Source organism: Urtica dioica, chromosome 4, assembly GCF_054948205.1.
Source record: "Urtica dioica subsp. dioica isolate 48M chromosome 4, U.dioica_male_clone48M_v1_H2, whole genome shotgun sequence".
Classification (NCBI taxonomy): domain Eukaryota; kingdom Viridiplantae; phylum Streptophyta; class Magnoliopsida; order Rosales; family Urticaceae; genus Urtica; species Urtica dioica.
Window position 1 is genome coordinate 29050308 of NC_142759.1, and position 71236 is coordinate 29121543.

Sequence of the window (71236 nt, forward strand, 5' to 3'; positions counted from 1 at the left end):
CCCGAGTTGGACCCAGGACTCCGGCTCCCTGCACCTTGTGTTTTGGAACACCCTTCTAAGAACGAGGCTCCCGTCGGCGAACTTCCGCAGCTTGACCTTAGAATTGTAGTACTTTTCGACCTTCCTCTTCTGTGCAGCGAGGCGAGTGAGTGCGTCCGCCCTCTTCTCGTCTATGAGATCCAGCTCGAGCCTTATTGCTTCGTTGTTAGCGGTCTCCTCGAACTCTTAAATGCGGAAGGTTGACAGCGTGGTCTCGACGGGTACCACGACCTCGATGCCGAAGGCAAGTGCGAAAGGGGTTTCATCGGTTGCGTTCCGCACGGTCGTTCGGTATGCCCAGAGGACCATGGGGAGCTCCTCGGCCTACGCCCCCTTTCTTTCCTCCAGCTTCTTCTTTAGGTTTTCCTTGATCGTCTTGTTGACCGCTTCGACTTGGCCGTTGGCCTGAGGATGACGAGGGGAGGAGAAGGTCTTGCTGATGCCCAACTATTCGCATATGTCACGGACGCGTGCGTTGTCGAATTGCTTTCCGTTGTCGGTCACGATTGACGCAGGGATCCCGAAGCGGCAGACGATGTTCTTCCAGATGAAATTAGTCGTGTTCGCCTATGTGATCTTTGCCAACGGTTCCGCCTCTACCCATTTTGTGAAATAATCGATAGCCACGATTGCGTGCTTGTATTGTCTTGGGGCCATAGACAGCTCACCAATGAGGTCGATTCCCCACTTCACGAAGGGTCGAGGTACGACGATCGGGCATAGTGGGGCCGGCGCTTAGCGCGGGATGTGGGCAAACCTTTGGCATTTGTCACATCTTTTAGCCCACTCGTGGGAGTCCTTTTTCAAGGTTGGCCAAAAGTACCCGAGCCTTAGCAGCTTCAGGGCCAAAGACTGTCCGGCGGCGTGGTTCCCACACAACCATTCATGCACCTCACGGAGCGCTTTCTTCGCCTCGACCTCGGTCAAGCATCGGAGGAGGGGCATAGAGTACCCTCTCTTGAATAGGTTGTCCTCCCTTATTGTGTATTTCGGCGCCAATCTTTTTAGCTTTCTGGCTTCTTCTTTGTTTTCGGGGACGGAGCTTCCACGAGTGGCGTCATCCACGAGGGGGGCGGAGCTTCGTTGACCACTCCTACATCGCTTCTTAAGACGTAGGGCCGAGCTGGTACTTCTATCAGGACGCTGCCCTCTCCCTCTTCGTCTATCCCTGACGCAAGGCGTGCCAAGGCGTCGGCTTCAATGTTCGCCTCTCGGGGAACTTGGACTATCTCAAACCATGATAAGGCCTCTAGGTTCTTTTGAGTCTTAGACAAATATGCGACCATATGCGGCTCCTGGTTCACAATTAGTTGTGAATCGCAGTGGATGCGCAGGTTTCGGACTTCTAGCTTGTTTGCCAGCTCCGAACCAACGATCAGAGCCTCGTACTCCGCCTCGTTGTTGGAGGCCTTGAACTCGAATCGCAGGGTGTACCTCAATTTTTCCCTATCGGGATTTGTGAGTACGACGCCGGCGCCAACCCCCCGGGCATTCGATGTGTCATCCACGTGCAAGTCCCAAACTGGCCCTATCGGGTCACTAGTCCTCTTCTTTGACGACCCGTCGCGGTCGTTCTCCTTGTCTTCCTCGTCTTTGTTGCCTTCATTGTCTTCGTCCGTCGGGGGCGTATAGGTGAACTCCGCCACAAAGTCGGCGAGGGCCTGGCCTTTGATAGCGGTTCTCAGTTGAAACTCGACCCCGTACTCGCCTAGCTCTTGGGACCATATGGCCATTCGCGACGAGGTCCCTTTTTGTAAAGCCTTATCGATGGGATGTCCCGTGCGCACCGCGATTGGATGCGCTTGGAAGTAAGGGCGCAATTTTCTCGCGCTCATGACGAGGGTGAGGGACAATTTCTCGATTTCCGAGTATCGAGTCTCGGCATCGAGGAGTGCCTTGCTAACATAATAAACCGGCCATTGGACCTTGTTTTCCTCTCATACTAAAACCGCGCTCACGGCCCTGTCGGAAACCGCTAGGTAGACATACAAGGTCTCGCCGTCTTTTGGTTTCGCAAGGAACGGGGGGGAGCTGAAGTAGGCCTTCATTTCACGGAACGCCTCATCACACTCCTTCGTCCATACGAATCCGTCGGTCTTTTTTAGCGCTTTAAAGAACGGCTGGCACCTATCGGTGGCCTTGGAGACGAATCGCGTCAAGGCGGCGATTCTTCCTGTCAGACTTTGCACTTCTTTGACTTTCTGCGGCGACCTCATTTCTAAGATCGCCTTGATCTTTTCAGGATTAGCTTCGATCGCACGACGCCTCACCATGTAGCCCATGAACTTTCCAGACTCAACCCCGAAAACGCACTTGTTGGAATTGAGCTTCATCTTGTAACGCCGCAGGATTGCGAACATCTCCCTGAGGTCTCGAACGTGGTCATGGGCTTTGAGACTTTTGACCAACATGTCGTCCACGTAGACCTCCATTGTCTTGCCAATTTGGTTGGCGATCATTCGATTTACCAACCTTTGATACATTGCACCCGCGTTTTTTAGGCCAAAAGGCATGACCTTGTAGCAATAGAGTCTGCCGTTTGTAAGGAAGGTGGTCTTGATCTGATCCGGTTCGTGCATGCGGATCTGATTGTATCCCGAATAGGCGTCCATGAAGCTTATCAGTTCATGGTCCGCCGTAGCATCCACGAGTTGCTCGATTCTTGGGAGAGGGAAGCTGTCTTTCGGGTAGGCCTTGTTGAGGTCTTTGTAGTCGATGAAAATACGCCACTTCTCGTTTGGCTTCTTTACCATGACGACATTGGACACCCACTTGGGCCGCCTCCCTAATGAAGTTAGCGGCGAGAAGCTTGTCGACTTCTTCACCAATTGCCTGGTACCTCTCTCCGCTGAACGCCCGTCTCGGTTGGACGCGTTCGGTCACCCTCTTGTCGTCATTGAGGTGGTGGACCATTATCTCGGGGTCGATCCCAGCATGTCGGCGTGTGTCCACGCGAAGACGTCTTTGAACTCGCGGAGAAAGGCCGCGAGTTGGAGTCGGATCTCAGACGGGAACTGGGCGCCTACCTTGACTACTTGGTCAGGTTTGGCGTCGTCCAGCACGACGGGAACGAGGTCATCCGGTGTCTCCACCTTCCGACGCTCGACATGTTGGAATCGATCTAGCGTTTAAGAAAATAATTAACGCTTCGGTAAGCGGCAGAATTTTAAAAAATTTCTTTTACAAGTAAAAACGGTTTTTTACTAACCTAGACAAAGAAGCAAGTACATGTAATTAAAAACCAATATGAGCTAAGAGTTTACTAACCTTTCTTGAAGCTTGAACTTTGAAGAAGCTTTTGGAAAGTTTGCAACGCTCGTCTCCCCTCGCAGCACGTCTCTCTTCCTTTCCTCGGCACCTCGAGCAACCACGAAAGTTTCTATCACTAAATCACTCGAAATAAAGGAATTAGTGAGTGGGCACTTTTAAACACTACGACTTAAGAACAAGTCTTGAAGTCGCAGAGCTAAACACTAGGTCGAGTGAGGACCTAGGTGCCAAGACAAGAAAAAATCGAAAATAAACTAGAGAGAGAGAGAGAGAGGATTTTCGGCCATAAGTTCTAGAGAGAGAGTCTCTCAAATCTCTTAAACTTGGATGAATGAATTGTGAGGAAATGAGGCTCCTATTTATAGGAGAGGTCTCACCTTCAATAAGGTAGTTTCCTCTTCTATAGAATATCACATATTCATGAGCCAATTTCCTCTTTTCCCTATTGAGACACTCGGCCAATAAGGGCTTCTAGAAGCCTTGATTTGTTTCCAATTGTGTTCATGGCTTGCCTTTTCTCTCAACATGGCCGAAGTTCCTTATGCATCCTTATGCAAATTTGTTTCCTCTTTTTCTTTTGGCAAGTATCTAAATACATTTATGCACAAAATAAACTCTCCTATTTCTCTATAGGGTAGGCGCCCAACATGTCTCTAGAAGGAGCTTCTAGAAGCTTCTTCATTTATTCATGAGAACATGAAAAAGGCCCATTAAGAATTTTCAATAAAACTCTTATGAAATAAAATTAATTCACGAGGCCCAATGATCAAGTCATGGCCGAGTGACATTAAGTCATCAAATGAACTTGTCAAAAAATTTATCGACATTCATTTCATCCTTTGTCTCAAAAGACAAAAATACCCTTTTAACTATTTTCGTTCTTGTTTTGACTTAGCTTCCAGTTTAACTATTCCTATCGATGTGATTCGTGACAGTGACCTCGTGGACCCAAATGAACAAAGCTTGAGCTAAACACTTGGACTCAAAAGTTCACAAACCTTTTCCAAGTTTAGCTTAATGCCAACTGACTCCACTAAAGAGCTGACACTGAAAATCTCTCGGTTCAAATGAATTTGTTTTCTACTCAAGAATTCGACCTAATTATAATGAGCGGATCCACTGAATATTATCTATGCTACCCTTCATGAATGTCATCAGCTAGTCGGGATTTACTAAATTACCACTTTACCCTTCTAGCTGTTATTTCCTCAACTCCTTTGTCGCTTGTGAATAAGTTAGAAACAATGTATTGACGAGGAGCTAACAAGTCACATTGTTTCATCCAAAAGAGTCGGGACTCAATTTGGACACTGGTCAGTTCATTTATTCACACTCCAAGGAACAAAGCATGAGGTGACATACATTGCATTTCAGCAATCTTGTACATGAATTCCATATCTATGAGAACTTCACAAAGTTACTCATGACATACTCACAACTTAGTACTTCACCAATAGGCCCTGTTCGGAATCACATAGTGAGTCCGAACTCTGACTTTCTCAAATGAGAATACTAAGGTGTGAAATGGCATGTCTCATTTCAGGATTAAGGTAAGCATGATGCAATTCATACATAGTGACTTCGAGACATAAGAGGTTAAATGGTTTGTTCTTATCTTGTCTCTAGAAGTGCACTGGTCAATTCAGTACCTTCGGAAGATACCTAGAAGAACTATAGAGTCTCCAACTCTCAATGCCTCATAACCAGACATCATAGATTCTTCTAACAATCATACTGAGGTCAATAGTCCTTTGACCCTTAGATTGCGAATATATCGTTTTAAGAAAACTACGAAGAGTTTGTTCATGCAAATCTACATTTGTCTCTTCGTAAGTTGTTAAGTTTGTTTATGGACTAAAAGACTAAGGTTTTATCATAAAGCTTCAAACAAAGAAAGAATGAATGAACGTTTCAACTTTATTAATGAATGAATAGGCAATTACAAGCAAGAGTCTTCATGAGACTTTATTACATCAAATGTACAAAATAAAGATTACAACTCTTCTTGTGGGCACCATTGACAACAAACTCCCACTTGACTCAAATAAGATGTGTGTAGTCCTACATGCCTAATCCCTCTCGAAGTTGGTCGAAGACCATGTTCGCTAGGGACTTGGTGAATGGATCTTCCAGAGATCTACTTCACCTCCACGTCTCCGCGTTGCGCGATCTCTCGAATCAAATGGTATTTCCTCTCAATATGTTTAGAGCGGTTATGGCTTCGAGGTTCCTTTGAGTTAGTGACAGCCCTACTATTATCACAATAAAGGGTCATGGGCTCGTCGACGTTTGGAACAACTTCCAAATACTTAAGGAATTTTCTAAGCCATACAGCCTCTTTGGATGCTTCACAAGCAGCCACATATTCTGCTTCCATTGTGGAGTCAGCGATGCAAGATTGCTTAATACTTCTCCACACAACAGCTCCACCATTAAGGATGAACACAGATCCCGAAGTGGATTTCCTGGAATCCTTATCCGCTTGAAAATCGGAGTCGGTATATCCCGTCATAGTCAGGTCAGTACCTGAGTATGTAAGCATCAAGTTCCTAGTTCTTCGAAGATACTTAAGAACATGCTTAACAGCAATCCAGTGCTCGGGTCCAGGGTTCGATTGGAAACGGCTAACTACGCCAACGGCGAAACATATATCAGGTCTAGTGCAAAGCATAGCATACATGAGGCTTCCTACGGCAGAGGCGTAAGGAATTTTCCTCATGTCTTCAATCTCTTGTGCAGTCTTGGGAGACTGGTCCTTAGAGAGTGAAACTCCATGCCTAAAGGGTGTTTGGCCCTTCTTGGAGTCTTGCATCGAGAAGCGATCCATTACCTTATCAATATAAGATGCTTGAGAGAGCGATAGGGTCCGGTTTTTCCTATCTCGAAATATTTGGATCCCCAGAATGTACGCGGCTTCTCCTAGATCCTTCATATCGAATTGCTTTGCCAGCCAGACCTTAACCTCAGATAACTTACCCACGTCATTACCAATGAGTAGTATATCATCGACATATAGTACCAGAAACACAACTTTACCTTCGTGTATTAACTTGTAAACACAAGGCTCATCTATTGACTGTTCAAAGCCAAAGCTCTTTACAGTTTCATCGAATCTAATATTCCATGACCTAGATGCTTGCTTTAATCCATAAATGGACTTAAGCAACTCACAAACCTTGGTATCTTGACCTTCTTCCACGAAACCGTCTGGTTGAGCCATGTAAATGCGCTCGTCAAGATTGCCATTCAGAAAAGCTGTCTTGACATCCATTTGCCAGATCTCATAGTCGAGAGCTGCAGCTATGGATAGGAGTATGCGGATGGATTTAAGCATCGCGACTGGCGAGAAGGTTTCTTCATAGTCAATCCCTTCTTGTTGGGTATAACCCTTCGCCACAAGTCGTGCTTTGAACGTCTTGACGTTCCCATCAGGACCCATTTTCTTCTTGTATATCCACTTACACCCTACGGGTTTAATCCCTTCAGGAAGGTCTACAAGTTTCCAGACATTTTTGACATACATCGAGTGCATTTCAACTTTCATGGCGTCAAGCCAAAGGTTTGATTCAGAACAAGCCATCGCTTGGCAATAGGAAACAGGATCATCCATGTCAGAGACGGCTACAAGAGAGTCTCCATAAGACATGTACCTGTCAGGCATTTGAGTAGCCCTCCCACTACGTCTAAGTACTACTTGACGAGATTCTGATGAGTTAGGTTGTGTTTCAGTTGGGGTAAGAACAGTTCTTACAGATGAGGTAGAAGCTTCCTCACCCAACTTTTCTTCAAGCACAATTTTGCTTCTAGGTTTTGCATCTTTCACAAAGTCCTCCTCAAGGAAACGAGCATTCGTGCTAACGAAAGTCTTATCGTCCTCGGGACTATAGAAAGTAAAACCTTTGGTTTCCTTTGGATATCCCACAAACAGGCACAATTCTGACCTACTAGCCAACTTGCTAGTCTTTTGCCTCAGCACGTGTGCAGGGCAACCCCAAATTCAGATGCGGCCAAGATTCACTTTACGGCCAGTCCATCGTTCATAAGGAGTACCAGGAACCGTTTTAGACGGAACTTGGTTCAGAATGTAAGCGGCTGTTTCGAGGGCATATCCCCAAAAGGAAAGAGGGAGTGATGAGTAACTCATCATTGATCTAACCATCTCCATAAGAGTTCGGTTTCTTCTCTTTGACACTCCGTTTTGTTGAGGTGTGCCAGGTGCGGTAAGCTGAGAAGCGATACCTTCTTCTTTAAGAAAGTCATCGAACTCTCCAGACATATACTCACCACCTCGATCAGATCGAAGGGTTTTGATCACTTTGCCAGTTTGCTTTTCCACTAAAGCCCTAAAGACCTTAAATACGTTAAAGGTCTCGGATTTGTGTTTGAGCAAATAGACAAACCCATATCGTGAGTAATCATCGGTGAAGGTAACGAAGTATTCGTATCCTCCACGTGCCTGTTGGTTGAGCGGACCACATACATCAGAATGTACTAGTTCCAGCAACTCAGTGGCTCTTCGACCCTTATCAGAGAAAGGTTGCTTAGTCATTTTTCCTTCTATGCAGGATTCACAAGTAGGTAGTGAACCTATTGCAGAGTCTTGGAGTGGACCGTCCCTCACAAGTCTCTTAATCCTATCTAGACTGATATGACCAAGTCTCAAGTGCCAGAGGTATGTTGATTTTGTTAGATCAGAGGATTCAGAAAGTTTGATCCTCTTTGGCTCCCCAATTAGATCATTATCTATTTCGGTGTCTAAAAGAGAAGGTTGAGTGGGATAGATGTAGAAAAGAGCATTCTTCATACATGCATCAGTGACAAAAGAATTATGAGGAAACGAAATACGAATTCCATTCTTTATGAACTTTAAACAATAATCTTGCTCAAGAAGTCGAGCAACGGATAGTAAGTTCTTCCCAAAGGTAGGAACAAAATAAACATTATTCAAGTTTAAAGTGCGGTCTTCAAAAGACAGCGTCACGGATCCCACAGCCTTCGCAGACACCAGGCTCCCATCACCCCATTTGAAACAGAACTCGTCTTCCTCTTAGCTTTTGGTTTTCTTGAAACCATTCAAGGAACAACAAATATGGTTAGTAGCAGCGGAGTCAAGAATCCACGTTGATACATTATCAGCTACTAAGCATGCTTCGGTAACTAGTACAATACTATGTTCCTTTGCTTTGAGATAGGCAGGACAGTTCTTTTTATCGGCTTTGTGAGGTCTCTTCTTAGTTCCAGAGGCGGAGGCTTTTTGCTCAGTAGCATGTGCCTCTCCTTGATTCCTCTTTCTCTTAGTGAGACCTACAGCAATGTGAAGTTCCTTCATAAGCTTGGTAACAGTGTACTCTAGCTTGTTTATGGAGTAGTTCATCTTGGAGGTATCAAGAGATGCGGGGAGAGTTTCTAAGATCATATCTACGATGTTCTTCCCATCAATCTCAGATCTTAGGATTTCCATTTTATTCAGAAAACTAATGATCAGTATCATGAAGTCTCCAACAGGAGTCCTAGCCAGCATATGACAGTTCATAAACTGTCGGACTGCTTGTAGCCTTGTTTGACGCCTTTGCCCTCCAATCATCTCAATGAGATTATAGATCATGTCAGCGGCAGTCTCGAAGTCACGATGTTGCTCTTTCAGCATATTGTTCATAGATGCCAAGATATAGCACCTCACAATCTCATCGGATCGAAGCCAGGCCGCTAAGGGGTCATTGTCCTCTTGAGTTGAATCATCATTCTTCAGAGGAGGACACGGGGTGGTGAGTACCCATTTATGCTTGTTAACGGTAGGTATTATGTCGAGGTTACGTTTCGAATCTACGTAGTTTTCGTTTTCGAGTTTGATCTAGGAAAGAAAGATTGAGAGAGGGTTGAGAGACATATTGCCTAAAAAAGTTGAAACAAGTTTATGATTAGTCTTTGGTTTAGGATTTAAGTTTTATTAAGACTTTTATAAAATCCAAAGGTGTTATAAACCAAACGATAATTTACTCCCTCAAGAGAAGGCCGCAAAAAATCTCCTTTTATAAGTAAATGACACATCATTAATGCTAAGCCAAGATGTCAATACATCTATTTTGACTAGCCACCTTTTAAATTGGTTTGATCACTCACATCCTTTCGCAGAGCCTCAAGGGAGGATTACTAGGGATTGAGCCTAAGTGTGCAACCAACCACTTAGTCCAAAAGGTAAACTTTGAAAAACAATCCCCCAAGGGGAGGCCTTGCCATCATCGTCTCACTCTCGGACGTAGCTCATTGAGCAATGATCGAAGCAATAACGCCTTGGAGTACTCCCATTTAAGTGAGGGTCGCAAGAGCGGCTCTTAGTCCCACGTTAATTGCTTCTTTCATTAGTGTTGGGGATCGTGGGTTACAAACAACAAGTATAACCCTCCCACTTAGTTTTTGGAGTTGGTTCATCGACTCTTATAAGTTCGGAAACAAATTTCCTAGTTAGAGAGCGACAGAGCGGACAACTAGAAGAGAATCCTAGATCGACATGTTCAGAGTAGTATTAGTGCATAAAGGCACAAGGTACATACTCGATCTTTTCCTATTTTCTATTTCCGGAAAGTGCATGAGGGAAGTGTGAACTTCAACTCTCTCGAACACTTGAAAGTTTGAGATTACACATCTTTTTATTTTTCGGCTTGTCTACAAGGAGACCTCCCACTCAAATTTTCAAGAGGATATAGATTTTGAACATATGTGATATAGATATAGTTTTGAAAATATTTAGAAAACTTATTTGATTTGGATGACAAAATATTTTCAAGTTTGAAAGTGAAAACGGTTTTTCAAAATTCAAACTAGTTTTGTAAAAACTCAATTTCAATTAAACTTTCAAAATCAAAACATTTAATCTCACACATCATGTTTATAATCATATGAAAAACATTTTTGCTCAAGAAAATTTTCTCATTAGAGTTCTATAACTCATGGTAGTGGGGTTTGAAAATCCGGATTTCTAAAAAACTGGAGTTTCGGAACAGTCGCGCACCTCGGAGTAAAATCGCCATATCTGGAGGCTCCGATGTCCTTTTGAGCCGAAACCGGTGGCATTGGACAGAGGACAGACAGAGCTTTAATTTGATTCAAAAATCATTAAATTTAAATTTTTGAGCAGAGAGTTATGCCACTTTTAATGCGGGTTTACTCCAGCTCGAAGAAAAAGAAATAATTAAAACTTTGGTCCTTTTTAGGTGCGAAAAAGAATCGAGTGTAACGGAACGTTTTATGAAGGTTGTTAAAGATTTTATTTGTGTTTTATTAGCAAGGTAATAACATGATATAAAATAAATAACAACAAGCATAAAACGAATACGGTAAATAAAAGAAACTAGAAAGACAAGGTAACTAGTCACAAAATTTACCGAAATTTCTCAAACCTTTAAAACACGTTTTTCAATATAAAAAATTAAAAACTTTTAGAACTGATTCTAATGTGTTTTAAAAACATTCCAAACTCATAGAAAATCAACATGCTTTTTAATTTAAAGGCAAGAGCAATAAATTAAAAAAAAAACTAAGATTACAATTCTAACTTGTCACAAAATTAGTAAACTTTCGAAAACGATTTTCAAGCTCATAATTTTAAAAACATGTACATGCATATCTTTGACCATAGTTCTGATACCATTTGTTGGAATCGATCTAGGGTTTAAGAAAATAATTAACGCTTCGGTAAGCGGCGGAATTTTAAAAATTTTCTTTTACAAGTAAAAACGGTTTTTTACTAACCTAGACAAAGAAGCAAGTACATGTAATTAAAAACCAATATGAGCTAAGAGTTTACTAACCTTTCTTGAAGCTTGAACTTTGAAGAAGCTTTTTGGAAAGTCTGCAACGCTCGTCTCCCCTCGCAGCACGTCTCTCTTCCTTTCCTCGGCACCTCGAGCAACCACGAAAGTTTCTATCACTAAATCACTCGAAATAAAGGAATTAGTGAGTGGGCACTTTTAAACACTACGACTTAAGAACAAGTCTTGAAGTCGCAGAGCTAAACACTAGGTCGAGTGAGGACCTAGGTTCCAAGACAAGAAAAAATCGAAAATAAACTAGAGAGAGAGAGAGAGAGGATTTTCGGCCACAAGTTCTAGAGAGAGAGTCTCTCAAATCTCTTAAACTTGGATGAATGAATTGTGAGGAAATGAGGCTCCTATTTATAGGAGAGGTCTCACTTTCAATAAGGTAGTTTCCTCTTCTATAGAATATCACATATTCATGAGCCAATTTCCTCTTTTCCCTATTGAGACACTCGGCCAACAAGGGCTTCTAGAAGCCTTGATTTGTTTCCAATTTTGTTCATGGCTTGCCTTTTCTCTCAACATGGCCGAAGTTCCTTATGCATCCTTATGCAAATTTGTTTCCTCTTTTTCTTTTGGCAAGTATCTAAATACATTTATGCACAAAATAAACTCTCCTATTTCTCTATAGGGTACGCGCCCAACATGTCTCTAGAAGGAGCTTCTAGAAGCTTCTTCATTTATTCATGAGAACATGAAAAAGGCCCATTAAGAATTTTCTATAAAACTCTTATGAAATGAAATTAATTCACGAGGCCCAATGATCAAGTCATGGCCGAGTGACATTAAGTCATCAAATGAACTTGTCAAAAAATTTATCGACATTCATTTCATCCTTTGTCTCAAAAGACAAAAATACCCTTTTAACTATTTTCATTCTTGTTTTGACTTAGCTTCCAGTTTAACTATTCCTATCGATGTGATTCGTGACAGTGACCTCATGGACCCAAATGAACAAAGCTTGAGCTAAACACTTGGACTCAAAAGTTCACAAACCTTTTCCAAGTTTAGCTTAATTCCAACTGACTCCACTAAAGAGCTGACACTGAAAATCTCTCGGTTCAAATGAATTTGTTTTCTACTCAAGAATTCGACCTAATTATAATGAGCGGATCCACTGAATATTATCTATGCTACCCTTCATGAATGTCATCAGCTAGTCGGGATTTACTAAATTACCACTTTACCCTTCTAGCTGTTATTTCCTCAACTCCTTTGTCGCTTGTGAATAAGTTAGAAACAATGTATTGACGAGGAGCTAACAAGTCACATTGTTTCATCCAAAAGAGTCGGGACTCAATTTGGACACTGGTCAGTTCATTTATTCACACTCCAAGGAACAAAGCATGAGGTGACATACATTGCATTTCAGCAATCTTGTACATGAATTCCATATCTATGAGAACTTCACAAAGTTACTCATGACATACTCACAACTTAGTACTTCACCAATAGGCCATGTTCGGAATCACATAGTGAGTCCGAACTCTGACTTTCTCAAATGAGAATACTAAGGTGTGAAATGGCATGTCTCATTTCAGGATTAAGGTAAGCATGATGCAATTCATACATAGTGACTTCGAGACATAAGAGGTTAAATGGTTTGTTCTTATCTTGTCTCTAGAAGTGCACTGGTCAATTCAGTACCTTCGGAAGATACCTAGAAGAACTATAGAGTCTCCAACTCTCAATGCCTCATAACCAGACATCATAGATTCTTCTAACAATCATACTGAGGTCAATAGTTCTTTGACCCTTAGATTGCGAATATATCGTTTTAAGCAAACTACGAAGAGTTTGTTCATGCAAATCTACATTTGTCTCTTCGTAAGTTGTTAAGTTTGTTTATGGACTAAAAGACAAAGGTTTTATCATAAAGCTTCAAACAAAGAAAGAATGAATAAACGTTTCAACTTTATTAATGAATGAATAGGCAATTACAAGCAAGAGTCTTCATGAGACTTTATTACATCAAATGTACAAAATAAAGATTACAACTCTTCTTGTGGGCACCATTGACAACACGACATCGTCCCTTTGGTCCAATTTTCCGAAGGTGCCTCCTTCCTCGATTTTGCACGGGAATATGTCTCCGAGTTGGAAGACGGTGCTCACCATCTTCCCCTTCCCCTTTCCATCCACACCTTGGATGTAGCACATTCTTGCCATTGATTGGTCTCCCAACATTATAACGATTCCCTTCTCGGTTGGGAATTTCATCATTAGGTGGAAGATGGAAGTTATGGCCATCAACCGATTGAGAGTCGGACGGCCTATGATGATGTTGTATGCTGATGGCTGGTCTACAACCAGGAATGACGGGAGGTCGATGGTACCCTCCGTCATGACCCTCTCCTCGGAGAAGCCGAAGAGTGGGATCGAGATCGGGTCGGTCTCAACCCGGTCAGCTTCATCCTATCCAAAGCCGACTTGAAGATGATGTCGGTAGAGCTGCCGTTTGTTGTCAATGGCGCCCACAAGAAGAGTTGTAGTCTTTATCTTGTACATTTGATGTAATAAAGTCTCACGTAGACTCTTGCTTGTAATTTCTTATTCGTTAATAAAAAGCTGAAACGTTCATTCATTCTTCCTTGTCTGTTTGAAGCTTTATGATAAAACATTAGTCTTTAGTCCATAAACAAACTTAACAACTTACGAAGAGACAAATGTAGATTTGCATGAACAAACTCTTTGTAGTTTGCTTAAAACGATATATTCGCAATCTAAGGGTCAAAGGACTATTGACCTCAGTACGATTGTTAGGAGAATCTATGATGTCTGGTTATGGGGCATTGAGAGTTGGAGCCTCTATAGTTCGTCTAGGTATCTTCCGAAGGTACTGAATTGACCAGTGCACTTCTAGAGACAGAATAAGAACAAACCATTTAACCTATTATGTCTCGAAGTCACTACGTATGAATTGCATCATGCTTACCTTAATCCTGAAATGAGACATGTCATTTCATAGCTTACGTATTCTTATTTGAGAAAGTCAGAGTTCGGACTCACTATGTGATTCCGAACAGGACCTATTGGTGAAGTACTAAGTTATGAAGATGTCATGAGTAACTTTGTGAAGTTCTCATAGATATGGAATTCATGTACAAGATTGCTGAAATGCAATGTATATCACCTCATGCTTTGTTCCTTGGAATGTGAATAAATGAACTGGCCAGTGTCCAAATTGAGTCCTGACTCTTTTGGATGAAACAATGTGACTTGTTAGCTCCTCGTCAGTACATTGTTTCTAACTTATTCGCAAGCGACAAAGGTGTTGAGGAAATAACAGCTAGAAGGGTAAAATGGTAATTTTGTAAATCCTGACTAGCGGATGATATTCATGAAGGGTAAACATAGATAATATTCAGTGGATCCACTCATCATAATTTGGTTGAATTCTTGAGTAGAAAATAAATTCATTTGAACCGAGAGATTTTCAGTATCAACTCTTTAGTGGAGTCAGTTGACATTAAGCTAAACTTGGAAAAGGTTTGTGAACTTTTGAGTCCAAGTATTTAGCTCAAGCTTTGTTTATTTGGATCCATGAGGTCACTGTCACAAATCATATCGAGTAGGAATAGTTAAACTAGAAGCTAAGTCAAAACAAGAACGAGACAAGTTTTACGAAAATTGTCTAAAGGGTATTTTTGTCTTTTAGGACATCGGACGAAATGAATGTCAATAAATTTTTTGACAATGTCATATGATGAAAAATGATTTAAAAAACCACTTGGCCATATTAAAGAATTTGGGCCTTGAGGATTAATTTCATTTCATGGAATTTTACTTGAAAATTCTTAATGGGCTTTTCTTATATTGTCATGAACAAATAAAGAAACATCTAGAAGCATGTTCTAGAAGGCCAATTTCGTGCATACCCTAGAGAGAAAGAGGAATTTATTTTGTGCATTGATGTATGAAGATATTTGCCAAAAGAAAAAGAGGAAACAAATTTCCTATACAAGGAAAGAGGATTTCGGCCAAATGGGTCAAGGGAGAAGCAAGATAAAAGAGGAAACAAATCCAAGGACTTGCTCCTATAGCTTGCACGTCCAAGATAGAGAAAGGGAAGCCAATATTTGCTCATGAATATGCGATATTCTATAGAAGAGGAAACTACCTTGTTGAAGGTAATCCCTCCCTTATAAATAGAGGCCTCATTCTCATTGTTTTCTCATTCCACATAAGTTAGAGATTGAGAGCTTCTCTCTCTAGACCTTGTGGTGGCCGACTTCTCCTCTCTCTCTCTCTAGTTTTCTTTCGTTTTTGTTTTGGCACCTAGGTCCACATTTGACCTAGTGTTTTAGCTCTTCGACTTTGAGACTTGTTCTCGAGTCGTCGTGTTTAAAAGTGCCCACACACTAATTCCTTTCTTTCTCGAGTGATTCTTGTGATAGAAACTTTCGTGGTTGCTCGAGTTCCCGAGGAAAGAAGAGAGACGTGCTGCAAGGGGAGACGAACGTTGCAACTTTCCAAAAGCTTCTCAACGTTCAAGCTTCTAAAAAGTTAAGTAAATTTATTATTTACATGTACTTGCTCTTTGTCTAGGTTAGTAAAATCGTTTTACTTGTTCTAAAGAAAATTTTTAAATTCCGCCGCTTGCTCGAAGCGTTAAATCTTTTCTTAACACTAGATCAATTCCAACACCGTTGTCGATCAGGATCATTGGGACAAGATTGTTAGCGACCGGGGCCGAGACGACTATCGCGTCATTGTGCGTTTGGAGCACTCGCATCGCCTCCTGATGGTGAAGAACATGGATTCGAACGGGGTCGGAGGCGGAGCCTCATACGTGTGGTTGATATGGTGCGCTATTTTCCCTTGGGAAAATTCCCGCACGTACTTCTTTCTTTGTGTGCTCGAGTCCCCGAACTCTGGTCCGCCCATGATTGAGCCCACAACGTGCATTTTCGAGCTCTCCGGTTCTTCATTCATCGTCCGATCAGTTACGGTTACCGTCGCCGGACCTTTCCTTTCCTGCCGCGGGCGTTCTCCGCTTGCCGCGGCGGTCCCGATCATTCTAAGGACGTATTCATTCAGCTTCTCGTCTTGAATGAGGGCTTGATCTGACGTTTGAGCTGGTAACATTCGGATGTCAGGTGCCCGTGGTCTTGATGGTATTCACAAAATTTACTTCGATCCCGCTTCGCGGGATCCTTCGTGAGAGGAGCGGGGCTTCCTAGCTTGTCGCGGTGTAGAGCTAGGATCCGCTCTTGCGGAGTGTTCAGAGGGGTGAATGCCGACAACTTTCGGAAGCTATCGATGTGCGAGGGTCTCGGCCCAGGGAGGGAGCGACCGTTAGGGGCCTGGCCTCCCTTGTTCCTCCTCTTTCGAGGGTCGGGGCGATCCCCGTCCTGATCGTCGCGACGGCGACCGCTCTGCCCTCCAGATTTCCGGTCGTCTCGACCGTCGAGGTAGTCCTCGATCCCCATGAAAGTGTGGGCTCTCGACATCAGCTCCGCCATGTGTCGTGGGACCTTTCCAACAATAGACTTGATGGCGTCCTTGTTGTCGAATCCTTCGACCTTGTAGCTTCGGCGAAGCGAGCTAAGTACTGCCTCAAGGTCTCGTCTCTTCCTTGCCAGATAGACAGGAGGTAAGTTTTCGACTTTTTTTGTGCCACGAGAGTGGCGAATCGAGCAAGGAAGGCCTCTCGCAAGGCCCGGAAGGACGAGATGCTCCCCGGTCTTAGGCTCCAGAACCATTCGAATCCCGACCCAGTGAGGGTCAGGCTGAAGGCTTGACACAGGGTGGCGTCCGACTGTCCCTGCATCGTCATCCATGTCTCGTAATGCTGGATGTGGAAGTTCGGGTCTATCCGTCCGTCGTAAGGCGAGATGGACGGTAGCTTGAAATTCCCCATGCATGGTTGCGCGAGGATCTGAGCGGCGAAGGGAGAGTACGAATCCTCGATCCCTCCATAGGGCCTCTGCCTTCTCGACTCCCTCATCTCGATGATCAGGTTTTGAAGGCTTTGGATCATCGTCACCATGTCAAGCCCGTTGGCTGGGCTGACCGCCGGGGCCGCGGAAGTCTCCTGTTGACGCTCATTGGATGCTTGATACCCGGCGTTGGCCTGAGGTCGGCCAAGAGCGGTGGCGGGGAGTGCATCCCTTTGGGAGTTAAGCCTTTGGCGGAGATCCTCCCCTCGAGAGTTTCTCTGCGCCGTCAGACGCTCCCTCAGGTTTCCGCTTGGCGAGGCGAAGTTGCCCTTGGCCGGATCATCCGACGGGCGCTTCGGCTGTCAGCCCCATCGTCCCCGAGGGCGGCCCTCTCCCCGGCGAGAGGCCGTGTCCGGCCGCCTCTTGAAAACGGGGGGGAAACCCCCGAGAATGGGACCGTGCATGTTGTCGCGCCGGATGGGATGGTCCGGCCGGGGCGTCTTTTGTCCTTTCGGACCGGGATTGGACGAGGTTGGGTGTCGCTTCATCGGTTCTTGACTCCCCCTCATAGTCGGGGTCGGAGTCGCCCTGGGCGGTCCTTTCCTCGACGTCATAGCTGAGAAGGTCGGCGATAAGCGAGCCATCAACGCCGGGACGGTCTAGGAGCTCGGTGAGCCTTCAAGCCGTGTCCTCTCGGAGCGCAGCCTCGGGGTCATTCGCTGAGCCTTGGGGCTGGCTCTCGTTGTCACGAGGCTGCCCTCCCAGGCGATGCGCGAGCCTTCTGAGGCCGTATCTCGAGCCCGTCGCCCGAGTGCCTGCGGAAGTAGTAGGAATTTGACTCATCTTTCAAGAGTCGTGAAGGTTGTAGGAAAAAGGATTGGAAGGGAGAGTGTCCACGAGGTCGGGAGGTCCCCTCCATCTAGCGCCAAAATGTTGTCGCTCGTTTTCGGACAACGATTTAGGAGCCCCAAACGGTTCGACCCGAGGCCGGACCAAGTGGTCGCGTTCGGGCTCGAGCATGTCGGACTTGGTATCCCAAGTCGTCCCTTAGCTGTCAATGTCCCTTGAGTTCGTCCAAACACCTTAAACGGAAAAGAGAACACGTGAACTACAAAGGGGAAACAGAGGGGGTGCCTCTATTTACCTCTCCGATGCTCAACATTATGAGGGTTGAGGTGGAATATAGAGGGTTTAGTGTTTAGAGGGCCGAAGCTTGAGAGAAACGAGTGAGGTACGAGTTCAGCAGCGTTTCAGTACTCAATTTTGGATTACCTGAATCAAGGGAGGGACCCTTGTATTTATAGACGGCCAAGGGGTGGTTTGAAGACCCCTTGGCCGAGTGGAGGACGAGTGGAGGTCGAGCCTCGGCCTCCCAAGCATCGGTCGAGCATTGGCCGAGTGGAGGACGAGTGGAGGTCGAGCCTCGGCCTCCCAAGCATCGGCCGAGCATTGGCCGAGTGGAGGCCGAGTAGAGGACTAGTGGAGGTCGAGCCTCGGCCTCCCAAGCATCGGCCGAGCATTAGCCGAGTGGAGGACGAGTGGAGGTCGAGCCTCGGCCTTCCAAGCATCGGCCGGGTAGAACGCCCTCGACCTCCCGGGCACCGGCTGAGCATTGGCCGAGTGGAGGTCGAGAAGAGCAAGCCCCAGCCTTCCAAGCATCGGCCGAGTAGAGCACCCCCGACCTCCCGGGCGCCGACCGAGCGTTGGCCGAGTGGAGGTCGAGTGGGGCGAGCCTCGACCTCCCGGGCGCCGGGCGAGCGAGGAGTACTCGGCCTCCCGAGCGCCGGCCGAGCGCTGGCCGGGCGCTGGCCGAGCGTGGCGCCCTTGGCTTCCCGGGTGCTGGCCGAGTCCCGGCTGAGCGGGCCGGCCTTGGGCCTTTCGGCCATGGCCCGGCCATCGGCCGGGTGAGGTTCCCCCGGGCTTCTCCGGACGTGGTCGACCCGGGACGGGCCGACAACAGAGAACATGATGATTGTTCTTGGCTGCATGGATCTTGACTTATCGCTTAGAATGGATAAACCGGCTTCTCTTACGGATGCTAGTTCCGCCAATGATAGACGGATCTATGAGAAGTGGGACCGTTCTAACCGAATGAGTCTTACGATCATCAAGCGCGGCATACCTGAAGCTTTTAGGGGTGCGGTGTCTAAACAGATCACCAATGCCAAAGATTTTCTTGCCGAAATCGAAAAGCGATTTGAAAAGAGCGATAAGGCTGAAACGAGCACTCTTTTAAAGAAGCTTATTTCAATGAATTTCAAGGGCAATGAAAACATAAGGGAGTACATTATGGAATTGTCTCATATTGCTTCAAAGCTTAAAGGACTCAAACTTGAGTTATCGGATGACTTGCTTGTCCATTTGGTCCTTATATCTCTCCCTCCTAAATTCAATCAATTTCAGGTCAGTTATAACTGCCAGAAAGAGAAATGGTCTCTTAACGAGCTCATTTCATTTTGTGTTCAAGAGGAGGAAAGATTGAAGCAAGATAAGACTGAAAGTGCTCATTTGGCAAGTACCTCTAAAAGTAAGAATCTCAAGAGGAAAACTGAGGCTGCTAATGATAAAGGTCCAGCACTAAAGAAACAAGCCCAACAGGAGCTTCCAGAGGGTTGTTTCTTTTGCAAGAAGCATGGACACGAGAAGAAGGAATGTTCTAAGTATCGCATATGGCGTCAGAAGAAAGGTACATTCCTTGCTTTAGTCTGTTCCGAGGTTAATTTGGCTTCAGTACCTAGAAACACTTGGTGGTTAGATTCTGGTGCTACTTCTAACATAAGTGTTTCGATGCAGGGTTGCCTAAGCTACCGAAGGCCAAGTGATGCCGAGAGACGCATATATGTTGGTGATGGCAAGTCGGTAGATGTGGAAGCAATTGGGCATTTTAGATTGTTATGAAGTACTGGTTATTATTTGGATTTAATAGATACTTTTGTTGTACCGTCGTTTAGACGGAATTTGGTTTCTGTTTCTTATTTGGACAAATTAGGATATTGTTGTTCATTTCGAGACAGTGCGTTCAGTTTATCTATTAATTCTAAAGTTGTTGGGACCGTTCACTTCTTATTTATGACAATCTTTATATGCTTGAAACTGTTGCTTCTTATAATGAAACCTTGAATGTGGAATCACGTGGTACTAAGCGCAAATTAAGCAATGAGAATTCAAGTTCTTTATGGCACAAGCGATTAGGTCACATTTCTAGAAATAGAATCGAAAGGCTTGTTTCCGAAGGAATTTTGGATCAAATTGATTTTTCAGACTTTGATGTATGTGTTGCATGTATCAAAGGAAAGCAGACTATAAAGAAGAAAATAGGTGCATTGAGGGAAACGGACGTCTTAGAGTTGATACATACGGACATTTGTGGACCATTTTCTACACCTTCTTGGAATGGTCAACAATATTTTGTATCATTCATAGACGACTATTCAAGATATACATACATTTTTATTATTCATGAAAAGTCCCAAGTATTGGACGTGTTCAAATCATTTAAAGCCGAAGTTGAAAACCAACTCAACAAAAGGATAAAGAAAGTCAAATCTGACTGTGGTGGTGAGTATTATGGTAGATATGACGGCTCAGATGAACAACGTCTGGGACCCTTTCCCAGATACCTAGATGAGTGTGGTATCATCCCACGGTACACTATGCCTGGGTCGCCCAGAATGAACGGTGTTGCTGAAAGACGAAACCGGACTCTTATGGATATGGTAAGGAGTATGATTAGTCATTCAACCTTACCAGAGAACCTTACTAGAATCACTCTGGGGAGAGGCACTCAAGACCGCAGCCTACATTTTAAATAGGGTACCAACTAAAGCCGCTGTCAAAACACCTTATGAGCTTTGGACCGGACGAAAGCCTAGTTTAAGGCATTTTTCATATTTGGGGTTGTCCTGCTGAAGCAAGGCCTTATAGGCCGAGTGAAAAGAAATTGGATCCCAAAACAGTAAGCAACTACTTTATTGGGTACCCTGAGCGATCAAAAGGGTAATGTGGAGAGGTATAAGGCTCGTATTGTAGCAAAAGGTTATACTCAAAGGGAAGGGATTGACTTTAAAGAGACCTTTTCTCCAGTTTCATCAAAGGACTCTTTTCGGACAATCATGGCACTTGTTGCACATTTTGATATGGAACTCCATCAAATGGATGTCAAGACGGCGTTTCTCGATGGAGACATTGAAGAAACAATCTATATGGTGCAACCTGAAAACTTTGTGTTGGGAGACCCAAAGAAGATGGTTTGCAAATTGACAAAATCCATTTATAGACTAAAGCAAGCTTCCCATCAATGGTACCACAAATTTCATCAAGTGATTCTCTCGTATGGTTTTGAGAGCAATGTTGTTGATGATTGTGTGTATCACAAGTCAATGGAACTAAACATATGTTCATGGTTTTGTATGTCGATGACATACTACTTGTCACTAACGATAAATGCATGTTGCATGAAACCAAGAAATTTCTATCAAATCATTTTGAGATGAAAGATCTTGGTTATGCCTCTTTCGTATTAGGAATCCAGATTTACCGAGACCATTCTCGAGGTTTACTTGGATTATCACAAAAGAGCTACATCGATAAAGTGCTCAAAAGATTTGGCATGTATGATTGTAAACCAGGGGACACCCCTGTCGCTAAAGGAGACAAATTCAGTCTCAATCAATGTCCTAAAGGAATTCTTGAGATTCAAGCAATGGAAAAGATTCCTTATGCTTCGGCAATTGGGAGTCTTATGTATGCTCAGGTTTGTACGCGTCCGGATATTGCGTATATTGTTAGAGTTTTAGGCAGATACTTAAGCAATCCAAGTATGGATCATTGGAAAGCAGCCAAACGAGTCATGAGGTACTTGAAAAGAACAAAAGATCACATGCTCACATATAGGAGGTCAGGCCATTTGGAGATCAATGGTTATTCTGACTCCGATTTTGCGGGATGCCAAGAGAGTAGGAGATCCACATCAGGCTATGTCTATTTGTTGGGTGGTGGAGCTATATCATGGAAGAGTGCAAAACAGACTCTTATAACTTCATCCACCATGGCAGCAGAATTCGTAGCATGTTATGAGGCATCCAACCATGGTATATGGTTGAGGAATTTTGTCACGGGGCTACGTATTGTGGAAGGAATTGAAAGGCCGCTTAAGTTATATTGTGATAATAAATCAGCCGTAATGTATTCCAACAACAACAGGAGCTCGACGAAGTCGAAACATATCGACATCAAGTTCTTAGTTGTTAAGGAAAGAGTACAAAGTGGACAGATTTACATAGAGCATTTAGGAACAAACTCCATGATAGCGGAACCTCTTACAAAGGGTCTACCACCGAAGGTCTTTCACGAACACACTTCTCATATGGGTGTTGCAGAGCTTCAGGATATCTAGATTCGGTGGGAGTTTGTTTATTTGTTTTATTTATGTTGTGTGCTTTATGTTCGCTTGGGTTGTTTGTAAACACACATATTTATTGTTTCTGATCAGATTTATGGTATTAGTTTATGACACTTTGCATATTCAGGATATAACTTGATCTCCTTGAAGTAGATCTGATAAAATTGATATGAATAGATCACATTGCATATAATTTTTATCTACCACGTATTCATGATTGATCTATGTCATTTGATTATATTGATGTATGTGACCACTGACGTGTTTAGTTGTGATTGATACAACGAAAACAACTTTGATCCTATATTGATGTAATTGATGGACGAGATTGTAATATGTCACACCATGATAATGACAAACATTTTCTGCGCGCTAAGGTTGACACATTTATTTTATACATATGTAGTCCAGTGAGAGATTGTTATAATAATTTTGGGACTACTAATGTCATTAAATAAATGTGTTGGGTCATTATTAATTAAGTCAAAATTGATGTGGTCTAATTTAGAATAAAGTTTGTGACTTAAAGACATATTTGTCATGAAGTTATTATGTGGTTACCATAAATGCTAATCTAATTTGATGAGGGGCCAAATTAGAAATAAGCAATAGTTATTAGTAAATGTCTAACAGTTATTAATAACAGGGTAAGTCCCTTAATTGCATAACGTACGATCTTTTCTTGTATCCGCATCAATAAAAATACTCCAGACTCTTAGGCAAACTGCAATTGAAAGACCATCACCTTTGGTATTTTCAATCTATGAGATTCAGGTACGCTTCCGCTATTAAGATCTTTAGTTTTGGTTATCTTGAATTAGGATTAAATTAGGGATTGAAAATCCTAACATGAACTTTCCAAACTTTTGTTAGTAATTCTGGTTTCATCTCATCCAAGCCAAATTCAGTCCACACATTTGTGCGGACAACAGCATAACACACATACAAACGCCCTCATTCAATCTCTTTATCACATTAAATACACTCACCAACCAAATCGTATCTCAATTCTCAAACTAGGAAGAAAGAGAGAGCAAAATGGCTTCTTCAAGCGTGTTTAGGCTCTCATTAATGGCGACTCTGCTCTCGAGCTTTGGCTCTGATCACCTGTGGCCAACAACACAACAACATATTAAACAAGGCAGTCATGGAGGTTTGGCGATATTTCCACCGACGTGTAAGCGAATAGAGTGTCCGAGCTTCGAGACGATTCACGCCGGCGATGGCTTCGAGATTCGTCGGTACGACTCTTCTATGTGGGCCTCAACTTTACCCATTGAAGACATCTCTTTGGTTGAGGCCACGAGAACTGGATTCTTCAAGTAAGTTCTTCTCACAGCTGATATATTCTCACTCATTTATTCCAGCTAGAAAAGAAAATATCCAAGAAACCGTTGAGATAACAATTTGCTAATGGTTATGCGACTCATGTATGAGTCCGACTAAATTAGGTTTCTCTACAAATCCTCATTTATGTATCTTAATAAGAAATAGGCTTTTTAGAGCATCTTTTAATGGTAAGCAAATACCATATTTGCTTAACTTACCACATAACTAATTTAAACTACAACTAATTTAAGCAAATTTGTTTTTTATTTTGTAAGCTAAATCACTCTCTTAGCTTAATTTTATCCCACATATCAATAATTAATAATTTATTATTATTTTATATTCAATTCTCACTTATTAAATAAAAAAAATAAAAAATTGGTCCATTTAATTTGCTAAGCTAGTAGTTTAGTTAAGCAAAGTTGCTTAGTTAAGCTAAGAGATAAAGTGCAAAATAATGGTAAGCAACTAGCTTACAACTTTTGTTAATTGCTAGCAAGTCCTCACATTTGTTAAGTTACAAACCATTAAAGATGCTCTTAGTGCAGTGTCAATTTAGTCTTTAAATAAATTTTGCTGGTGTCAAACTTCTTACAAACTAAAATATCTCATTTCTGATTTCAAAATGTATTACAAATACACACAATCTTGCTCTAAGATTCTAAAATAATTTCTTTTATTTAGTGCATGAGTGGCTAGATTACAAATTCATTAGTATTTCTTGCTTATAAAATTGACAAGCTCATTAAGTTTACAAATATATATGGAAGTTCCTTATGTTTAAGATTTCATTAACAAAAAAAATTAAGTAATTAATACTTGTTTAGAAAAAGAATTAAAATATTACTGTTCAAGGATTATTTTAATTGAAAAATTAACTTAAAACAAAAATAGAAAAAATTTATAAGCAATTAAGCCACATCAAACTTATTATTTGCTAAGTATCCAACGTATTAATAATTATATTTAATTAACCACTAATTCTATTAATTGTAATTAAATTGACAATTTTGTTCAAATATCTCAATTAATAGGCAAGAATTATTTGGACAAAATTGTCAATTTAATTGTAGTTAATAGAATCAGTGGCTAATTTACTAGACGAGACGGCTATTATGCAAACATAAAGTTTCTATATGGCTATGCAACTATAGAACTCAAAATAAAGTTCTTATCATCCATGTACTTGTTGGCACAGGCTATTCAACTACATCCAAGGAGAGAACAGCAAGAAAGAGACGATCGAGATGACGGGTCCGGTGATGACAGAGGTGTCCCCGAGCGACGGGCCGTTCTGCAAGTCGTCGTTCGTGGTGAGCTTCTACGTCCCGAAGAAGAACCAGCCCGACCCGCCATCCGCAACGGGCCTCGTCATCCAGAAGTGGAAGCCCAAATACATGGCCGTCAGACAGTTCGGCGGCTTCGCTGACGACTACGGCATCGGAGTCGAAGCCGCGGCGCTGCAGGCCAGCCTGGCGGGGACCACATGGTCCGACGCCATTGCAGAGAGCCGCGGGAAAGACGGTGCTTCGCTCTACTCCGTGGCTCAGTACAACTCGCCCTTCGAGTTCGAGGGCAGAGTCAACGAGATTTGGATGATGTTCGACATGGAAGACTGAAACCACTGATGATAGTTCATCGGTGACTGTTCTGTCACTCGGTACACTTTTTTGTTTTCGAGTTTTATGGCAAATTGTGTCACTGATGATACACTTTATTTTAATAATACCAATGTGCCCACTGCAGTAGCTACAATGATATTAGCACTAAGGATTGAAAAATCCCCGAGTTTCGCAGTGGAAATGGCGTTTAATTCGTTTTGCTGTGAACAAGATAAATTGGTTGCAATTCCAGCAAAATCTACGGGAATTTCTATAGTTGACAAAATTTTCAAAAAAAAAATCAGCAAAAAACAAGAACTGGCGTTATAAAATTTTCGTGGACATTCACATCGAAGGCCGGTACTAATATTAAACCATCAGCTACGCGTTCGCAACCGTCCTTATCTAATCACATTATATACATCTATTATTTAATATTTATAATTAGAGAGTTCATAGCATAAACATAATAACAAGCATTCCTTAACTCAAACCATGATAACCGTGTGTTGAAGACGAGCCTTGGCCAATTCCAGCGCTTCCATTGCAGCTCTATGCTCGGCTTCTCTCTCCTCCTGAAGCCTCTTCGCGGCCGCCTCGGCCTCCCTGAGCCTCGTCTCCGACTCAGCCATCTCCTCCGAAACCTCTCTGGCGCGGCCCCTCAGCTCCGCGTTCTCGGTCTCGCACTCTCTCACCCAGTTCCGAATTTGAAGCAGCTTCTCCTCCATCAGCGAAGCTTCCCCCGCAAGAAACCTCAGCCGGCTATCGGACGCCGCGACCGCCTCTTCCGTCTCGGACCGGATTCTCGAGACGTCCTCGAGCTTGGCTCGCTCGCCGTCGAACCGCCTCGCGATCTCTTCCTCCGAGGAACGGATTCCGGTCTCGATCTCGGCCACGGAGCGAGAGAGCGCGATGAACTCCCTGACGCGCTCGAAGAATAGAGCGTGGTCGACCGAGAGGAGGTTCAGGAGCGAGAACGTCTTTTCCGCGGCCTCTTCCATCGAACCGTGGCTCGACGGCTCGGTGGACTCAAGGATCGCTAGAAGCTGCTTCTGGACGAGGAGACCGGCTTCGACGAGGGACCTCGAGATCTGGCTCGTGAAGTCTCTCCCTCGCCGAATGCCCGGAACGCTCTGGATGCTCGAGAGCTCCAACAGAACGCCCGACTGTGGATCCTGGTTCGGAGTGAGACTCAGGTCGTATTTGTTTTGGCTCTTCGGGACGTGAATGGGATTGAAAGACGGGAAAACGCCTGCTAGGTCAAAATCGGGGGGATGAAATCCGAAGGTGAAAGAAAGAAAAAGGAATATTGGAGAGAGTGAAACTTACAGCAGAAGATAGGTTTTGTTTGAGGCATTGTTAGGCCTCTTCTAGAGGGATGAGACTCGTATAAAAGCCTCCCCAGCCAACCAGTGATCAGGGAGCCGATAAACTCTCGGCAGAGATCTTTCCCTCCAAAGAGACCTGACCGGATCAAACGAATCAATCACAGAACAAAAAAAAAATGGAAGTAAATCTCCGGGGAAGTTATTTATACCAGTGGCAGTTTCGTCTTCGGCGAGAGACATATGTCTCAAAAACTTGGTCTGTCTGTGCTGAACGAGATCGGGTAGAGAACGAGAGATTTGAAGCTCTTTCTCAGTCCTGAAGCCCTCGAGCTCTTGCTCTCTATCACTCTGAGCCAGCTCGTGAATTGCCGACAAATCCAGGATATCGTCTGAATCATCGCTGCGCACGGCGATTTCATCTGCCACGGGTACGGGATTGTCCGCGACCGGTGAGACGAGCTTTGTCCTCTTCAGACTCGGATTATTATTGGTTGCTTGGTTTCCATCGTTATCGCCGGAAATGACGTCCGTTGCACCGTCAACCCGTTTGCGGAAACTACAAGCTCCGTGTCCCTAGGCCAAAATAAAAATAAATAAAAAAAATCAGAATTCTTGGAAAGTCAATTTCCTAAAATGTCCACGAGCTCAATTTTATTTTATTTTTTCCTGTATTCCCTCTCCTTGGTTCTTACTCCATTATAGCTATAAACAAGAAATTACTCAAATCAGATAGAAAATGAAGGCTTTGTCACCCAAATTTTGTTTGTAAAGACCAAAACTTTATACTAAGTTTGGTAAAATAATAAACTCGCAAAGCACCAAAACGGCTTTTGTTATTATAAGCATATAAATAAAGCACTCGAGCTCCAATGTTACTGCGCACAAAAAAAAAAAAAAAAAAAAAAAAAAGAAGCAAGCAAGCATAGGATTTTACCTTAGTGATAGAACAAATATAGAAGTCAAAACCCTTCTCTCTTGCAACTTTGCATTTGCCAGCACCACAGCCACAATTAGGATAGTCCTCACTTCGATCTCTCTTAACGTTACTACCACTCTGTATCTCAAACCCCTTCACTTGATCGCACCATTTGAAGAACTCACATTTACCCTGTCAAAATCATACACGAGTCAAAAATGAAAATAAACCAATCAATATCGAAATCGCTTGAACAGGAACGCTAACCAACACTTACGTTGGGAGAGGAAGTGAAATTGCAAGTGTAGAACGATCTTCCAGGGTTCTTCTCCGTTTTGGAGGTTCTGATCAAGCACGTGCCGTGACCTTTAGGGCACGGAAATAAGGGGGATTTCGAAATCCTTTCCACAGACGAAGGCGAAGAAGAAGAAGAAGCTTTGGGATTCGGAGATTGAGATTGGATTTTTTGTGGGGATTTGAGAGGGCAATCGATAGCCCAGTGACCTCGGATACGGCAGTGAAAACAGAGGTCGTCAGCGAGTCGCTGAGAGTACGGTTGAGCTTGTGTCGGAGAAGAAGCCATGACCGTTGGCTTAACGGTTCTATTTGCCGGGCCTGAAAATGGTCGATTAACAGCGATAAAATGGTCAATTAGATAAAGGTGTAAAACTGACGAGTGTGAAGACGAATAAAGAAAAGAACAGTGGAGTGAGTGGGCGGACCCAGGTAGAATAATTTTCAGCCAAATTTTGTTTTTTATTTACAGCCAAAATTGTTTTTTGGCCCCCCTAAAAAAGAAGGGATTCTGGGTCCGCCACTTACAGCGAAAAGATGATTCACTCACTCCACTGCGAGGCAAGTCAGATAATTTTCAAGGATACCCTTATAATTCCTTGAAATATCAAGAACGAACCTAAAGCAATTACATCAATCAAATACACCTCAATCTATCTAAGTAATCACGAATGATTCACCTCGTCTCTTAACTCTTCTCACCCGAGGAGAAGCATATCTAATTCAAAAACTTACCGATTAGATTATAGAAGTTGATAAGTTAAATCTTTTATTTTAAAAAAAAAAAAACTGTATATATATGTGTATACATAATCAATTAAATCTTTACAATGTGTATTTCACATTCGTGAAAATTTTATTAAAATAATCACGAATACAAAATTATTATGTTAGGTTATTAAATTTACTTTTTAACAAGATTTCTGTGAATATTGCAATATTATGTTTGATTTTACATGATAAAAGTATTATTTATGGTAGAGAAAAAAAAAGACAAATATATCTTTATAATAATTTGTGAAAATATTTTATATCTATATTTTTATATTTATCGAATAAATTTGCACAAGAGAAGTGAATATCATGAGCTAATTAAACCATACACAAAAATTTATTTATTGAAAGGAAACAAAGGGATCTCCAAGTTTGCATGACTTCATAGAGAAATATTTCAAGGCGCTGTAAAAAAAGGCACATAAATAATAAAATTATTAGTTTCAAGGTCAAATAAATTATAGAATATGGAACAGGAGTCCTGGTAGGAGAAATTTCATTTTGTAAACTTCAAAATTGGAAAAATATTAAGCTTAGACCCATTAGTTAAAAATATTTGAAATTGGACTTTTGATCCAAAATCGGACAAAAATACCATTTAACCCTCTTTCTCTCATTATCTCTCTAATTTTCCTCATTCCATATATTCTCTCTCTCTCTCTCTCTCTCTCTCTCTCTCTCTCTCTCAAAGAGCCCTCTAATCTTCTCTCCATTTGTGGATTTCGCTGAATAATGGTGAATTTCGATTTAGTGATACATTTCTCTATAAGTTAGTGAGAAATCTGAAATTTCACGTAATCTACGATGAAATAAGATAGATTATGATGAAATTTAACCATTTTTACGATGAAATTCATGTTGAATTAAGATAATTTACGATGGCTTACGATGATTTTCAATCATTTTCTATGATTTACTATAATTTTCTATTATTTCCAATGATTTACGATGAGATTTGTAGTTTTTTTGGTATTTTGAGTATGAAGACTTTGCGCGACAGAAATTTATTTTGAGTGACAGAAAAATCTATTACGCAAAGTGAATTTTTTATATGGATAATTTATGATAATTTCCAATGACTTACGATGAAATGCATAGGTTTTTGGGTATTTTGAGTGGTGAAGGTCAAATTTATACTGAAAATTCTGATTAGTTGCAACGGCAAGATGTTGCACACAATGCGTTGACAATGTGTCCGACAACTTGCTTGAACACAGATATGGATAAACAACAAAAAGTGCAGAAAACAAAGTACACAGGATATGGTTACCCAGTTCGGTGAATCACACCTACATCTGGGGGCACGCTGCCAGTGGAAAGGATTTTCACTATCTTGTAGTCAATAGTACACACAAGGTTTATATCTGATTACAATCAACAAATCAATAAAACCTAGAGACTATTACTACCAGTGATCACCTAGACAGGGACTCCCCCTGAATTTGAGCTCCGTCTCAATTCCACTCTTCGAGCAACCTCCTGGCTCGGATGACCTTCAGTCGTCAGTTGTACGTGAACCTTCAATCACGAAAAGCACAAGAACCCAACTCTCACATACACTCAATCTGTGGAATAGTGTTTGAGAGAATACACCACTTAAAACCAAAACACACAGCCTCCCAGTCCGCCGGTCTTGCACGTCTAAGAGCTCTGAGTGTTTGATCGAAAGTGTCGAAGCTGCTAAGGGAGAGCGCATGGCTTTTATAGCAGCTGGAAAATCCTGGAAGATATCTCGGGTTTCCTTACCCGGCCTCAAACGAATATCACAAAGTAAAGACTCCATCAAAAAGAATATTCGTGCAATGAAGATAGCAGCGGAGGATATCTTGCAATGAAGGCTCCAGCGAGGCAGATATCTTGTAATGAAGACAGCAGCAAGGCAATAACTCTGCAAAAAGTCGTCAGCGAAGCAAACTGACGAAACAGGAAACTTGCCTGAAATACTGTCTGCACACATGAGGAAAGATGTCAATCCAGAAGATGAAACATAACACCCAACATCTTTCCATACCACTTGCACTAAAAAATAAAGCCAACAAAACAGCGTAACAACATATACAAAACTTGTCCACCATAGGTTGTCGAAATCGCCACTAGTCGGATTTCGTCGTATCTCGTCGAAATCGGGTGTGAGGAGAGAGAGTGAGAGTCAAATGAAAAAAGAGGTTTGAGATTAATTTATTTGATTTGAGGGGCATTTTTTTTTCTTATTTTGGGTCAAAAGTCCAAATTTATATATTTTTCAACTAAGGGATCTAGCCTAGATATTTCTCCATTTTTGAAGTCTACAAAATTAAATTTCTCCTTGGCAGTGACCGCGCAAGGAAGATGATCGATAGTTCAACACAGAGAGAGAATGAGTTTTAAGTACATCACCTATTAGGTGCCACCAACAATCTCAATTTTATGTGAGTTCAAATTTAAAGAGAACTCGTGTCAAAACTCGATTTTATAAGTTGCTAGTATTAAAAATTAGATTTCGTGTGTGTATTTAATCTATTTGATTAAAATAATTCAAAGGGTCTCAACAAGCTGGGAAAAAAAAAATACAACTCAACAACAAAAATTGCGTTTTTTTTTTACTTCTAACGGAAAAAAAAAAAAAAAAAAAAAAAAAAAAAAAAAAAAAAAAAAGAAGCAACTTTATCATACAAAATCATTTCAAACGTGTAATCAGGTGAAAAAAACTAACGTATAAACTAACTTGCCGATGAGGAAAAAAATTATAAAATCTTCCTAAAGACCTTAAAAAAATATATATATTTAATAAAATCGTATCATATGTTAATTGATAATAATTTATTAACTTGGAGTGAGTGATAATAATTTAATAAAATTTTCTATATTGGGGTAAAAATGAGCTTAAAAGTTGGAGCGAGAGATAATAATTTGTTAACTTTTATGGTACATAGAATCTATGTTTTGACACCTAGGCTCATAAACCTAAATTTCATAATCAAGAAATTTCTCATTTAAAATAGATCCGTAAAAAAAAATCACAATAATGATATAAAAAGTAAATGGCGATAAAAATGCCTAAAATTTTAGGTTATATAAACTTGACTACTCATTCTCGACGTTTAAAATATTTAATGTTAGTGATTTAATTTCATCTTCATTTAATGATAGTAATTTAATTTCACCTTCACGGTTGAAATATGACGAAGAAGAGTTCAAAATAAGGATAAAAAGGAATTTTAATAAATCAGATATAAACTAATGCCAAATGCTTTACAACTTCTGAAGATAATTTCAAAAGCTAAATAAGAATTTACTTTTCCATGATATTTTTTCACATGAACCAAATGTGCCCCAGTCAACAAAACATTGAAGAAAAAGAAGAAGGGCAGAAGAAAATTTGGGGCACAGTTCATCTACCTACTAAAATCAACATATTTTCAAATCAGTAGGAAATTCCTATGAACTACAACAACACTACAATGAATTTGAACCAAAAAAGTGTGTATATTTTTTTCCTGATCAATTCAACCCCGTTGCGTTTTGGTTACTCCCATATCTTACATACACGCCGTCCGATGAATAGATGGCCGGAGAACTGCCGAGAGGCTGGGCCGACAAGTATGAGTCCAGAATATGACCCTTCTCCTCCGAGAAGAACCTGGTCTGTGCCATCTTGTTCCTGCACGGGTTAGGGTTTTTCCGTCGAGCATAGTCCGGCGTGGCAAAGATCGACGAGGCGGGATCAAAGTCGGTGCTGAACGAGTCTCTGGTGCTCTCAGTCGTGAAGGAGGCATCGTCGGAGCTCGTGAAGAGAGACCAGTCGCTCGACGTTGCAGCGTCAGAGAACTCGAAGCTCATCGGCTCGGAGTTCCGGTTGGCGCTCCTCAGGATTCCGTTGCCGGATTCCGGTCGGGTTTGAGCCGCTGCTCTCGAGGGTTTTGGGATGAAGTTCCTTGCCGCCGGTTCCGGTGTCTGAGGCTGAGCGACTTTCCCAGAAAATGCCCGATGAGGCCGAGGGCAAGACCTGGACGGGGAGGGATGGAAGCAATGCCAATATAATCATTTGTACAATCAAACTTTGTAAAAATCTCGGGTTTTTAACGCAAATTATAACACGATTGTCATTTTGGTCTCTATACCAAATTTTTTAGCAAAATGTTCCTCAAAATATTGATTTCGTAGCATTTTAGTCATCAAATCATAAACAAGTTATTCATCAAATTTCACCAATAAAAGTTCATTTTTTTTTTATGAAAATAACTAAAATTCTATGATCAATTGTTTGAGAACCATTCTGCACCAAAAACTAGTTTAAGGACCAAGATGTCACTTGCAGAATTATCCGGGGGTAGTCGCGCTAAAGTGCCAAAATTGTTGATGTCAAGCATCTAATATAACTAAAACCGTACCTCATGTAGAATAATATATATGCTCCTTCTGACATGACCTGGCTCATCGGAACTGGTTGGACCTGTTGAACCACAATCCGACATCAAGATTCAAATTACAACACACAATTTGGACTAAATAAGAATTAATTCAGACAATTTCATGCTTTTGTGTAAGAATCTGATAAGACTCCTAATAAGGGTAACTTGCTTCATTAACTACATTTTGTTTTTGGGATACAAATAGGTCATTAGGGTATAAGAGAAGTTTTACCAAATCAATATTGTATTTTCCAAGTGATTTGTTTGCCTCTCAAACTGTGAATCAAGATTGCATTCTTAGTAAAGATGGGAGTTTTAGCCCTCGTTTTGTCAGTTCTCAACCAAGAACATAATCAATTTTTTAGTGTATTTTGGGGATATTTTTTAATTTATTTGCAAACAGACAAAAAAAAAAAAAAAAAAAAAAAAAAAAAAACGTGTCAACCATTTAAAAAGGGATTTCGGTTAAGATTTACCTTAACCTGAAATTTCAGGTTAGCCGAAATCACATCCCTAGTTCTAAGTTACTGTATCAGAATTGGTCAAACTAGGGATTGGTTATTATTACCTCTGTGTCATCGATCCTGAACCAATTTCCCTGCAAATCTTTGACGTAAGAGACGTAATGGCCGGAGAAAGAGGCGTTGAGAGTATCGAGGTGGACCACAACGGCGTACAGCAAGTAGAGCGGCGGCGCGTCTCCCGTTCCCGTCATAAACGGAATCATATCGAGCATGTCCGGAAACGTTATGCACTTGTTTATTTTTCCATACCTTCCTTCCTGACAAAGTTCCCAAAAAAAAAAAAAAAAACACCAGCACCAACTTGGAGTGTCAGTTTATTATTCAAGGCTTGAAAAGCAACGGCGAGGATGTGATATCATTTGATGGCGATACCTGAAATCTTTTTAGCACGATTGTCAGGATGTTCGGTGCCTCGTGTATGCTTAATTGCTTTCTCGCCCGGACATAACTCGCACACCTTTTATCCAAAAATAACAACAGTAAATAATAATGAAAAGCCAATAAGTTATTTAAGTCGAGAAAAAAAAAAAATCGAAGCTGAAATTGTCTTAAACCTTCCACATCGGTACATGTTTTCCCCGTCCAAATCTTCTGGGGTTGTAAATTGGGTTAACGCGTCTTCAAGAGACTCAACCCAGCCATATATTTCCAATGTGAGGTCCATGATGTTTTCGTATCTTTCTGACTCGTGATGACATCTCAGACACTTGACCTGAAATAAAGGAGACATAATTAATTTCCGGGGTAGAAGAAAGAAACAGAAATATTATATTCCTTTTTTTTATTATTAAGAGTATGAACCTTTGATCTGAGACGTCCCCCGAAAGTGTGTTGGATAAAAGTCGTCTCTTGCAATCTCGGGTCCACTTTATTTTCTCCCCCGAGCCCTTCCAAGCATATGGCTTGCATCGAAGCTACCAAAAGCCTGGATCAAGAATGAAAACAAAAACGAATTAATTTTGACAGGACGTAAAAAAAGGGGGGGTAATTGAGTCAATTTGTACCTCAAGAATTCGTGTGCATCTTCCTGATTTCCATCGCCGATATGGCAATTGATAGTCCGCATTTGCAAGAGAATTCTGCTGGGAGAAAGAGGTCCGCCTATTTCTCTCAGCATTGTCACATGTTGCTCTAGCTCACACATCAGACACCAATCTTTGCCACAGCCTGAAATGTATTAAAAAAAATTAACAAAAAATAATTCAATAAATAAAATCAAAATTTTGCTATATTTGGTGCAATAAAGGAACAATCAAATAATCCCGAACGAAGGGTAAAAAAGATGGCAGTACATGCTCTTGAATGTGATCTGTGAAGCAGATAGATAATGAGAGGCTTTGTAGAGGTTAGACACTGCAATACAGCATTTGCATAGCAACTGCAAAAAGTAAAATAAAATAAAATTAAAAACACTTTAAGTGAGCAGATATTTAAAAAATAATAATAATAATTAATAAAAATTGGAATTTGAGACGGTTGAGTTACCTATTCCCACAATTTAAGAGGCCACGCGGTGACAATTCATAAACTTCACATTGGAAGAACTTCATGAATTCGTCATAGGGAAAGAGCATCTGAAACAGTAATACACCACATCAAAGATAAGAGCCTCATCTATAGTTGATAATGCCAAAACCACTATAAACAAATATGAAAAATCTATTGTTTACGATAGAGTGACCTTGGTTCTCTGACAGAGTTCAGCGACATCTCTTCTGCTGAGTTTCGTTGATTTCCCTAAGCCAATCATCTTCATAATCCTTCCATTTGCTCCTTCATTGCTCGATTGTACAGAGGAATCCCTGACCTTGGAGGGTTCTACAAGCACAAAAATAAATATAAATACATAAATTGATAGAGGAAATTCATTTACTTTTGTTCTCTGTTTTTCTCTGTATTTACTAATCAACTTACTAAATTCAGCCACTTGACCCTTCTTGTCTCTCTCCGAAGAAAACTGATCCACACTCTCTTTCACAGTTGATTTCGGCAATCTATTACTCTTGCTTGAAAGGGAATACGGTGCTCTTTTAGGTTTCGCGCTTCCTTTTGACATGTTGGTATCAGAAGAACATCTAAACTCTGTTTGTTCAATACAAGATGTATCTTTTTCTTCGGGTATATTCCCTACGTTTGGAATGAAATCCATTCCTATTTCATGTCCGTTGTTGGTCCCGTAATCTAAAACGGTTCCGTTTTGATATTCGTTTCTACTACGTTCCGAAGAAGCTCGTCCATGAACATACCCATCGGAGAAACTGCCATTCTGCTTCATTGCACATTCTTCGGGCACAAAAGATTCACTCTTTCTCGACTGTAAAGAACATTTCTGGCACGTTTTATCGCGATCAAGTTATTTAAAAGAAAATGTTATCATTAAACATACCTTGTGGCCCTTCTGAGACTCTTTTGACGAGGCTTCTCCGGCAGAGTATGATCCAACACCATCTTTCCTTCTCGATGCTTCTTTGCTGGGTTTTCGAGAAACCCGTCTCTCAGTGCTCTTCCTTCCCACCATTGTTGGAGCTTGAGACGTGTCGACGGCCGAGCAATCGACCGTAGCCGAAACACCAGTGCTCATCGAAGGATATATCACGTTTTCCGAAAACGCTTTCTCCGTTGCCGTCTGATCATTGTTGTATCCGTAGAAATTAGAGTTCAAATTCTCATTCGGCAAAATCCTCTCGTTGAAGGATTCCTCAATCGAGACGGCCATGGGAGGTAAGCCCGAGGCAGCGAATTCCATCTTCCCGCACTCTTGCTTGTGAACTTCCCTCCAGTGAATAATTTGACATTTCCCCGAACTGGAAACAGGTTATATCATCGAGCATATAATGAGAGCATGGTGAGATAAGAGCACTATCTTGAATGTGCAAAAGCAAACAAGGACACCTTTTATTTCCATAATTTCAAACTTTCCAAAGGACTCATATACTCTAAATAATACGTTGTTGGGCTATGAAAAATGGGATTATAGCGTACCAGTATCTAACGGACTTGCATTTGGCGCACCGGGTCGTGGCCGGGCTAAAGCACCTGGCACAGGCGTGATGAAACCCATTACTCTTCGGAGCGGACGAAACGTGCTTTGTAGAAGCCACAACGTTCTTCAGGGGAGCCACGGGAGGGATGACATCAGCGACGGCCATGGCTTCGGCTCTGCGGGCTTCCTGGGCGGCCAAGTGGGCGAGCAAGCTTATCCTCTCTCTCTTCTTGGCGGACTCACTCCATTTGCCAAGTAAGAAGTAAGCAACCAAAGGAAGCACAACCAGAACAAGAAACAAGGCAGGTATATCAGCTTCCCTTGGCTCGAGCATGTCCCCACCAGCATCGTACTCATGTCCAATGCCCTCGCGAGACTGTCTCTTCAACTTTCATGAGCCCCGCTCTGAATTCGCATCCGTGTCGAGATCAATATGGAACGATAGACCTCCGATTCCAGGCTTCTGTTGATACAGAGATTACTTTAGAATAGTATAAACAGACACTGATTCACGTGTGAGATCCAATTGACTCGTGTCTCCATTCATCGGGTCTCAAAGCCAGGCTCTTAATTCCCTTAGCGATTTCTCGGAGAGGTTGATTAGTAATGTGGATACAAAGGGGAGGGATAAAAGAAGGAAAACACGGAGATTAATGAAGTGTATCAATTCATAAAGAAGTATAATTTACCCTTAGAAATTTCAAAAACTACGAGGTTAAAGACCAATGCCCACAAATCTGTCCAATCAGGAGTAACACCCATTACACAAAATGAGCTCCCAAGAGTAACCCATCTGCTAAAACTATCTAAATTTCCAAACTTTACCAAAATACAATGACACAAACTTCAACAAAACCTCTCTCCGGGTCTGGCATTTTCCCTGAACTAGATTACTATAGCACTCTCTCTCTCTCTCTCTCTCTCTCTCTCTCTCTCTCTCTCTCTCTCTCTTCAAATGGGCTCTTAAATAATAAAAATGAAAAACCCACCAAGTACAGAACAAAGCAAACACAAATCTGAGATTTCAAGCATACAGAAATGAAAATGAAAATGGCTAAGAAATTGATTAACATACCTCATGCACACAATAAAGATGAAATCTATCAAACCCACAAGTCTCTCTCTCTCTCTTCTCACAGACAAAGGGGAAAAAAGATTCTTTGATTCCTCAGATGGTAAGCCAAAAAGAACAAAAAATAAAAACTTCTAAAAAAACAACACACACACACTGTATTAGTATTTAGTTCTCTCTCGCTATCGCTCTCTCTCTCTCTCTCGTCTTGACTTGGCTTCACACTGAGCTCCCTCAACTTTCCACTTTTTTTAACTCGTGGGGCTTTTTTCCCATACGGAACGTTCGGGGGAAACCTAGGCCGTGTCGTGCACGTGGCGCTATGTCATTCGGTCGTACAGTTTTGGCCTCGTGGAACCCACTCGCGGTCCGGGTCCAGACTCCAGACTCCATACTCGATCAGTTTTGAGCCGTTCGATTCGTGTAATGAGGCCACCAAAGATAAAGGACGTCACGGGGGCTTCGCTCAAATAAATTTGAAAATATTTATATTTGTGGGACCCACTCTTATGGTGTTCCCAATAAGGTCAGTTTTGTTCCAAGTCGAACGCGAATTTTTAGAATTTTTTTTTTTTTGTAATACATACACTACAGTCTACGACTACAAGTATGTTGCTTAGCTCGCCACTACGTTATTTTTTAGGATTTTATTTTTTGTCAATGCAACTATAGTAAAGTTGTCATTTCTCAATTTGAAAAGCAAAATGGTTTTAAAGTTTAAACATATGGACGATAGTCATTCAAGTTACCCGCTAAAAATTCCAGTCAACACACAATAATTTATCGCAAGAAAATACACATTATAATAAGAGAATATTGCATTTTAAGAACAAGAGATGTGTTAATAAGGCAGATATAAATATTAGTATTGTCGATGAAAATCGGCAACGTTCAAAGTTTCGGACGGTTTGACTCAAAATCGGACCAAATGATCGTACCCGAGTCAAGTGTGGGAACTCGAAAGTCTCAAGTTGTCGTTCCTCTAGTTCGGAGGGCTTCAATGAAGAGAGAATAGGGTGAATGAGGGTGACTGAGCTTCTTGTGAGCTGCCTGCGTATCCGAGGGCGGGATCAAGTCACGACGTGATTCAATGCGGAGCCTGAAGGGTGTGCTCGACAGAGGAAACAGAACGCAGAGAAGTCCTCGATGATGTTTCAAGACTCTAGAATCGAGTGACCCGAGAGAGCATGTGTGTTTTCTCTTGAAGATGAGGGATATTCTCAGTAGAGAATTTGGGGCGCAGCCGTGTACATGAGATTAAACTCTCGGTTAGATAATGTGACGACCCGACTTTTCGGACCGTCTTACTTATCTTACTTTTTAAAACTTTAGAAAATTTGAGGTAAATTTTTAAAAAAAAAAACATAACTTGAGATGCAAATTTGAAAACTCACAAGAATAAAATGTTTAATTCATAACTTGATAAAAATAAATAACTCAAACGTAGAAATTGTATAAACAAGAAATTATACTCAAAATATGATTGTAGATAACCTCATAAACAAAATCGTAACCTTTTTCGAAATTGAAAGGATCTTAAAATGCGTAACTTCAAACCATATAAATAAAACCTTGAGTTTGATTATTTAAAACTGAAAGCAAAGCGGAAGTCTTTTGTTTTCGTGAATGGCAACCATAACTCAACCCTCTCGCTATCGTCGTCGCTAGTCCACCCTTCTCATTTGTTCAAATATTGTTTACCTAATACGGACGGATATACATAGAATGAGCTAACGCTCAGCAAGAATACCTATAACTCACAATTATGCAGATATTACATAGAATAAGCTAACTTCAGAGAGCATAAATATAACTCACAAAACATAAATAATAAAAATGCATGAACCGGTTTTTAGTGTTTTAAGCTAAACCGTGACATAAGATACCCTAATATAAGTCTATCATATTTTAATTCGGGGGTCTCCTAGAGTAGTCGTTCCAATTTTCAGTGCGCACTTTGGATACGAAGATATGAGGTTTCAAGGTCTCATACTTCTCTCCATCATATAAACTTATAACATATGAGAAATTTTCTCATTTGGGCCCGTAAATCGGCTCGAAAAATTATTTGTAAGACCTCCATAACTTGAGGTTGTGCGACTCTCTTACTTATATTTTCACTTGATTATTTTCGTTACATACATGAATGACATATAAAATAAACATACATAATAAACATATATGATAACATAAATAGAAATAAGAACATGTTTTAAATATTCTAATTTACAACGTATCATCACATAACACAACATAGCATATCATATCATCAACTCGACATATCATAACATTTCACATACTAAACTCTCATATTGTATCATATCATAACATATCACATAACAAGACAAACATACATGTCCAAACAAATAGACATATCTAAACAAACATATCCAAACAAATCACACAAATAAAAACACACACTCTCTATCTAATTCAGATCATATTATTTTCGAACGAATCCGTGTTGCATTGAGATTATTCTCACCTTTGCTTTGGAAAATACGATCGTTGATCGTGGACGGCTCGGGAAAACTAGACGACTCGGGATCTAATCGGAAAGAGAAAGAATTTGGTTCAATAACCCACTGAAAATATTTTTTTCTCAAAAGAGGGTCGCTGGAAAAATTTCAAAAACTTGTCTAGCGTAAAAAAAATTACTCAAATACCCATAACCCTTGGGTAAAAGATAGAAAACAAATTGCTGCGGAAAAATCTACAAATATTCCAATAAATAGGAAAATTAATTTTGAACACAAAGTTCTGAATCGACAAAGTTAGAAATCCGTTTGAATATTTGAGAAACAAGGCAAATTAACAAATCATAAAAAATTTAAGGTTTACTAAACAATCAGAACTGCATCCAAATTTTGAAACGAGTGTTTAAAAATAATTTCTCACTCTAAAAATCGTAAAAATAATTGATTTGAATTGGAGACATACTAAAAAAAACTTAACAAAAATAATCGAGTTAAAAAGATTAACGAACAATCCATACTAAGCGTTTTAAAACGGTTTTGAAAATTGACGAGAAACTGTTTTACAGATCTTCGTACTGTTTTTAGAATAATCGGAAAATATTATGTATTTCATAAAAAAAAATCCAATTAAGGATTTAGATAAAAGACATTTCAACCTAGCTTTTTCAAAAAGAATTGATGCAAAATAACGATTTTTGAAACCACGGTAAGCGTTTTAATAAACGAATTTTATTGAATCCGAGCCAGATAGAAGAAATACATACCTATTTTTTTAAAGATAGAGTTACCTAACTAGAGCTATGAATTTCCAAATAATAAGAGGAACGTGGGTGGGAGAGCAAAGAGGAAGCTTGAAGAGAAAAGAAAAAGATTGAATGTTTATATATATATGGCTTGATAAAACCCTAAAAACGCAAACATAATTCTACTCATACTCCTAATATATTAATCATTATATTTATATTTATATATATACTTATATGTATAATATATATCCATAATATATCCTAACGATGACTTTATTACGTTAACCTATAACTTTTTAGTATAATATTATATTATATTATATAATATAATATATTACATAATCATATATAATAAGTTAACAAATAAAACGTAAGTATATATAATATATATATAATCATATAATATATATACATAACTTAGTTATAATATATAACTTATATACAATATATATTCATAATATGTAATCTAAAGTATATTAAATATCAAAAACACATTAAAGCACACATAAAAATAAAACTTCAAATATTATTACATAAATATATCATTCACTACTACTTTATTAAAAAAAAATACTAATGACACCCGAACACAAATATTTTAGCTTTTTAATTAAGTTTAAAATTTGGGATTTCACAGATAACCTGTATGCAAAAAGTCTCTGGCAGCGATTCAAAACTCTAAGAGCGAGTAATCTTGAGAAAAAATGAATATGTATCTGACTCTCTCTGAAGGGGTATTTATAATTGATGTGGAGGCCTAGGAAGCTCTCTAGACGCACTTCCAGGAGGGCGCGGTAGAATTTGGCGAGCGCGGGGCGCATTATGGCGCGCCGCGCACCTGCTGATCGGCGCACTAGTCTGTTAGGCACGCGTTCGCGCCTCCTTTTTTGAGGCGCGCGCGCAGGGAGCTTCTAGGAGCGTGCTCCTCGTGCATGTCCGCGAGGCGCACGAGACGATAGGCGTGCAGCCTACATTGTGTGTGACTGCAACGCGAGCGGCGTAGGCTCACCTTGGGCCCGTTTCAAGTGGGTTTAGCCTTCGTGAGCATTGATAGGCTTTTTCGTGGCCCGGCCCCTTGGGCTTTCGAATTCGGAATTCGACGAGGAATTCTTCTTAAGTCATGGCAAATTTAATAATTTCTGAAAACCACCGACAACAGTTAGTGAGACGAAAATAGTCTTTATAAGTTGATTTTTACTTTGTTTAGAAATATATCAAAGAGGTGTGAATTTTTTGACAGGTGCGAACTTGAAGAATTGGATGTCAACATAACTAATTTTCACAATGATTTTTGGTTTTGTGTTTAAGTTATGATGTAATTAAATAAGTTATTGATTATGAAGTTAGAGTGTCAATAATTTATTCAATATGTCCCAAAAAAAAGTATTGATTCTGTCAATTTATTTTACACAGAGAAGTTTGGCGTATTTTAAATTTGTACTTTGTGATATTAACTATTAATATGAGTTAAAGACTATTTTTTTATGTTATAAATGTTTTACACAAAAAAAAAATAGTGGTTCAAGAAGAAAGAGATATGTAGATATTAGAGAAAAGAAGAAAAATCAATCTCAAAATCAGAGTTCCAATTCAAATTCACGTAACATTATAAACACAAAATCATGCAGATATAACGCATCAGCCTTCCAAATTCACATTCATACAACATCACAAACAAAAGCACATCATTAGTGTAAAAAATCAGTCCCAAAAGTAGTGCACAAATTTATTACACCATTAGCGTCGAAAATTAGTCCCAATTAAACGAGTGAAAACAATTATTATTTTTGTCTCAAAATTACAGTAAATATCTTAGTTCAGATTTTGCATTTCTTTATGGTGTTGATCTCCCTTATCTGCCTCTTGTAGATGAGGTTCCTGCACTTATTGGTCTTCCTATTGCCCTTGTCGATTATTGTAGATTTATATCGAGAGTCTACAACTTCTACTATTAAGGCCAAATTTCAAACAATTTTTGCACCTCTTTGTTGCAGATTGTCTTCGCCTCAATGGTTCATATGTAATTCTATTCCTCACTTTCTAGGTATGCTCGATGACTTTCGTATAACACATGCTTTGATTTTCATGCTCTGAAACTACAGCCACATTATTTCATCTGGTATATAGTGATAACTAAATGCATAATTACTCTTCCAAGACTCGTTTGTGAACCATTTTGAGCAATAATATACCACATCCTCTCTAACTGATGCAATACAAGCACACATATAGTTCCTCTAACTTTCTATTGATCAGTATACACGAAATTTCATTCAAACGTGTCACACATTCTTAATTATCGTAGTCAACTTGAAGGTCACGTACTCCGTGGAGAAGTTGGCTGAGTTATACGTTAATAACGTGGTGAGACTGCATGGAGTTCCTCTATCTATCATCTTAGATCGTGACGGTCGTTTCACTTCTAACTTCTGGAGGTGCGTGTAAAAGTCGATGGGATCGCAGCTAAAGTTTAGCACCGATTTTCACCTCCAAACGGGTGGCCAATCTAAAAAGACAATTCAGACCCTAGAAGATATGCTAAGGGCATGTGTCATGGATTTTGGTGGGAGTTGGAGTAAGAGGCTGCCACTTATTGAATTATCATATAACAACAGCTACCAAGCCTCAATCGGCGTTGCACCATATGAAGCTCTCTATGGAAGAAAGTGCCGATCTCTAATTCCCTGGTTTGAAGCTAGAGAAAATAATATCGAGAAGACAACTTTTATCCAAGACACAACAGAAGCTATCAAGAAAATTCGTGATCGAATGAGAACTGCCCAAAGCCGACAGAAAAGCTACACCGATACGAGAAGACGACCACTGGAATTTCAAGTCGGAGATTTTGTGTTCTTGAAGGTAGCACCTCTCAAGGGTGTGATGAGATTCGGAAAGAAGGGAAAATTGAGCCCGAGGTACATTGGTCTTTTAGAGATCATAGAAAGAATAGGAAAGGTAGCCTACTGTCTAGCTCTGAACCCCGAGTTAGCATCGGTGCACCATGTGTTCCACGTTTCAATGCTCAAAAAGTACCTACCCGACCCAACACACGACTTAATCCAAGAGCCCATCGAAGTTCACAAAGACTTGACGTATGAAGAGAAACCTATCCAGATTCTCGATCGCGAAGAGAAAGTTTTGAGGAATAAGGTGATCCCTTTGGTAAAAGTGTTATGGCGGAATTACAAGATACAAGAAGCTACTCGGGAATGGGAAGAAGACATGAAAACACAATATCCTGATCTTTTCAGACAATTTCAGTATGCTCAAGTAAGAATTCTTACGTTCGGGACGAAAATTCCAACAAGTAGAGGAGATTGTAAGACCCCAAAATAATTATTAGTTTAGGATACGTTTATTTTTAAATGTTTTCTTCGGTTTTAAATTCAAAATTTTAGGATATATATATATATATATATATATATTTATATACGTGTGATAAGTATATATATATATATATTATAGAATATATGGTAATGATTGTTATGCTTTTTGTGCACACTTAGTATATATATATATATGTGTGTTGGAGGTGATTTTTGGGCTTTGTTGCGATTGGGTATATCTTTTTTATTTATTTATTATATATATATATATATATATATATATATATATATAAGGAGTAAGATTATGTTTGGGCATTTAAGGTTAATTAAGCCCTATATATTAAAATCCAATCCCTTTTTTTCACGCTTTCTCTCAGTCATCTCTCTTCCGTTTCTCTTATTCTTTGGAAATTCGTAGTTCTAGTTAGGCAACTCAATCCTTGAAAAAAATAGGTATATATTTCTTATATCTTGTTCGGATTCAATAAAATCATTTCTTAAAACGCTTACCGTGGTTTCAAAAATCGTTATTTTAAATCAATTCTTTCTAAAAAAGCTAGGTTTAAATGTCTTCTACCTAAATCCTTAATCGGATAATTTTTTTATGAAATACATAATATTTTCTGATTATTCTAGAAACAGTACGCAGATTTGCAAAACAGTTTCTCGTCAATTTTCAAAACCGTTTTAAAACGCTTAGTACGGATTGTTCGTTAATCTTTTTAACCCGATTTGTTTTGTAATTTTCTTTTAGTATGTCTCTTGTTCAAATAAATTATTTTTACGATTTTAGAATGAATAATTTTTCTTAAACAGTCGTTTCAAAATTTGGGTGCAGATCTGATTGTTTAGTAAACCCTAAATTTTTATGGTTTGTTAATTTTCTTTGTTTCTCAAATTTTCAAATGGATTATGACTTTTTCAATTCATAACTTTGTGTTCAAAATAAATTTTCTTATTTACAAGAATTTTTGTAGATTTTTCTGCAGCAATTTATTTTCTGTCTTTTACCGGATGGTTAGGGGTATTATTGTAATTTTTACGCTAGACTCGTTCATGAAATTTTCCAGCGACCCTCTTCAGTTCTGAGAATAATTTTCAGTGGGTATTGAATCAAATTCTTTCTTTGTTCGATTAGGTCCCGAGTCGTCTAGTATTCCCGACCCATCCACGATCAACGACCGTATTCTCCAAAGCAAAGGTGAGAATAATCACACTGCAACACGGATTAGTTCAAAAATAAATTGAATGTTATGTGATCTGAATTATTTGCGTGTTATGTGATTTTTCTGTGTGATTGTTTAGAATGTGTTGATAAGATATGATATAACGATATGTGAGTTTTTAAGTATGCTATAAATTAGAATAGCTATAGCACGTTTTTTTTTTTTACTTCTATGTATGTTATCATGTATGTTTATATTGTATGCTGTTCATGCATTTAACGTAACGAATACGAATAATAAGATAAGTAAGCAAGAGAGTCATACCGCCTTGAACTACTGAGGTAATTAGGGGAATTTCTCGAGCCGAATTACGGGCTCATATAGAGAGTTCCTCATATATTTATGTATGCGACGGGGCGTTCTATGGGAGGTCGCAGCCGCATGGTTCATTTCCAAAGTGTACACTGAAATCGGTACGGCTACTCTAGACGACCCCCTAATTAAAATATGATAACCTTTAATAGGGTATCTCATGACACAGTTTAATTTAAAATACTAATAATCGGTTCATATATTTTATTTTACTGCTTATGTTTTGTGAGTTATAGTTATTCTCGCTGAGCGTTAGCTCCTCTATGTATATCCGTCCGTGTTGTGAGTAAACAACATACAGGAAACTGTTCATAAATATTTTCCATTCTGGTTGTTGAGAATTAAGGTTGAGCTTGAGCCTCAGATCCCGAGACTGACATTGAATCAAATTGAGAAGAAATTTGATCAATATCAGTAGTTGATGCACGAGACATGTGAGGTGGATAAGCCGGCTGAGTGCCAAAAAAATAATCAAATGTTGATAGCTGATCTGATCTGTCAGTTGGACCAGTATCTTCACCCCCTCGGCCAAAACCGTCGACATCACCTCGAGTACCAAAGTCATGTCCATCTCCTTAGCCCCTTGTTGTCAATGGTGCCCACAAGAAGAGTTGTAATCTTTATTTTGTACATTTGATGTAATAAAGTCTCATGAAGACTCTTGCTTGTAATTGCCTATTCATTCATTAATAAAGTTGAAACGTTCATTCATTCTTTCTTTGTTTGAAGGTTTATGATAAAACCTTAGTCTTTAGTCCATAAACAAACTTAACAACTTACGAAGAGACAAATGTAGATTTGCATGAACAAACTCTTCGTAGTTTGCTTCAAACGATATATTCGCATTCTCAGGGTCAAAGGACTATTGACCTCAGTATGATTGTTAGAAGAATCTATGATGTCTGGTTATGAGGCATTGATAGTTTGGGACTCTATAGTTCTTCTAGGTATCTTCCGAAGGTACTGAATTGACCAGTGCACTTCTAGAGACAATATAAGAACAAACCATTTAACCTCTTGTGTCTCGAAGTCACTATGTATGAATTGCATCATGCTTACCTTAATCCTGAAATGAGACATGTCATTTCACACCTTAGTATTCTCATTTGAGTAAGTCAAAGTTCGGACTCACTATGTGATTCCGAACAAGGCCTATTGGTGAAGTACTATGTTGTGAGTATGTCATGAGTAACTTTGTGAAGTTCTCATAGATATGGAATTCATGTACAAGATTGCTGAAATGCAATGTATGTCACCTCATGCTTTGTTCCTTGGAGTGTGAATAAATGAACTGGCCAGTGTCCAAATTGAGTCCTGACTCTTTTGGATGAAACAATGTGACTTGTTAGCTCCTCGTCAATACATTGTTTCTAACTTATTCACAAGCGACAAAGGAGTTGAGGAAATAACAGCTAGAAGGGTAAAATGGTAATTTAGTAAATCCCGACTAGCTGATGACATTCATGAAGGGTAAACATAGATAATATTCAGTGGATCCACTCATTATAATTAGGTCGAATTCTTGAGTAGAAAACAAATTCATTTGAACCGAGAGATTTTCAGTGTCAACTCTTTAGTGGAGTCAGTTGGCATTAAGCTAAACTTGGAAAAGGTTTGTGAACTTTTGAGTCCAAGTGTTTAGCTCAAGCTTTGTTCATTTGGGTCCATGAGGTCACTGTCACGAATCACATCGATAGGAATAGTTAAACTGGAAGCTAAGTCAAAACAAGAACGAAAATAGTTAAAAGGGTATTTTTGTCTTTTGAGGCAAAGGATGAAATGAATGTCAATAAATTTTGACAAGTTCATTTGATGACTTAATGTCACTCGGCCATGACTTGATCATTGGGCCTTGTGAATTAATTTCGTTTCATGAGAATTTTATTGAAAATTCTTAATGGGCCTTTCTCATGTTGTCATGAACAAATGAAGAAGCTTCTAGAAGCTCCTTCTAGAGAGACTTGGGCGCCTACCCTAATAGAGAAATAGGAGAGATTATTTTGTGCATAAATGTATCAAGATACTTGCCAAAAGAAAAAGAGGAAACAAATTTCCTCTAGAAGGAAAGCACAACTTCGGCCAAGAGAGAGACAAAGCAAGGCTTGGAACAAAATAGGAAACAAATCCAAGGCTTATTGAAGCCTATGTTGGCCGAGCATCTCAAGTGAGAAAAGAGGTAATTGGCTCATGAATATGTGATATTGTATAGAAGAGGAAACTACCTTATAGAAGGTGAGACCTCTCCTATAAATAGGAGCCTCATTTCCTCACATTTCATTCATCCAAGTTTAAGAGATTTGAGAGACTCTCTCTCTAGAACTTTGGCCGAAACTCCTCTCTCTCTCTCTCTAGTTTATTTTCGATTTTTCTTGTTTTGGCACCTAGGTCCTCACTCGACCTAGTGTTTAGCTCTGCAACTTCAAGACTTGTTCTTAAGTCGTAGTGTTTAAAAGTGCCCACTCACTAATTCCTTTATTTCGAGTGATTTAGTGATAGAAACTTTCGTGGTTGCTCGAGGTGCCGAGGAAAGGAAGAGAGACGTGCTGCGAGGGGAGACGAGCGTTGCAACTTTCTAAGAGCTTCTCAAAGATCAAGCTTCAAGAAAGGTTAGTAAACTTCTTAGCTCATATTAGTTTTTAATTACATGTACTTGCTCTTTGTCTAGGTTAGTAAAAACTGTTTTTACTTGTAAAGAAATTTTTTAAAATTCCGCCGCTTCCCGAAGCGTTTAATCTTTTTCTTAAACCCTAGATCAATTCGAACACCCCTTGGGTCAACACCACCCCGACCATATCCACCCCCGTAATCAGTACCAAATCCATATCCACCACCAGCATATTCGACACCTCCGCCATGTGAACTACCACCATAAGTACTACCCCCGTGAGTACTACCACCATAAGTACTACCCCCGTGAGTACGACCACCACCAGTACTACCACCATCTTGGCCAACATTGTCCCGCATAACTCGTTCGACGTCAACACCTAAATTTCGAGTCTCGATAGCTACTTCGGGATTAGGATTACCAGTATCGTCATCGAGGTGGATTGATCGAATCCAATCAAGGATTTCCTCGTCTAGGTTTTCGTCACCGACCGTCTCCATCGATCGTTCGAGGATGTCATAAGGATCTTTCCTATCAAACCCGTCATTCGCAGCTTCAATGTCTCTTAGTTGCAGCTTTTGGTTGTAGCTACAAAAGACAAGCTGCTCCAAGCGCTTGTAAGCCACCAATTTCGTTCGCATGCGGATGATGATGCTGTTTGGGACAAGATGCGCATTCCTAACTTTCGCAATTTCGGACATTCATGCCTAAAAATGTTCCACCATTCGGCTACAAATGAAATTAAATCATTTACCGTGTAACTAATAACTTCATACATATTATGAAAACTAAAAAAAAAACGTACCTGGTGGCATGTTCACTCTTGCGGCTATGGCAGCTCGCTCTCCTAATCCACCCTTTGCATCACGGAGATAAATCATCTACACTGAAAACAGTACATGAGCTTCAATTTTGTACGTCCTAAAATTATTATGCATGTAATCAATGTCGATATTAAAAACAAGCAGTTGCTTACCTCTTTCCCAATATCGGTGTAGTCTTCATGTGGATGCAACTTATCGTAGACTCTAGTCACCATTTGCATATATTCGCTACGCATCTCAACATTGGGGTTGTATTGAAGCCTTGGATTTAGCTTCATGTAACGGATGATGTAGCTGCTTCTTCCACCATTCAGTCATAATGTCAACCACCCATTGTTTGCCCTGAAGGTCAGACAGACGTGAAACCATCGACTCAAACACGTGTTGTCGGTCGTTTTCGGAAAACCCGAGACGCCAAGAAGGCACGTCGCTCAAAGGGCCGATGGTCAGGCCGGAGGTCCTGAAGAGCGGCAAGTCTTCAAGCCCTCGCCCAAACTCTTGACTCCTTGAGTCGAGCCTAGCCCCTCAAGTTGAGACTTGAGTCGGCTCCCCGAGTTGAGCTTCGCTCCTCGAGTCGAGCCTTGAGTCAGTCTCCTCGAGTCGAGCTTCGCTCCTCGAGTCGAGCCTTGAGTTGTTCCTCAAGTCGAGCCTCGAGTCGTTCTCGAGTCGCTCCTCGAGTCAAGCCACTAGTCACTCTCGTCGAGTCGAGCCTTGCTCCTTGAGTCGAGTCACTCTCGTCAAGTGGGAACCTTCATATTTCACGTGGGAAGAATGGTATTCGAAGACCCCTAAAGGCCCGCAAGAGTCCGGCAAGACGAGCCATTCACCGCGCGCACAGCACGCTGCGCCAGCCAGCCGTGCAGCAAGCAGCGCGCCGCGCCAGCCAGCCGTGCAGCAAGGCAGTGTGCCGCGCCAGCAAGGCCGCGCGCTCCATGCGCCGCGCATCGCGCGCCGCGCGTTGTGCGCCGCACTTTGTGTGCCGCGCGCTCTGTGCGCCTCCAGTTGATGCCACGCGCGTTCCTAGTCCCACATGGACGAAAAAGAAGCCCTCTAAGGCCCCCAAACACCTATATAAACCCCCTCCCATTGAGGGGAAAGCGATCGAATAAATTCTCTTCATCTCCTATCGACACGCTCGATTTCTTACTCTTCTCTGCTTCTCTGGATGCCATATTTGGCCTGAAGCAGATTCTCTTCTCTCTCCCCCATTCTCAGAGGTTCCGAAGCACTCACGGGGACTTCCCGGACGTCGCTCCCTCTGACCGAACGTTCTCCGGTGCTCAAGTACGCCCCTAGGGTTCTCGACTAGAGTTCCCCTCGCGCGTCTAACACGCTAGACGCGTACGCGATCTCCGAGGTTCTGAGACGCTGCCGAGGACTCCTCGCGCCCCGTCTCCTTCGTCGAGCACGCTTCTCCATCAAGGCTCCGCGCCTCATACTGCGTCTTTCACGCTTGAACTACGTTCTGACCTGATCCCACACACGGGTACGTAGGCAGCCGACACCCAAGGCACGGTCACTCCTCCTCCTCACCCTCTACCTCTCCCGAGAGGCGGGTTGATCGGAGAAAACCCTAGCTCGAGACTATCGAGTTCACACTCTTGGCCCGGGTGCGATCACTTGGTCCGGCCTTGGATCGAACCGCCCGAGGTTTTCAATAGTTGTTCATTTTCGTGCGACAACATTTTGGCGCTAGAAGGAGGAGACTTCCCGACCTATTCAGCCCGAAATCCCTTCTGTTCATCTTCTTCTTTTCTTCTGCGAACTCAACCTTCTCGAACTTGAGAAACGATGAGTAGCCAACCACCCGTACGTTCTGAGGGCGTGAACAACCCCGAAAACGTCACTGGGACCAAGAAATACTTCTTGCGCTCCCGAGCGCATGGTGACGAAGAGTCGCTCCACGAAGAGAGCTCGACCCGCTCACCATCTCCATCTCCTTATAGCAGGGACGACCGTATCATGGAGTTAGAGGAGAGTATCCGCCGACTGAAGGCGAGGAACGCAAGGTACCACAGCCGACTGGCTGCAAAGCAGCCTATGCGTGACACGATAATCCCCAACGGGGATCTTGAGAACCTCAACGAGGAAAGCCGCGACCGCGACCCTGATTACGAGGGTACTGGTGAGTCGGAGGATATCGAGACTTCTCTCACGAAGGACGGGGGACTCCCCGCCGTGTTTGAAGCCGGTCCGTCGAATCCCTTACCCCGAACAGGCGATGCGCCGGTAGCTTCTCAAGAGGGGAATTCCCGACGTTCAGCTCTCGACCGACTAGGTCCGAGGGAGAATGTTGCGGAAAGTCAGGGCGCGCGGAGAGCGCACCGTCGCAAACAAAGCCTGCGCCTCCGTACGACCAGCCCTGACCTTAGGGACCGCCTCACTGCTCAACGCATTGGGCGTGGCAATGATCTGAGAGAGCGACTAAGCTCTAGACCCAATATCCCCCTGGCGGCCCCAACTAACGGGAACCGCCGCGCAGGACAGGGGTCTAACGAGAGGCTGCAGGTGACTCCTCCCGATCAAGGGGTTACTCCAACGACCGGTCTCGATGTGGTCACTATGATCCACAACCTTCGAAATGAGGTACGAGATCTCCGAGAATACGGAATAGGTGGAAGTGCCTATGGGGTCGTTGAGGAGAATTCATCGCCTTTCACTACTCAGATACTGGCTGAGGTTTGTACGGGGAATTTCAAGCTCCCGAACCTCGCTCCCTATGATGGGAAAGCAGATCCTGCTTACCACATCCAGCACTATGAAACCTGGATGACGATGCAGGGTGTTTCTCCTGGCGCCATGTGCCAAGCTTTTAGTTTGACCCTCGCCGGACCCAGCTTTGAGTGGTTCAAGAACTTAAAGCCAGGAAGCATCCACTCGTTCAAAGACCTGAAGGACATGTTCCTAGCACGGTTCGCTACATCTATGGTCCAAAAGAAGACCAAGATGTACCTGTGGTCAATCAGGCAAGAGAGTGGCGAGTCTCTTAGACGATACCTCGCCCGATTCACTGAAGAGTCAAACAAGGTCGACCGCTTTGACGACGGTGACGCAATTGCCGCTATCATAGAAGGCTTGCGCATAAGTGACTTCCTCAAGTCTGTCGTCGGCCGTGTCCCTTCTACCATGGCCGAGTTAATGACTCGAGCTAAGACTTCATGGGAGTCGAAGATTACCTCGACGGCCGCAAGAGCACTAATCAAAGCTCTCGCCGTCGAGAAGAACCTAGTCGCGAGCAGAACGAACCTCGTAAAAGGCGAAACAAGGGGAACCAGGTTTCTAGCAACCAACCCCCTGTACCTCAGAAACCGCGACTTGCGGAAAACTTCAAAGGGTACTCGTCATTCACACCGCTTAACACAGCGCCGGAAAGGATCTTGGCTCTGGCACGTGACAAGTTCACGCCCCCGGCTCCAATGAAGAAGGATCCCGCAACTCGCGATCGATCCAGGTATTGTGAGTTCCATCGGGAATACGGTCATTTGACCTCGGAATGCTACAACCTCAAAAGGCAAATCGAGGCTTTGATCCAACGGGGTGAGCTTAAAGAGTTTGTGTTACGCATGATTAGCGTTGCGGGCCCCACCACGAACAGACAACAGTCTGGTCAGGGAGGAGGAACTGCCGCTTCTGCCGACCGAACCACGGCTACTGCCAACGCCAACCCACAACTCCACGTGGTAACCACCATACTGGGAGGTCCACAAGATGGAGATTCAGCCCGACAACGGAAGAAATTCCTTAGGGCCGTGTCTCAGGAAGACGCTGCTATGCACGTCAACTTCACATATGAAGAACCTCCGTTCGTGCCTCACGAGACGATGTATTTCACCAATGAAGAGGCCAAGCGAGTTGTGCATCCACACAACGACGCAATCGTGCTCAAAGCCCAAGTGGCCAATAACTTGGTGAAAAGGGTTCTCATCGATAACGGCAGCGCTGCCGACATAATTTTCAAGTCCACCCTAGAGCGCATGAAGCTCGGGGGGCTGCGCCCGACTCCGACCTAAATGCCATTGTTTGGGTTCACTGGGGAAAAGGTTATGACCGATGGCATTATCGACCTGTCGGTCACCTTTGGGACCCCTGGAGGAATCGAGGCCGTTCACATGGTCCCATTCCTAGTGGTCGATCAGGAGTCGCCTTATAACTTAATCATCGGGCGACCCACGTTGAACCGGCTAAGGGCAATCACTTCTACGTACCACCTACTGGTGAAATTCCCCACCGAAGAGGGAATTGGCATTATGGCTGGAGACCAATCCCAAGCCAGAATATGCTACGTGCAAGGAGTTGATGGCAAATCCGCGGGAAAAGCGGTCAACACAATCTTCCAACTGGAAGACGATTACCCATGCAACCCCAGGGATGCAAGGAAGTTCGGAGAACTTGACCCCCGGGATGAAATCGAAAGACTCAAGGTGGAAACCTCCGATGATCTTGTGCCAATCGTCCTGGACGAGTCTAAGCCTGATCAGGTTGTAAAAGTCGGCACCCGACTTCCACTCGCCATCAAAACTCAGCTTACTGCCTTCCTTAGGGAGTTCAAGGACATTTTTGCATGGACTCATGCGGACATGCCCGGAATAGATCCCGAGGTAATAGTGCACCGATTGAACGACGACCCAAAGGTCGCCGAAAAAGTGCAAGCTAGATGAACTTTCAACCCAGAACGATACCTGGCCATAAATGAAGAGGTCGAGAAACTCCTCACCGCAAACCTCATTCGAGAGGCTAAGTACCCCAAGTGGGTCGCCAACGTGGTAATGGTAAAAAAGCCCAACGGGAAGTGGCGAATTTGTATAGACTACAAAGATCTTAACAAAGCCTGCCCTAAGGACTGCTTTCCACTCCCGCGCATCGAACAACTGGTGGACGCCACGGCCGGCCATGAACTTTTAAGCTTCATGGACGCCTATTCAGGCTACAACCAAATTCAAATGCACGAGCCCGATCAAATTAAGACGACCTTTGTCACCGATCGAGGTCTCTACTGTTACAAGGTCATGCCTTTCGGCCTTAAGAACGCGGGAGAAACGTACCAACGCTTGGTAAATCGGATCTTCGCCGATCAAATCGACAAGACAATGGAAGTATACGTGGACGACATGCTCGTTAAAATCCTACTGGCAACCAATCACGTACGCGACCTAAGGGAGATGTTCACAATCCTCCGCCGATATAAAATGAAGCTCAACCCCAACAAATGCGTATTCGGGGTTGAATCCGGGAAGTTCCTCGGTTACATCGTCAGCCGACGAGGCATAGAGGCGAACCCGGAAAAAATCAAGGCACTCCTTGAAATGAAGTCGCCAAGACGAGTCAAAGAGGTACAAAGCCTGACCGGTCGGATTGCCGCTATGACACGCTTCGTGTCTAAAGCCACCGACAAGTGTCAACCGTTCTTCAAAGCTTTGAAGAAGACGGACGGCTTTGAGTGGACGGATGAATGCGAAAGTGCCTTCCAAGAAATGAAGGCTTACTTTGGGTCCTCACCATTCCTCTCTAAACCGAGAGAGGGCGAGACGCTATACGTGTATCTCGCCGTCTCTGAAAGAGCTGTAAGTGTTGTCCTTGTCCGCGAAGAAAACAAGGTCCAATGGCCGATCTACTACGTGAGCAAAGCCTTACTCGACGCGGAAACGCGCTACACCGAGATAGAGAAACTTTCTCTGGCTCTCGTAACGGCAGCAAAGAAGCTACGACCGTACTTCCAAGCTCACCCAATCGCGGTGCGAACCGAGCATCCAATCGGTAAAGCTCTTCAAAAGGGAACATCGACTCGCATGGCGATCTGGTCCCAAGAATTGAGCGAGTACGGGATTGAGTTCCACCCAAGAACGGCTTTAAAGGGGCAGGCCTTAGCCGACTTCGTGGTAGAATTCTCTTATACTCCCGATATGGGAAGAGCGGAAGCTGACTTGAACGATGATGCGTTAACTCGGAAAAGGAAGGTAGACCCAACGGGTCCCATCTGGGAGCTATACGTAGATGGGGCATCTAATGCTCGGGGGGCTGGCGTCGGAATAATTTTGATTAACCCCGACGGGGAAAAGCTGCGATACGCCCTTCACTACGGCTTCCAAGCCTCCAACAATGAAGCTGAATACGAAGCGCTCATTATAGGGATAGAGCTGGAACAGAAACTCGGCTCCCATAACCTGCGAATACACTGCGACTCGTAGCTGATCGTAAACCAGGTTAAAGGAGATTACACCGCCAAGGAACCTAACATGGTCGCGTACCTGGCTAAGACAAACTCCAAACTTGATGCCTTCTCTTGGTTCGAGATTCACCAAATCCCAAGAGAACAAAATTCGGAGGCTGACGCGCTTGCTCGCCTCGGATCTGGCATCGACGAAGACGGATTGGGGACCGTGCCCATTGAATTTCTCCCACGGCCGTCCGTCTCTCGAGACGAAGTCGGGACCATAGAGGTGGCATCTCAGCCCACTTGGATGGACTCAATTGTCGAGTTTTTGCGAAGAGGGGAACTCCCCGAAGACCGCAAGGAAGCCGATAAACTGAGGGCCTTAGCATCCAAATACACGCTCCGTCAGGGCATACTCTATAAGCGCGGTTACTCGACGCCGCTGCTCCGGTGCCTCAATAGCGTTGAGTCGACCAAGGTCCTCCGCGAAATTCATGAGGGCATCTGCAGGAACCACGCCGCTGGAACTTCCCTTGCGCTCAAAGCGCTTAAGCAAGGCTATTTCTGGCCTACCATGAAGCGAGATGCTTGCGAATGGGCAAGGCATTGCGATAAATGCCAGCGCTTCGCGGAAATTCCGCGACAGCCCCCGACCCCATTAAGCAGCATCGTTGTCCCAGGTCCCTTTGCTAAGTGGGGTGTGGACATCATTGGTAAGCTCCCTAGAGCGCCAAGGCAATACGAGTATGCCATTATCGCCATTGACTACTTCACTAAGTGGGTAGAGGCCGAGCCGCTTGCCAGAATAACTGAAGCAAACACGACAAACTTCATCTGGAAAAGCATCATATGCAGGAACGGTATCCCCGCCTCGATTGTGACCGACAATGGAGCACAATTTGACAACGCGCGAGTAAGAGATATCTGCGATCGATGGAAGATCAGCAAGACCTTCTCCTCGCCGCGTCATCCTCAGGCCAACGGCCAAGTCGAGGCAGTCAACAAGACTATCAAAAGCAACCTGAAAAAGAAGCTCGAAGACAAGAAAGGCGCCTGGGCCGAGGAATTGCCATTCGTCCTATGGGCATATAGGACAACCGCGCGAAACGCCACCGGCGAGACGCCATTCTCCCTTGCATATGGGGTCGAGGCCGTGGTTCCAATTGAAACCGAGATACCCACGTTCCGAATTGATACATTCGACGAAGCGGACAACGACGAGGCCATGCGCCTTGAGTTGGACCTGATCGATGAAAAGAGAGCGGAAACATTCAGACGCCTCGCCGCGCAGAAGCGCAAGGTCGAAAGATACTACAACTCCAAGATCAAAAGGCGAACCTTTGCCGTCGGAAGCCTCGTCCTCAGACGAGTGTTCCAGAACACACAAGTCCAAGGCGCCGGCTTCCTAGGCCCGAACTGGGAAGGCCCTTACAGAGTCCGCAAAGTCATTCACGACGGGACATACTACATCGAGCACACGGACGGAACTCCGATTCGCCACCCGTGGAACGCGGAGCACTTGAGGCAGTACTACCAGTAGCTAGCGTCCCTCGCATTTTTATCGCTTTTATTTCCCATTTTCAATAAGGCCTACGAGCCAATGTTTTAGGATTTTAATTTTCTCGCAAGTTTTTCGCAAAAGTAATAAAACTCGAGTTTTCCGTTTCAAATTCCGTTTTATGCAAGTTTTCTGGTTATCAACAATTAACTTATAACCCAAAAACTTGGGGGGCTAGCTATGGTAAGGAAACTCTCAAAAGAACACGCTCCACCAAAAAATCTTAAGACGCCTACATGGCGCAACCTAAGACGCCTACATGGCGCACTTAAGACGCCTACATGGCGCACGTAAGACGCCTACATGGCGCAACCTAAGACGCCTACATGGTGCACTTAAGACGCCTACATGGCGCACTTAAGATGCCTACATGGCACAACCTAAGACGCCTACATGGCGCAACCTAAGATGCCTACATGGCGCACTTAAGACGCCTACATGGCGCACGTAAAACGCCTACATGGCGCAACCTAAGACGCCTACATGGCGCACTTAAGACGCCTACATGGCGCAACGTAAGACGCGTAAAGGCGCAACCCGTAAGACGCCTACATGGCGCACTTAAGACGCCTACATGGCGCACGTAAGACGCGTAAAGGCGCAACCCGTAAGACGCCTACATGGCGCAACCTAAGACGCCTACATGGCGCACGTAAGACGCGTAAAGGCGCAACCCGTAAGACGCCTACATGGCACAACCTAAGACGCCTACATGGCGCACGTAAGACGCGTAAAGGCGCAACCCGTAAGACGCCTACATGGCGCAACCTAAGACGCCTACATGGCGCACTTAAGACGCCTACATGGCGCACGTAAGACGCGTAAAGGCGCAACCCGTAAGACGCCTACATGGCGCAACCTAAGACGCCTACATGGCGCACTTAAGACGCCTACATGGCGCACGTAAGACGCCTACATGGCGCGCTTAAAACGCTTACCTGGCGCGACCTGAGACGTCCACTTGGCACAATCCGGCACACGTAAGGCGCCTACGTAGCATGGCTGACTCGCAGTTGAAAATACTTAAGAACGCAAACCATCCAAGTGACTGACGTGTTTGAAAAGGTATCCTGCTGAGGTAAAAGGATGGGCAAAACCATTGACACAAACAATTGACCATCTAAGCATGCCATAAAAGATGAATGTGCGAAAACATTCATAAGAATAAATAAATAACTTCTCATAAAAGAAAGGGGCAACTGCCTCAAATCCTAGTAAGCAAGCGCTAAAACAGGTGCGCTGAATGGAAAAACCTAAAAAGCATGCGCTAAATACTTGCGCGAGAAAAATAAAGAAAGGAAAAGGTCACTCGGCAGGATCGTCGCCTACAGGATCGGCCCCGTCGAGTGATGGGAACAGCGAGTCGAAGAAGAGGAAGGTGACCCCCCGAGAAACATTCTCGGTAGCTGTGGCGTCCCGACACTCCACCGCCGCCGCATGTCTTGCCTCCTCGACTCCGACATCAAAGTCGTCTTGAAGGTCGGACGCAAGCTGCTCCGCCGCGGCTTTCTCCTCGGTGACCCGAGCCACCTCCTCCGCCAAGGAGTCGCGCTTACGCTCCGAACGAACACGGGCAGCCTCGCTCGATGTAAGCTGGCCCTGAAGAATGCCAACTTCTTCTGTGCGTGATTCCAACTGACGTCGAAGGTCCCCCGCTTCACTCCGGAAGACCTCCGTCGATCGAGTCGCCACTTCGAGGGCTTGACGTTCCGTCGTTAGCTCCTCAGCCATCTTCGCCACCGCCGCCTGAGCACGGTCGCACTTGCCGCGGGTAACCCCCAATTCCACGCGAGCCTCCTGAAGCTGCTCGCGGAGACTCGCAAACTCCGCCTTTGAGTGAGAACCTCGCTCGGCGTGGGCCAGCTGAGACTTCGCTTGAGCAAGCTCTTCCTGGGCACGGCTCATCCGCCTGATAAGGTCGTGAAGGATCTGTTGTCAATGGTGCCCACAAGAAGAGTTGTAGTCTTTATTTTGAACATTTGATGTAATAAAGTCTCATGAAGACTCTTGCTTGTAATTGCCTATTCATTCATTAATAAAGTTGAAACATTCATTCAATCTTCCTTGTCTGAAGCTTTATGATAAAACCATAGTCTTTTAGTCCATAAACAAACTTAACAACTTACGAAGAGACAAATGTAGATTTGCATGAACAAACTCTTCGTAGTTTGCTTAAAACGATATATTCGCAATCTTAGGGTCAAAGGACTATTGACCTCGGTATGATTGTTAGAAGAATCTATGATGTCTGGTTATGAGGCATTGAGAGTTAGGAACTCTATAGTTCTTCTAGGTATCTTCCGAAGGTACTGAATTGACCAGTGCACTTCTAGAGACAAGATAAGAACAAACCATTTAACCTCTTATGTCTCGAAGTCACTATGTATGAATTGCATCATGCTTACCTTAATCCTGAAATGAGACATGCCATTTCACACCTTAGTATTCTCATTTGAGAAAGTCAAAGTTCGGACTCACTATGTGATTCCGAACAAGGCCTATTGGTGAAGTACTAAGTTGTGAGTCTGTCATGAGTAACTTTGTGAAGTTCTCATAGATATGGAATTCATGTACAAGATTGCTGAAATGCAATGTATGTCACCTCATGCTTTGTTCCTTGGAGTGTGAATAAATGAACTGGCCAGTGTCCAAATAGAGTCTTGACTCTTTTGGATGAAACAATGTGACTTGTTAGCTCCTCGTCAATACATTGTTTCTAACTTATTCACAAGCGACAAAGGAGTTGAGGAAATAACAGCTAGAAGGGTAAAATGGTAATTTAGTAAATCCCGACTAGCTGATGACATTCATGAAGGGTAAACATAGATAATATTCAGTGGATCCGCTCATCATAATTAGGTCGAATTCTTGAGTAGAAAATAAATTCATTTGAACCGAGAGATTTTCAGTGTCAGCTCTTTAGTGGAGTCAGTTGGCATTAAGCTAAACTTGGAAAAGGTTTGTGAACTTTTGAGTCCAAGTGTTTAGCTAAAGCTTTTTTCATTTGGGTCCATGAGGTCACTGTCACGAATCACATCGATAGGAATAGTTAAACTGGAAGCTAAGCCAAAACAAGAACGAAAATAGTTAAAAGGGTATTTTTGTCTTTTGAGACAAAGGATGAAATGAATGTCAATAAATTTTTTGACAAGGTCATTTTGTGACATGTTTCACTCGGCCATGACTTGATCATTGGGCCTTGTGAATTAATTTCGTTTCATGAGAATTTTATTGAAAATTCTTAATGGGCCTTTTCTCATGTTGTCATGAACAAATGAAGAAGCTTCTAGAAGCTCCTTCTAGAGAGACTTGGGCGCCTACCCTAATAGAGAAATAGGAGAGTTTATTTTGTGCATAAATGTATTTAGATACTTGCCAAAAGAAAAAGAGGAAACAAATTTGCATAAGGATGCATAAGGGAATCGGCCACATTGAGAGAAAAGGCAAGCTTTGAACAAAATAGGAAACAAATCAAGGCTTCTAGAAGCCCTAGCTTGGCCGAGTATCTCAAAGGGAAAAAAGAGGAAATTGCTCATGAATATGTGATATTCTATAGAAGAGGAAACTACCTTATTGAAGGTGAGACCTCTCCTATAAATAGGAGCCTCATTTCCTCACAATTCATTTCATCCAAGTTTAAGAGATTTGAGAGACTCTCTCTCTAGAACTTGGCCGAAGTCCTCTTCTCTCTCTCTCTAGTTTATTTTCGGTTTTCTCTTGTCTTGGCACCTAGGTCCTCACTCGACCTAGTCTTTAGCTCTGCGACTTTGAGACTCGTTCTTAAGTCGTAGTGTTTAAAAGTGCCCACTCACTAATTCCTTCTTTTCGAGTGATTTAGTGATAGAAACTTTCGTGGTTGCTCGAGTTGCCGAGGAAAGAAAGAGAAACGTGCTGCGAGGGGAGACGAGCGTTGCAACTTTCCAAAAGCTTCTACAAGGTTCAAGCTTCAAGAAAGTTTAGTAATTTTAATAGCTCATATTAGTTTTTATTTACATGCACATGCTCTTGTCTAGGTTAGTAAAAACTAGTTTTACTTAAAAAGAAAATTTTTAAAATTCCGCCGCTTAACGAAGCGTTAAACTTTTTCTCAAACCCTAGATCGATCCAACAAATGGTATCAGAGCTATGGTCAAAGGAATGCATGTGCATGTTTTTAAATTATGAGCTTGAAAATCGTTTTCGAAAGTTTACTAATTTTGTGACAAGTTAGAATTGTAATCTTAGATTTTTTTTAATTTATTGCTCATGCCTTTAAATTAAAAACCATGTTGATTTTCTATGAGTTTGGGATGATGTTAAAACACATTAGAATCAGTTCTAAAAGTTTTTAATTTTTTGATATTGATAAACGTGTTTTAAAGGTTTGAGATTTTTCGAGTAAATTTTGTGACTAGTTTTATTTTCTTGCTAGTTTCGTTTATTTACTTGAATCGTTTTATGCATGTTGTTATTTCTTTTATTCTATGTTATTACCCTACTAATAAAACACAAATAAAAGCTTTAAACAATATCTTAAAACGTTCCGTTACACTCGATTCTTTTTCGCACCTAAAAGGACGAAGCTTTAATTTATTTCTTTTTCTTCGAGCTGGAATGTAAACCCGCATTAAAAGCGGCATAACTCTCTGCTCAGAAATCGAAATTTAATGATTCTTGAATCAAATTAAAGCTCTGTCTGTCCTCTGTCCAATGCCACCGGTTTCGGCTGAAAAGGACATCGGAGCCGCCAGATATGGCGATTTTACTCCGAGGTGCGCGGCTGTCTGAAACTCCAGTTTTTTAGAAATCCGGATTTTCAAACCCCACTACCATGAGTTATAGAACTCTAATGAGAAAATTTTCTTGAGCAAAAATGTTTTTCATATGATTATAAACATGATGTGTAAGATTAAAATGTTTTGTTTTTTGAAAGTTTAATTGAAATTGAATCTTTACAAAACTAGTTTGAATTTTGAAAAACCGTTTTCACTTTCAAACTTGAAAATATTTTGTCATCCAAATCAAATAAATTTTCAAAATGTTTTCAAAACTATATCTATATCACATATGTTCAAAATCTATATGCTCTTGAAAATTTGAGTGGGAGGTCTCCTTGTAGACAAGCCGAAAAATAAAAGGATGTGTAATCTCAAACTTTCAAGTGTTCGAGTGAGTTGAAGTTCACACTTCCCTCACGCACTTTCCCGAAATAGAAAATAGGAAAAGATCGAGTATGTCCCTTGTGCCTTTATGCACTAATACTGCTCTGAACATGTCGATCTAGGATTCTCTTCTAGTTGTCCGCTCTGTCGCTCTCTAACTAGGAAATTTGTTTCCGAACTTATAAGAGTCGATGAACCAACTCCAAAAACTAAGTGGGAGGGTTATATTCGTTGTTTGTAACCTGCGATCCCCAACACTAGTGAAAGATGCAATAACGTGGGACTAAGAGCCGCTCTTGCGACCCTCACTTAAATGTGAGTACTCCAAGGCGTTATTGCTTCGATCATTGCTCAATGAGCTACGTCCGAGAGTGATGCAATGATGGCTAGGCCTCCCCTTGGGGGATTGTTTTTCAAAGCTGATCTTTTGGACTAAGTGGTTGGTTGCACACTTAGGCTCAATCCCTAGTATCCTTCCTTAAGGCTCTGCGAAAGGATGTGAGTGATCAAACCAATTTACAAGGTGGCTAGTCAAAATAGATGTATTGACATCTTGGCTTAGCATTAATGATGTGTCATTTACTTATAAATGGAGATTTTTTGCGGCCTTCTCTTGAGGGAGTAAATTATCGTTTGGTTTATAACACCTTTGGGTTTTACAAAAGTCTTAATGAAACTTAAATCCTAAACCAAAGACTAATCATAAACTTGTTTCAACTTTTATAGGCAATATGTCTCTCAACCCTCTCTCTACAATTCTTTCCTCGAATAAACTACGAAGACTCGAAACGTAACCTCGACATAATACCTACCGTTAACAAGCACAAATGGGTACTCACCACCCCGTGTCCTCCTCTGACGAATGATGATTCAACTCAAGAGGACAATGACGCCTCAGCGGCCTGGCTTCGATCCGATGAGATTGTGAGGTGCTATATCTTGGCATCTATGAACAATGTGCTGAAAGAGCAACATCGTGACATCGAGACTGCCGCTGACATGCTCTACAATCTCCTTGAGATGTTTGAAGGGCAAAGGCGTCAGGCAAGGCAACAAGCAGTCCGACAGTTTATGAACTGTCATATGAAGGCTAGGACTCCTGTTAGAGACTTTATGATACTGATCATTAGTTTTCTAAATAAGATGGAAATCCTAGGATCTGAGAATGATGTGAAGAATGTCATAGATATGATCTTAGAAACTCTCCCCGCATCTCTTGATACCTTTAAGATGAACTACTCCATTAACAAGCTAGAGTACACTGTTACCAAGCTTATGGAGGAACTTCACACTGCTGTAAGTCTCACTAAGAGAAAGAGGAGTCAAGGAGAGGCACATGCTACTGAGCAAAAAGCCTCCGCCTCTGGAACTGTGATGAAACCTTACAAGGCCGATAAAAAGAACTGTCCCGCCTATCTCAAAGAAAAGGAACATAGTATTGTACTAGTTACCGAAGCATGCTTAGTAGCTGATAATGTATCAACGTGGATTCTTGACTCCGCTGCTACTAACCATATTTGTTGTTCCTTGAATGGTTTCAAGAAAACCAAAAGCTTAGAGGAAGGCGAGTTCTGTTTCAAATGGGGTGATGGGAGCCTGGTGTCCGCGAAGGCTGTGGGATCCGTGACGCTGTCTTTTGAAGACCGCACTTTAAACTTGAATAATGTTTATTTTGTTCCTACCTTTGGGAAGAACTTAATATCCGTTGCTCGTTTTCGTGAGCAAGATTATTGTTTAAAGTTCATTAAGAATGGAATTCGTATTTCGTTTCGTGATAATTCTTTTGTCACTGATGCATGTATGAAGAATGCTCTTTTTTACATCTATCCCACTCAACCTTCTCTTTTAGACACCGAAATAGATAATGATCTAATTAGGGAGCCAAAGAGGATCAAACTTTCTGAATCCTCCGATCTAACAAAATCAACATACCTCTGGCACTTAAGACTTGGTCATATCAGTCTAGATAGGATTAAGAGACTTGTGAGGGATGGTCCACTCCAAGCCTCTGCAATAGGTTCACTACCTACTTGTGAATCCTGCGTAGAAGGAAAAATGACTAAGCGACCTTTCTCCGATAAGGGTCGAAGAGCCACTGAGTTGCTGGAACTAATACATTCTGATGTATGTGGTCCGCTCAACCAACAGGCACGTGGAGGATACGAATACTTCGTTACCTTCACTGATGATTACTCAAGATATGGGTTTGTCTATTTGCTTAAACACAAATCCGAGACCTTTAACGTATTTAAGGTCTTTAGGGCTTTAGTGGAAAAGCAAACTGGCAAAGTGATCAAAACCCTTAGATCTGATCGAGGTGGTGAGTATATGTCTGGAGAGTTCGATGACTTTCTTAAAGAAGAAGGTATCGCTTCTCAGCTTACCGCACCTGGCACACCTCAACAAAACGGAGTGTCAGAGAAGAAACCGAACTCTTATGGAGATGGTTAGATCAATGATGAGTTACTCATCACTCCCGCTTTTCTTTTTGGGATATGCCCTCGAAACAACCGCCTACATTCTGAACCAAGTTCCGTCTAAAACGGTTCCTGGTACTCCTTATGAGAGATGGACTGGCCGTAAAGTGAATCTTGGCCGCATCCGAATTTGGGGTTGCCCTGCACACGTGCTGAGGCAAAAGACTAGCAAGTTGGCTAGTAGGTCAGAATTGTGCCTGTTTGTAGGATATCCGAAGGAAACCAAAGGTTTTACTTTCTATAGTCCCGAGGACGATAAGACTTTTGTTAGCACGAATGCTCGTTTCCTTGAGGAGGACTTTATGAAGGATGCGAAACCTAGAAGCAAAATTGTGCTTGAAGAAAAGTTGGGTGAGGAAGCTTCTACCTCATCTGTAAGAACTGTTCTTACCCCAACTGAAACACAACCTAACTCATCAGAATCTCGTCAAGTAGTACTTAGACGTAGTGGGAGGGCTACTCAAAAGCCTGACAGGTACATGTCTTATGGAGACTCTCTTGTAGCCGTCTCCGACATGGATGATCCTGTTTCCTATAGCCAAGCAATGGCTTGTTCTGAATCAAACCTTTGGCTTGACGCCATGAAAGTTGAGATGCACTCGATGTATGTCAACAAAGTCTGGAAACTTGTAGACCTTCCTGAAGGGATTAAACCCGTAGGGTGTAAGTGGATATACAAGAAGAAAAGGGGTCCTGATGGGAACGTTGAGACGTTCAAAGCACGACTTGTGGCAAAGGGTTATACCCAACAAGAAGGGATTGACTATGAAGAAACCTTCTCGCCAGTCGCGATGCTTAAATCCATCCGCATACTCCTATCCATAGCTGCAGCTCTCGACTATGAGATCTGGCAAATGGATGTCAAGACAGCCTTTCTGAATGGCAATCTTGACGAGCGCATTTACATGGCTCAACCAGACGGTTTCATGGATAAAGGTCAAGAGACCAAGGTTTGTGAGTTGCTTAAATCCATTTATGGACTAAAGCAAGCATCTAGGTCATGGAATATTAGATTCGATGAAACTGTAAAGAGCTTCGGCTTTGAACAGTCAATAGATGAGCCTTGTGTTTACAAGTTAATACACGAAGGCAAAGTTGTGTTTCTGATACTATATGTCGATGATATACTGCTCATTGGTAATGACGTGGGTAAGTTATCCGAGGTTAAGGTCTGGCTGGCAAAGCAATTCGATATGAAGGATCTAGGAGAAGCTGCATACATTCTGGGAATCCAAATCTTTCGAGATAGGAAAAACCGGACCCTGTCGCTCTCTCAAGCATCTTATATTGATAAGGTGATGGATCGCTTCTCGATGAAAAACTGCAAGAGGGGTCAAACACCCTTTAGGCATGGAGTTTCACTCTCTAAGGACCAGTCTCCCAAGACTGCACAAGAGATTGAAGACATGAGGAAAATTCCTTACGCCTCTGCCGTAGGAAGCCTCATGTATCCTATGCTTTGCACCCGACCTGATATCTGTTTCGCCGTTGGCGTAGTTAGTCGTTTCCAATCCAACCTTGGACCCGAGCACTGGATTGCTGTTAAGCATGTTCTTAAGTATCTTCGAAGAACTAGGAACTTGATGCTTACATACTCAGGTACTGACCTGACTATGACGGGATATACCGACTCCGATTTTCAAGCGGATAAGGATTCCAGGAAATCCACTTCGGGATCTGTGTTCATCCTTAATGGTGGAGCTGTCGTGTGGAGGAGTATTAAGCAATCTTGCATTGCTGACTCCACAATGGAGGCAGAATATGTGGCTGCTTGTGAAGCATCCAAAGAGGCTGTATGGCTTAAGAAATTCCTTAAGTATTTGGAAGTTGTTCCAAACGTCGACGAGCCCATGACCCTTTATTGTGATAATAGTGGGGCTGTCGCTAACTCAAAGGAACCTAGAAGCCATAAGCGCTCTAAGCATATTGAGAGGAAATACCATTTGATTCGAGAGATCGTGCAGCGCGGAGACGTGGAAGTGAAGAAGATCTCAACGGTGGACAACCTCACAGATCCATTCACCAAGGCCCTAGCGAACAAGGTCTTCGACCAACATCGTGAGGGATTAGGCATGAAGGACTACACACACCTTCTTTGAGTCAAGTGGGAGTTTGTTGTCAATGGTGCCCACAAGAAGAGTTGTAGTCTTTATTTTGAACATTTGATGTAATAAAGTCTCATGAAGACTCTTGCTTGTAATTGCCTATTCATTCATTAATAAAGTTGAAACATTCATTCAATCTTCCTTGTCTGAAGCTTTATGATAAAACCATAGTCTTTTAGTCCATAAACAAACTTAACAACTTACGAAGAGACAAATGTAGATTTGCATGAACAAACTCTTCGTAGTTTGCTTAAAACGATATATTCGCAATCTTAGGGTCAAAGGACTATTGACCTCGGTATGATTGTTAGAAGAATCTATGATGTCTGGTTATGAGGCATTGAGAGTTAGGAACTCTATAGTTCTTCTAGGTATCTTCCGAAGGTACTGAATTGACCAGTGCACTTCTAGAGACAAGATAAGAACAAACCATTTAACCTCTTATGTCTCGAAGTCACTATGTATGAATTGCATCATGCTTACCTTAATCCTGAAATGAGACATGCCATTTCACACCTTAGTATTCTCATTTGAGAAAGTCAAAGTTCGGACTCACTATGTGATTCCGAACAAGGCCTATTGGTGAAGTACTAAGTTGTGAGTCTGTCATGAGTAACTTTGTGAAGTTCTCATAGATATGGAATTCATGTACAAGATTGCTGAAATGCAATGTATGTCACCTCATGCTTTGTTCCTTGGAGTGTGAATAAATGAACTGGCCAGTGTCCAAATAGAGTCTTGACTCTTTTGGATGAAACAATGTGACTTGTTAGCTCCTCGTCAATACATTGTTTCTAACTTATTCACAAGCGACAAAGGAGTTGAGGAAATAACAGCTAGAAGGGTAAAATGGTAATTTAGTAAATCCCGACTAGCTGATGACATTCATGAAGGGTAAACATAGATAATATTCAGTGGATCCGCTCATCATAATTAGGTCGAATTCTTGAGTAGAAAATAAATTCATTTGAACCGAGAGATTTTCAGTGTCAGCTCTTTAGTGGAGTCAGTTGGCATTAAGCTAAACTTGGAAAAGGTTTGTGAACTTTTGAGTCCAAGTGTTTAGCTAAAGCTTTGTTCATTTGGGTCCATGAGGTCACTGTCACGAATCACATCGATAGGAATAGTTAAACTGGAAGCTAAGCCAAAACAAGAACGAAAATAGTTAAAAGGGTATTTTTGTCTTTTGAGACAAATGATGAAATGAATGTCAATAAATTTTTTGACAAGGTCATTTTGTGACATGTTTCACTCGGCCATGACTTGATCATTGGGCCTTGTGAATTAATTTCGTTTCATGAGAATTTTATTGAAAATTCTTAATGGGCCTTTTCTCATGTTGTCATGAACAAATGAAGAAGCTTCTAGAAGCTCCTTCTAGAGAGACTTGGGCGCCTACCCTAATAGAGAAATAGGAGAGTTTATTTTGTGCATAAATGTATTTAGATACTTGCCAAAAGAAAAAGAGGAAACAAATTTGCATAAGGATGCATAAGGGAATCGGCCACATTGAGAGAAAAGGCAAGCTTTGAACAAAATAGGAAACAAATCAAGGCTTCTAGAAGCCCTAGCTTGGCCGAGTATCTCAAAGGGAAAAAAGAGGAAATTGCTCATGAATATGTGATATTCTATAGAAGAGGAAACTACCTTATTGAAGGTGAGACCTCTCCTATAAATAGGAGCCTCATTTCCTCACAATTCATTTCATCCAAGTTTAAGAGATTTGAGAGACTCTCTCTCTAGAACTTGGCCGAAGTCCTCTTCTCTCTCTCTCTAGTTTATTTTCGGTTTTCTCTTGTCTTGGCACCTAGGTCCTCACTCGACCTAGTCTTTAGCTCTGCGACTTTGAGACTCGTTCTTAAGTCGTAGTGTTTAAAAGTGCCCACTCACTAATTCCTTCTTTTCGAGTGATTTAGTGATAGAAACTTTCGTGGTTGCTCGAGTTGCCGAGGAAAGAAAGAGAAACGTGCTGCGAGGGGAGACGAGCGTTGCAACTTTCCAAAAGCTTCTACAAGGTTCAAGCTTCAAGAAAGGTTAGTAACTTTAATAGCTCATATTAGTTTTTATTTACATGCACATGCTCTTGTCTAGGTTAGTAAAAACTAGTTTTACTTAAAAAGAAAATTTTTAAAATTCCGCCGCTTAACGAAACGTTAAACTTTTTCTCAAACCCTAGATCGATTCCAACAGGATCTTCTCGCCCCGGGTCGCTCGAGCAAGCACCTGAGAAGGCAAAAAGATAGTTTAGCGAAAGATAGATTCGTCACAAACGAGGCAAGGGAAACTTACTCTCTGTGCATCGGAAACGCCGTGACGAAAGAACTCCACGTCGCTGCTGGCCACGACGCTCTTCCACATCTTCATCGAAGATTGAGCAAGGCCCAGGGAACATTCCCCCCTAACCTCCGCAGCCTCCACGTCGACCATCGAGTTTACGCGCTTGGAGTCCGAAGACGTGTCTGGTAAAGCCGAGGAGGAGGGTCGCTTCAAAGAAGCGCGAGGACCGCTCCCCGTCCGATGATCGGTATCAGGTTTCTCCCGACCGTTCCGCGCAGCAATCCGACAACGGACCGCCGCCAACGACTTCGGGTCCCGAGAAGCCTTCGCTAGGCGCGCTCGAGCCCTCGCCCTAGCCGAAGAGACTACAAAAGCAACAAAAGTCAAAAACCTAAGCTAAAAACAAGAGCAAGAAGTGTGAAACATCGACATACCTTGAAGATCGCCACTCGAGAGAGATGATGCAGCACTGGGGGCACTCTCGGTCCGCTGGCTAGGTGGAAACGGCGGGAACCACCCGGTGGAAGCCATCAGCTCAGGGGAACGAAATCGTTCGACGGCTTTCCGAGCCTCCGACATTCCCCGGATCTCCTTCACAAAGTCGAGGTCATCAGCCCCCGCATCGGCGGAAAACTCGGTCAAGGGACCGAACCGGAGCGGCGCATCGCCAAAAGCCTCCGCCGAGACCCATACCCATGGTCGTCGGTTATACTTCTCCGAATCGATGATCAGCTTAGTATTACGACGATCGCGGGCCACGAAGAGACTGGGTTGCCCGGGCGTAGGGAAGACCGCGATGAGATTGCGAAAGTCACTCACGGTCATTACCCGCTCAGTCTGGCAATACCACTCCATGTGGCACATCGCCACGATGCGGTAGAATGCCGGACTCATCTGACATGCGTGCACCCCCAGACGGGCGAGAAGCTGCTGAACGATGGGTTGAAACGGCAGCCGCAACCCGCAGTTGAGACTCGCAACTGAACCTGCGGCAAATCCACGACGAGGCCGGAAAGACGGTCGCCCTGTAAGGGACGGAGAAGCGCCACGGACGACGGAATGGCGAATGCCTCCCGGAGACCGACGAATGTCCGGTAGGTGAGCGAGCTCGAAGCATCGACCCCCGAACAATTGAAGTCCTTGGGAGCAGCAAAGCCCTCCTCGGGATACCACTCCGTCCTAGCAAGCGACCTCGCCGACACTAACGCCTCTGCGTCAGGGGTCTCGGGCTGAGAACCCCCTGGCTCCACGGAAGGGCACCTGCCCTCCGACACAACCGCGGCAGCCGCCGACGGTACCTTGGGACGCTCCGATGCGAGGCCTTCGGCCCCCGGACATGTCTCTGGCTCACCTCCGGGATCTTCAGACTCGGGACCAAAGTCGTCCACGCAGTCTATCTCATCGAGAACCGACTCTAGCAGAGTCACCGCATCCGCGTCCGTAACATCTCCCGGCACGCCTTGAGAGTCCAAGTCGGACTGCGGCACGTCGAGGCGGGCTTTGTCACGAACCCCCTCGCCGACTAAGTTGATCACGAGGCGAGGGGCAGGTTCCCCGGACGCGGGATGATCAAACTCCCCACCTGTATCGCGCCCAGTTGGCGCGTACTCTTCGTGAGGCTGAGCAGCGGGCACGGTCGCACCCAGCTCGCCTTCCTCCAGCCACTGCTCTACTCCGCTTGGATTTTCTTCAACGTGCAGAGGAACTTCCCTTAATCCCGCGAAGAGATCATCCTCTGCGTGTTCAGAACCCTGAAACAAGAGAGAGAAATCAATCTCGGGACTCTCAGTTGAGAAAAGGGGAGGGACACTCATAATGCAAGCGTAAAAGAGAAAACAAGCGTAGAAAAGAGAGAAAAAAATAAAGTGAGGAATAAAGAGAAGGGGGGAGGCCTATATATAGACTTCTAGGGGGGTAGGAGTCGAAATCCTACTCCCACAAGGAGCAAAATCGGAGAAAAAACTCCAAAAAGTCGGAGTTCTCCCGCGCAAGGCGAACCAGCCCCGCGCACGGGGCGGGCCGCTCGCCAAGCCCGCGCGCCGCGCGGGTCGTGCTGCACAGACCGCGCGCCGCGCCGTCCAGGGCGCGCGCCGCGCGGCCCCCTAAAAAAAGGGAAGAAGAAGAGGAAAAGATTTTTCCTCGGGGTCACAAGACACGGGAAATATTTTCCTCAAACACCCAATCAGAAGAACAAAAAAGTTCATCGCTGGGACACCTCCCGAGCGACAAACTTGAGGGGCTAATGTTGTCGGTCGTTTTTGGAAAACCCGAGACGCCAAGAAGACACGTCGCTCAAAGGGCCGATGGTCAGGCCGGAGGTCCTGAAGAGCGGCAAGTCTTCAAGCCCTCGCCCAAACTCTAGACTCCTTGAGTCGAGCCTAGCCCCTCAA

At 42.6% G+C, this 71236-nt stretch overlaps 4 protein-coding genes across 5 annotated transcripts; 2 read left to right on the forward strand and 2 right to left on the reverse strand.

Annotated features, from left to right (window-relative positions):
* Nucleotides 1-18976: 18976 nt before the first annotated feature.
* LOC149401456 (uncharacterized) lies at nucleotides 18977-19827 on the forward strand. The gene is made up of 2 exons (XM_089613472.1): nucleotides 18977-19691; nucleotides 19799-19827. Exons 1-2 carry the CDS (start codon nucleotides 18992-18994, stop codon nucleotides 19825-19827), a joined length of 729 nt encoding a protein of 242 aa, XP_089469598.1. The 5' UTR covers nucleotides 18977-18991.
* A 3521-nt stretch (nucleotides 19828-23348) lies between these two features.
* Nucleotides 23349-25490, forward strand: HBP1 (SOUL heme-binding family protein). Its single transcript, XM_089611747.1, has 2 exons — nucleotides 23349-23728; nucleotides 24934-25490. The coding sequence occupies exons 1-2, from the start codon at nucleotides 23445-23447 to the stop codon at nucleotides 25352-25354; spliced, it is 705 nt and encodes a 234-aa protein (XP_089467873.1). The 5' UTR covers nucleotides 23349-23444; the 3' UTR covers nucleotides 25355-25490.
* Nucleotides 25491-25637: 147 nt separating this feature from the next.
* LOC149401458 (uncharacterized) lies at nucleotides 25638-28307 on the reverse strand. Of its 2 annotated transcripts, none has more exons than XM_089611746.1 (5): nucleotides 27858-28307; nucleotides 27599-27772; nucleotides 27029-27237; nucleotides 26666-26691; nucleotides 25638-26588 (listed from the first exon to the last, which is right to left on the reverse strand). In XM_089611746.1, exons 1-5 carry the CDS (start codon nucleotides 28161-28163, stop codon nucleotides 25825-25827), a joined length of 1479 nt encoding a protein of 492 aa, XP_089467872.1. In that variant the 5' UTR covers nucleotides 28164-28307; the 3' UTR covers nucleotides 25638-25824. The 2 variants fall into 2 exon arrangements, with proteins under 2 accessions (XP_089467872.1, XP_089467871.1); XM_089611745.1 differs by having other exon boundaries at nucleotides 26666-26800; nucleotides 26874-27237; nucleotides 27858-28306.
* Nucleotides 28308-31827: 3520 nt separating this feature from the next.
* UBP15 (ubiquitin-specific protease 15) lies at nucleotides 31828-37858 on the reverse strand. Its single transcript, XM_089611957.1, has 14 exons — nucleotides 37622-37858; nucleotides 36546-37009; nucleotides 35950-36367; nucleotides 35478-35877; nucleotides 35245-35381; nucleotides 35049-35137; nucleotides 34856-34941; nucleotides 34568-34730; nucleotides 34365-34488; nucleotides 34118-34275; nucleotides 33936-34020; nucleotides 33608-33820; nucleotides 33019-33080; nucleotides 31828-32633 (listed from the first exon to the last, which is right to left on the reverse strand). The coding sequence occupies exons 2-14, from the start codon at nucleotides 36878-36880 to the stop codon at nucleotides 32129-32131; spliced, it is 2775 nt and encodes a 924-aa protein (XP_089468083.1). The 5' UTR covers nucleotides 36881-37009; nucleotides 37622-37858; the 3' UTR covers nucleotides 31828-32128.
* Nucleotides 37859-71236: the final 33378 nt, after the last annotated feature.

What these genes read in the sequence shown, in the direction of transcription:
- LOC149401458 (XM_089611745.1), bottom strand. Translation starts at nt 28,163, where the DNA reads ATGGCTTCTTCTCCGACACAAGCTCAACCGTACTCTCAGCGACTCGCT. An exon ending in ATATTTGTTCTATCACTAAG is followed by an intron (nt 27,238 to 27,598) that starts GTAAAATCCTAT and finishes ATTTTGGCCTAG; the next exon opens with GGACACGGAGCTTGTAGTTT. An exon ending in CGAAGACGAAACTGCCACTG is followed by an intron (nt 26,801 to 26,873) that starts GTATAAATAACT and finishes TGATCCGGTCAG; the next exon opens with GTCTCTTTGGAGGGAAAGAT.
- HBP1 (XM_089611747.1), top strand. Translation starts at nt 23,445, where the DNA reads ATGGCTTCTTCAAGCGTGTTTAGGCTCTCATTAATGGCGACTCTGCTC. An exon ending in ACGAGAACTGGATTCTTCAA is followed by an intron (nt 23,729 to 24,933) that starts GTAAGTTCTTCT and finishes TTGTTGGCACAG; the next exon opens with GCTATTCAACTACATCCAAG.
- UBP15 (XM_089611957.1), bottom strand. Translation starts at nt 36,880, where the DNA reads ATGCTCGAGCCAAGGGAAGCTGATATACCTGCCTTGTTTCTTGTTCTG. An exon ending in TGCAAGTCCGTTAGATACTG is followed by an intron (nt 36,368 to 36,545) that starts GTACGCTATAAT and finishes ACCTGTTTCCAG; the next exon opens with TTCGGGGAAATGTCAAATTA. An exon ending in AACTCTGTCAGAGAACCAAG is followed by an intron (nt 35,138 to 35,244) that starts GTCACTCTATCG and finishes TTACTGTTTCAG; the next exon opens with ATGCTCTTTCCCTATGACGA.
- LOC149401456 (XM_089613472.1), top strand. Translation starts at nt 18,992, where the DNA reads ATGGATCTTGACTTATCGCTTAGAATGGATAAACCGGCTTCTCTTACG. An exon ending in CATATGGCGTCAGAAGAAAG is followed by an intron (nt 19,692 to 19,798) that starts GTACATTCCTTG and finishes GTTTCGATGCAG; the next exon opens with GGTTGCCTAAGCTACCGAAG.